This window comes from Salvelinus alpinus, chromosome 36 (assembly GCF_045679555.1).
Source record: "Salvelinus alpinus chromosome 36, SLU_Salpinus.1, whole genome shotgun sequence".
NCBI classification, from domain to species: domain Eukaryota; kingdom Metazoa; phylum Chordata; class Actinopteri; order Salmoniformes; family Salmonidae; genus Salvelinus; species Salvelinus alpinus.
The window spans coordinates 18,454,469-18,506,312 of record NC_092121.1 but is presented as its reverse complement, the minus strand read 5'-3'; the positions used below and the strand labels follow the sequence as shown (position 1 = coordinate 18,506,312).

At 43.3% G+C, this 51,844-nt stretch overlaps 2 protein-coding genes across 3 annotated transcripts; one reads left to right on the top strand and one right to left on the bottom strand.

Annotated features, from left to right (window-relative positions):
* Window positions 1-4,873: 4,873 nt before the first annotated feature.
* LOC139564763 (recoverin-like) lies at window positions 4,874-7,213 on the top strand. 2 transcript variants are annotated; one of them, XM_071384555.1, is made up of 4 exons: window positions 4,874-4,964; window positions 5,023-5,417; window positions 5,776-5,887; window positions 6,040-7,213. In XM_071384555.1, exons 2-4 carry the CDS (start codon window positions 5,037-5,039, stop codon window positions 6,156-6,158), a joined length of 612 nt encoding a protein of 203 aa, XP_071240656.1. In that variant the 5' UTR covers window positions 4,874-4,964; window positions 5,023-5,036; the 3' UTR covers window positions 6,159-7,213. The 2 variants fall into 2 exon arrangements, with proteins under 2 accessions (XP_071240656.1, XP_071240657.1); XM_071384556.1 differs by having other exon boundaries at window positions 4,885-4,964; window positions 5,036-5,417.
* An 848-nt stretch (window positions 7,214-8,061) lies between these two features.
* LOC139564762 (growth arrest-specific protein 7-like) lies at window positions 8,062-44,559 on the bottom strand. Its single transcript, XM_071384554.1, has 14 exons — window positions 44,542-44,559; window positions 37,705-37,825; window positions 35,904-35,981; window positions 27,575-27,663; window positions 24,417-24,479; window positions 18,998-19,096; window positions 18,239-18,354; window positions 16,996-17,070; window positions 16,789-16,867; window positions 15,906-16,034; window positions 15,176-15,299; window positions 13,035-13,114; window positions 12,804-12,902; window positions 8,062-10,532 (listed from the first exon to the last, which is right to left on the bottom strand). The coding sequence occupies exons 1-14, from the start codon at window positions 44,542-44,544 to the stop codon at window positions 10,419-10,421; spliced, it is 1,269 nt and encodes a 422-aa protein (XP_071240655.1). The 5' UTR covers window positions 44,545-44,559; the 3' UTR covers window positions 8,062-10,418.
* Between the last annotated feature and the right edge of the window lie 7,285 nt (window positions 44,560-51,844).

The following is a 51,844-nucleotide window of genomic DNA, read 5'->3' as shown; positions in this document are numbered from 1 at the left end:
GATCCCTTATTGATGTCACTGGTTAAATCCACTTCAATCAGTGTAGATGAAGGGAAGGAGACAGGTTAAATAAGGATTGTAAAGCCTTGAGACAATTGAGACATGGATTGTGTATGTGTGCCATTCAGAGGGTCAACGGGCAAGACAAAATATTTAAGTGCCTTTGAAAGGGGTATGTTAGTAGATGCCAGGCGCACCGGTTTGATGGTGTCAAGAACTGCAACGCTGATGGGTTTTTTACACTCAACAGTTTCTCGTGTGTATCAAGAATGGTCCACCGCCCAAAGGACATCCAGTCAACTTGACACAACTGTGGGATGCATTGGAGTCAACATGGTCCAGAATCCCTGTGGAACGCTTTCGACACCTTGTGGAGTCCATGCACCGACAAATTGATGCTGTTCTGAAGGCAAAAGGGGTACAACTCAATATTAGTTTTGTACACTCAGTGTATAATTTCATCATACTGTACCTGCTATCATAAAGGTCAGATCAACTCAAAGTATGACAGTGACTTTAGGTTGTGAAACACACATTATTGCATGAGGCTGCAGATCAAGCATCAACATGTGTGCATGCAAAGTCAATCTGTTCCTATTTGATAGCCTGGTGATTGGCTTATGCAGGATGTTACATGCAAATGTAGGCAAACTGCTTTGGGAAATAGGCTTAAGAGATGACAGATGTTGGGAGAAAGGATCCTGCATTTTCTTCAACTGATTTGTCTTGTCCATAACTACTCTCCACCAATGAATACCAAGAGGGCAGCAAGTGCCACTTCCTTCACTGATCAGCAGTTGTGGCCTACCTATTGGAGTTCAGTGCATGGAGCTGACTTGAGTGACACAGAATGGACACAGGGTCACAGGTATCTAAAAATCTCCACTGTGTTGGTGAGGTGCAGTAATTCTTGACATGGAGCTAACATCCAACACCACTGAATGATTGTTTCTATTCAGAGAACATTTGTACTCAGCTTTCTGAGAGACCAAACGTTTCTGCACAGACCGTAAAAACAAAGGACCCAGAAGGATTGTTAGATCAGGGAATGAGGAATTAATTCCTCATGGCAGAAGTTATACAGTACACTGTGGAACTACCATGATAATGCTTAGTAATGATATTACATCTTATGTAATACCAAGCCTTAAATGTACTCTCTTGTGACTTAATGGGGCAGTGTCACTTAATAGATCCAACAGAAAACAGAGATGACAGAGATGACTCTGCAGATTCAAGTGGTGGGGAAAACAGGGCAATAAAATATGTATAATCAATCAATATTTGACATACTATTGGACACCTCCTATTGGAAAGTAAGGCAGACCCAGTGAGCTGAGCGTATACGATTGCAGCACAATGATGTTTTGTTAGAAATTCTGTAAACATAATCCATATGTTGGTATATTGCCTTCCATGTGCTATTCGCCTTAAAAAGGCACAAATACCAAAACATTACTTTCAAGTGAGTGGAACCAGACCGAGGGTTTGAGACATTTTTCCTTGTATTCTTGTGGTCATCTTTCAATTCTGTAGTATGTTGAGGGTTGGGTAATATTTTCCCTAGGAAATATAGTCTACCCTTGATTATGGGGCCATCTTAGTTGATTTACAATATTATATTCAATGATATGCTTATGACCCAATTACTTTGAGTCCATACTGTTTGAGGGAATTTTGATATATAATTTTGGAATGTACACTTGCCAAATGCCCAAAGTCTATATCTTCACCAGCTTCAGAGTAGGGCTGAAAAACATTCACCAACAACTGTCTACTTCCAATTCCTCCTATTCTTATATAACAACCAATAAAAAATGAACATGATTTCCCCTCTCAACTATACCTGTATTGTTTTTGTTTTTGGCCAGAATCCACAATTTATAGAATCAAAAATTACCAGCAGTAGATGAAACATGCAACCTTAAAACTCAAAGTTTACAAAGGTATTCCAGCTAAAATCAGGATTATCCTCAATCTGAATCTATTCATGTTTACCAGGCAAACTGAGCACCATTGATGGATGAGGACACTGACCTTGTTCAACTCTATGTAGATACACACTGCTCTGAACATGTCAGCACGCTCAGCTGTTGAGCTGACATCCTGGATGTCATGAGAAACATGCATACACTGGGCTGTACAGAAGCAAGCAAACAGCAGCCTACAGTACCATCTTATTTTATATAACAATACATTTAGATCTGATATACTTGTGAGAGTTTAGATGCCAATGTAAGAAATGTTGATTTTGGCATCATGATGGTACTGTAGGCTGCTATGTCCTGAGGCTCTACAGGCAACACCACTCAGTTTGTTGTTATGGATTTAGATGTCCACTTCCTTCTTTTCCTGTAAATAGCCAGGAAGTTATTATAACTGGAACTCAACTTACACTACTATATCCTGACCATTATAAAGAGATAAACTTCAGTAATAACTAAAACATCAATCTAATTTCCCACCGACATTTTTTACAGTAGTATTTCTTAATGCTGCTTACATATATTTGAGATACTATGATTGGGTTAACTTGCCATCTGATTATGCAAGAGAAATTCCAGATTGAAGGCATAGGAGTGCTTTGAGTGCTTAATCCATTAAAATGTTCAGTACATAAATATGAGTTAGGAATCCATCTGGCTGAACATTGTGCTCAGCAGTTATGATTTGCACAACTATGTTTGTGTCCCCTGTGTCACACTGCCATCACGTCAGACATAAGCTGGTTACACTAGCTTCATTCCCTCTATGACATCAGTTGGTTTTACTAGGTAACACATTAGATCAAGACCTAAGCTGATATGAGCTCTGCTGGGGCTGCCAAAACTAGAATGAGATGCAGTTAAATGAATAACACATTCACACACACCATCCCACCAAAATACTCTGAAAACCCTGAAAGTTATTTAGGTACGGTATAAAGTTATAAAGATATACGGTATAAAGTTATAAAGATGCTGACATTAACACCAATACCATTTCCCCCATTGTGTCATAGATGATCAGACGTACAGTACTGTAAACGGGTTGCTTAGACTTCACTCTCTTGTAACAAGAGGGCAACGCAAATACCTTGAGCTGAGCTCAGCACACTGACATATTAGCCTGGTACCTACACAACATACCACTAACACCATAACACACATAATGCTAATTGTCTCACTATCATTTACAGTTTTTATGCTGTTAATACCATTGCCAGTCATAACAATTTACTTGAAGATGGTATTATAGGCATCCATATTATTGATCATTCAAATAATAATTCTGAATTTCAAATCAATTACTCCAGAGAACGCGCTTCCACTGCTCCAGAGTCCAATGGCGGCGAGCTTTACACCACTCCAGCCGACGCTTGGCACTGCGCATGGTGATTTTAGGCTTGTGTGCAACTGCTCGGGCATGGAAACCCATTTCATGAAGGTCCCGAAGAACAGTTCTTGTGTTGATGTTGCTTCCAGAGGCAGTTTGGAACTCGGTAGTGAGTGTTGCAACTGAGAACAGACGATTTCACGTTCTACGCACTCCAGCACTCGGCGGTCCCATTCTGCTCCTAGACGTTTCCACTTCACAATAACAGCACTTACAGTTGACCGGGGCAGCTCCTGCAGGGCAGACATTTGACAAACTGACTTGTTGGAAAGGTGGCATCCTATGACGGTGCCACATTGAAAGTCACAGAGCTCTTCAGTAAGGCCATTCTACTACCAATGTTTGTCTATGGAGATTGCATGGCTCTGTGCTCGATTTTATACACCTGTCAGCAATGGATGTGGCTGAAAAAGCCCAATCAACACATTTGAAAGGGTGTCCACATACTTTTGAGGATGTAGTGTATAACAACGTTTCCTTGTTTAAATCCCTACCTTCTGTAACCAATACTGAAATAAAAATTGCTTTACAACACTACGTAAAAACCTTGACATATGTCAATGACATGGCAATGTTGACATGGTCTGAGCAGGGTCATCTAATATGGGTGTCAATATTGGCAAAGACTCTGTGGAAACATGAATCATTTTCAGGAATTTAATCTAAATTAGCCAACGTTTCTAATTACGCTGAGCATTAGCCAGTTCTAGTAGAGGAGTGTATGATGCTGTGACAGAGCTGTCAGAGTAAAGCCATCACTCTCACAGCACAGCACTTACTCAGCTCAATTCCTGAATTCATTCAGGTCCAATTACTAAAACAGCAGATGGCCCAGTAATCTGCCATGAGACTGTTACAATGGAGAGACTATTCATCTCATCTCCCTATGCTAGCTACAGGGACAGCCCCGAGCTGCTTCACAGACACGAATACCCTGCTCTACAGGTGGGCTGAAACTTGCACACCTTTCACCCTGCTCATTCACATATCTTGTTTACCACAAACCAGGTAACCGGCAGGTAGCCTAGCGGTTAGAGCGTTGGACTAGTAACCAAAAGGTTGCAAGATTGAATCCCCGAGCTGACAAGATAAAAATCTGTCGTTCTGCCCCTGAACAAGGCAGTTAACCCACTGTTCCTAGGCCGTCATTGAAAATAAGAATTTGTTCTTAAATGACTTGCCTAGTTAAATAAAGGTAAAATAAAAATTAAGTCAGTGAACATCACTGTAGTGTCAACTACAATAGGTGAAATAGGATGGTAGTATCAGTATTTTTCAATGGAACAATGGACATATTACATCCAGAAAGCTCAATCTAATCCTTGGCTAATCTTAAACTGTATCAACCTGTATTATGCAAAGCTTGATGTCATTGTGCCTGTATGATGCAGACACTACTACCTCATTGGACCCTAGAAAATATGTCAACCTCGTATGACGTAGTTATCCTCTTTATCTTCAAGACAGCTTGTCTGGTATTTAAGTAGCGATGACCATAATCCTGTTCAGCACATTGTGAAGTGGTCAGGGTGAGAAGGAGAGTCAGACCAAGTCAGGAAGAAGCCAACAGGAGGGTTCCTCCAAGTCAGGTGAGAGACGTAGTACACGCAAAACAAGAAAAATAACAATATTATCCATTCACCATAGTGTTTCTTTGCAGCATGGGGAATTCTAAGAGTGGGGCACTGTCCAAGGAACTTCTGGAGGACCTGAAGTCCAATACTAAGTACAACGAGGCCGAGCTGTGTGTCTGGTACCAGTCCTTCCTCAAGGAATGCCCCACAGGCAGGATCACCAAGGAGCAATTTGAGGGCATCTATGCCAGCTTCTTCCCTAATGCAGACCCTACTGAGTACGCAAGGCATGTCTTTAGGAGCTTTGATACCAACGCAGATGGTCAACTGGACTTTAAGGAGTACATTGTGGCCCTGCACCTTACCTCCGGAGGCAAGACCCTGCAGAAGCTAGAGTGGGCCTTCGCCCTCTACGACGTGGATGGAAACGGAACCATCAGCAAAAATGAGATCCAAGAGATTGTTAAGGTACAAAACAAACTATTTCTCTGCCTCTAGTGTGAAGAGACAGTGGTGGTGGTGGTAATTACTGAACCACCCAGTATACAAAATGGACATAAACAAAGATCTTAGTTGCAACCAAAAAGTGCAACAAGATGAATCAAATTAAAAGCAGAACATATATTATTTCATACATTTGTGAAATGATTAGGTGAATTGTTTAATATTCTATGTATTCAGTCATCCCGTAAAAATATGATGGGAGAACAATCTTTATGTAGTCTGCATTTCATGAACTGTGCTATTATAGTACATGTGCTGAATTCAGTATTTAATCTACATTTGAAAGTGACATGTTTTTCCTTATTGTTTGATTGCTTTACAGTCAATATTTAACATGATCCCCGAGGAAGACCAAAAGGACCTGCCTGAAGATGAGAACACACCTGATAAGAGAGCAGACAAAGTCTGGGACTTTTTTGGAAAGAAAGAAGATGGTAATTTTGATTGTGAAGAATTTTCTAAATGTGATACGATGAGAACTTCCGGCATGAGTGACTTCTTATGAGTTTTGCACAATTAGACACATTAAATAAACAACCATAATAATGTTGATTCAGTCATGACATTTTCTATGTTTCCTTTCCAGACAAGATTGCAGAGAGGGAATTCATTCAAGGAGTGATGGACAACAAGGACATCCTACGGTTGATTCAGTATGATGAGCCCCAGAAAATCAAGGACAAACTGAAGGAGAAGAAACAATAGCTTTACAAAAAAATCATTCTTTTGAATTCTATAAGACTGTTCAAAGCTTTACTGTTTACAAACCCAACTCTCCTGCCAGACCTGGGCTCTTTGTGCGCTAGACAACATTGGCATACACATTGAAGTACCGCACATTGTGGTGGATGACCTGTTTGTCTATGAGCCACCTGGACTTTTCTTCACACTCAAATAACTGTTCCGCGCTCTAGAATTATGGGTGTTCTTTTCTATTTCCTAATGAAATAATGGTTTCCAAGATTCTGTTGCCTGCTGCTGTGTTCACCTGCATTCATTAGTTTAATAAAGAGAAAGCCACCAGGAAAGGACCCACTGGGCACACACTGGTTGAATCAATGTTGTTTCCATGATATTTCAATGAAATTACGTCGGACCAACATAGAATTGACATCTGTGCCCAGTGGGGAGCTCCTTAAGAAGGGAATTAGGCTGAAGTTAACACTCCCTGTCTTACTATCAATCCTATTAGTATGTGAAGGTCAGTTTAGAAACATCCTGCCAGAGGTTTCTTATTAAGGTAATCATATCTATAGAATGTGTCTGATAATGTGCTTAGCAGGACTGAAACCTCATACAATGTACAGTATTCAACTGGTAGAACAAAGGAAAATGAGTCTTTTTCTTGAATATTGTTGACATTTTGTTGATGCTGTCAGAGACTGCTGGAAACTATATAATAAAAAACGCTGTGAAAAATGACAATATAAAGGGGTTCTAAAAACATTTAAAAACATAAATATATATACTGCTTTGAGTGAACATGCAGATTGGTCACTTCAGGTAGCTATGTTTTTAAAGGGATTTAAGTAGAGAAAAAGAGTAAACGTGATATGTAATATTACATTTTTGTTGAAAGATTCAATGCATTCTAAAAAGAGCAATACAGATGTGCTTTCACAAATGAGATTTCTTTCTTGTTTGCATTTTTATTTCCCTTCAATATGCGTGTATTTAAGTGTGTAGAGTTGTTATGTTTTGAAATGGTATCATCCTGAATTTGATCATATAAAACACCCTATGCTGGTTTATATTGTTAAAGAGACATACTATAGTATCAAATACAATAACTGCCTTTGTTTACAAGACCAATAGTAAACATATAACTAAATGAATTGATAAGATAAGATTGAAGAGCAGCCTCAAACTATAAGAGTAGAAAGGTTCAGAACTGTTGTGAAACACCACAGCACAGTTGAAAAAGATATGGCAAGTAGAAATCAAAACTAGAGATAGATGGGAGGGACTAAAGGGTAGCTGAAGGGTGGGACTAAAGGAAGAGGGATAACTAAGGTATAATGTACTGTGCCCGTAAAATGTATTGTATAAGCAGGGAGTATAAGTCTAAGTACTGTTGTCCATTAGTTTACTCCAGTTAAGGAAGGTTAGGGGAAAATAATAAATTAGAAAAAAATATATATTGGAAATGACGCAAACAATTACATTGATAGAACCCACAATCTGCAATATTAAAGATGATCTAGACTGAGGAGCAGCCCGCTCCATACATTACACACGTCAAATAATGAATTACAGAACATGTGCTTTAACTCCAATCATATGTCATCTTGGCACTGTAATTGTCCAAGCTGTAAGGTCAGAAACACAGGGCTTGACTCGTTCTCTCTCTAAAGCCTGATTTGGCTCCCAGTGATGCATGGTCGGGTTTCATGTCAATATTCCCCCACCTGGCCTATCTCCCTGGATCTCCCTGGCCAATCCACAGACAGTGAGAGGGGAGGGGATTGACTGTAAAAGCCGGAGGCAAAAGGCTGAATTTCATCTGCTTATTGGGATGAATCCAATTCATTTAAACATGTCCCAGAACTTGAAGTAAGCCAAACTGTATGTAAGCCAGTATATGATAATGAAACAAAACCCTTTTAAGTCTTGTCAAATCGTATTTCCAAGGAAACGATTTATTGTAGACACAGCATTCTACAGTATATTGTCTGGACAAAGGTCACCAATGATTTGACATTTCTTTAAAGATTGGAAACATTTGAATTGATGTACATGAGAAATGGAAATCAGTTAACAAAAGGCAATTAAATCAACATTAACATTACTACAAAATGACTGGTGAAGTTAAGTACATTAACTTCTAATGTAAGAACTTTACCATAACACATGTAACATTGACACATACTGTAGCAGGATAACTTATACAATAAGTACAACATTTCAATCTGTATTAGTTTGGGATAGAATAATGCAAATCATTTCAGTGGTATTTTCATATTTTCTCACCTAGAAACAATGTGAATAAGGCATGTATATAGTGAATAGATGTTTTCTCTGTATGCATGTCTTGGCATAGTGAATGTACTATCCACATTAGAATATGAAAGGAATGATAGTTTGAGGAGATGGTCCATAAACACAATAAATCCCTGCTTTGTTACACTTCCAGAATAACTAACAGACGGCAAAATACAGACTGACAGACAGACACACAAACATGCAGTATTTTATATCATGTACGCTTGTTTAGGTGGATATGTTGGCTAAAGGCTATGCTAGTATCTGTTAATAGCATACTGTATGAAATGTATGGACGAGTACAGGTTCCAGTGCAAGTAACACTGACAACTTTTTCTGATGAGCTTTGCGAGTCATTAAAATGTGACTTGGAGAGTCCAACTGAGCACTTTTTCTGATGAGCTTTGCGAGTCATTAAAATGTGACTTGGAGAGTCCAACTGAGCACTTTTTCTGATGAGCTTTGCGAGTCATTAAAATGTGACTTGGAGAGTCCAACTGAGCACTTTTTCTGATGATCTTTGCGAGTCATTAAAATGTGACTTGGAGAGTCCAACTCAGCACTTTTTCTGATGATCTTTGCGAGTCATTAAAATGTGACTTGGAGAGTCCAACTGGGCACTTTTTCTGATGAGCTTTGCGAGTCATTAAAATGTGACTTGGAGAGTCCAACTGAGCACTTTTTCTGATGATCTTTGCGAGTCATTAAAATGTGACTTGGAGAGTCCAACTGAGCACTCCTCTTGGATACACAAAGTGTGTTTAGGATAAATGCAACATAGCAATTCCCAGCTCTAAGCAATGGTTGACTCACAAAGTGCCCGTGCAAAATAAATGAATGATTTTAGAATCTGTTGACTATTATCCTGTTATAATTCATTGACAAACAACAAGGTACAAACATTTAGTTGACCGAAAGTGCAAGGCCACTTAAACAGTTAACAGCAAAATACATCTAGCTTGTATCTACAAATATACACCGATGCAGAATAGAATATATCAAGAACATTCCAGGTACTGTTTATAACCTTGAGGCACTAAAAGGTGTTCATTGTAACATGGATCGTCGTCATCATTGTCTCACCACTGATCCAAAATAGACTCAGGCCTATGTTCCAATCTGCCACATGAGGCTGTTTCACAATCCTAAACATCTTACCCTATTCAACTTTGAGAGAGGTTGTTGTACATAAATTCATGTACATAAATTCATGTTCATAACAAACCTTAATGAGTTGATTCACTCGTGTTCATTGAGTGCAGTAACTTGGAGTATATACTTTCTGTAAACACATCCCATATACATTGTACTACAGTGCCAAGACAGTCATCATATTTCACAAATATGCACTTAACCATATACAGTAAATGTAAGATATTTTCCCAAAACATGCATATCTTGACAGGTAAAATGAATGGGCGTAAATATGAAAATATATCATATTTAATATAGGATATCACATAATGTTTCATATTCCAGTATCTAAAATAAAGTGAAATGTTAATAATTAGTTGTTCAGTTTATATGCCAAAATTCTAAGGTTTTACAATGCATCCAATCTATTCGTCAAATACATAAAAATGTATCCTTCTTAATAGTGTAAACTTCTAATTTTACAACAGATAAAAAAACAAATGATTGTTTAAGCTTGTTTAGTGGCATTCATTATACAGAGTAAAACCATCAAACATTGTATTACTGTAACATGCTGGTATCTGGACTATTGATCTGTCTCTTGTTTTTCCATTGTCGGTTCAAAAGCACTGCATTGGGAATGCTACCTTTTCTCCAGTTATCACTGTGATAACATTGTGCTATTCTGATGTCATCATAGACAGAATGTACAGGCCTCACCTTATCCTGAACATACATGCACCTGCACCTGTAGCTGTAGTTGGAATGTTCTGTGAGAGGCCTGGGATTCTGACAGTATGGAGGTGGAGGTGTTGCCTCTGGCTGCTTGAGGTACGTCAGTGTAGTTGACTATATGTCCATGTCCACAGGGCGGAGCTCCCCGGTCTTGTGCTCCTGCACCCACAGCTCTCGGTCTTTGGCTGGGTCCACACTCTGAAGCAGCTGATCCACTGGCTCCACCGTCTGCCAACCAACACACACACACAGGCTCATATGGACCTTCATCACACATGAAGCCAACACTGACACATCTCATAGACAATGTAAATGCTTAGAGAACTCATAGATGCTCATACAGAACACAGTACAATGAGGGGAGAGACAGACACTTCTATCCATAGTGGACAGGGTTAAGCGTACTGTTTCTAGAGACACATCAAGCTGCCTTTTGCTAATACAACTGGAGGCAAAGAAGTGTGCCAGCGGGTATCAGCTGAGCTTGTTATAGTGGCCCTCTAAAGGACCTCCTTATTAGGCTGATCAGTAGTGTGTGCCACCTGTAATTGGCCTTCACCATCACCCAAAGTGGCACTACCCTTGGTATAGGACCTTAAACGTCTCGTTAGATCTGCAGGTGTTTGCACCTCCTAAATGAGGAGAGCATCTGGGTTCATTCTGCCTGTTCAAGTATGGCCCAGTGAAGCAGCCAGCAGGGGGTGATAACAGCTGGTGAAGGGGTGACAGAGGTATGGTGATCGAGTTTGGAGGCAGTGAAATCCTTTTAACTGTTTGGCCAGCATTTTCACAACAAACATGCTTACCAAAACGTTGATCTGAGTACATTGCACAAATCCTTTGTATTGGGATACTTGATCTAGAATTGTTAGCTAAAAGGATCTGCTTTAAAAAATCAACATACACCACACTCCAAATGCCCTATTTCACTGATGACCATTCTGTTTTACTGTAGCGCTATGCTCTCCAGAAGGTAATCATCACATAAAGTGCAACCTATGTTGTATATTTCATTCTTTAACATAACAGTTCAAACTGCTCATCAATTAACTAGGCTGACCATGGCCAGTCTGGTCTTACATACTAGACGTAATATAGTAAGTGTAAATACGGGACACTCAAATTAGTATGATATGTTACGTTTGGCATGGTTACATAAGATAGAAGGTTACGGGTATAACGCGAACGTCTAGCAATCCAAAGTTTGCGTACTCGAATCTCATCACAGACAACATTAGCATTTTAGCTCATTAGCAACTTTGCAACTACTTACTACTTTTTAGATACTTTGCAACTACTTAGCACAGGGGTCTCCAACAGATCGATCTCGCAGCCCACCTATGAGTAGCTCGCCAAAAATTCTGAAAGTACATGCATTTTTCACGTTCCACCGCAAACGAACAAAAACAAATCTCACAAGTATCAGAGACCGCAAGCTCCCAGCTACAATCTAATCAACGCAACATTGCCATTATCCCACCATTGGTTAGCCACTATTCGCAAAAAAAGCCAAACCTAACACGATATCTGCCAATTAATTTCTTACCTGGCAGAAGTACTGTATATCATGAGTAAGTATATCATTTGTATCTATTATTTGCAAACTTTACCATTAAATAAGCATCAGTAGTACAGAACCATTGCTAGACCGGTACATTAGATGGCACATTGCTCACTCTCTAAATGCACAGTTAAAGGGCCAGATGCACAATTAAAGGGGAATTATACTCAAAAATCTAAATGTGACTCAGAACATCCAATTTCGTCGTTTCTCTATGAACACGTGTCATTTTGAAAGTGAAAAACAACAACAATCTTAAAACAGGAAAAATAAAACTGAAAAAACATAATTTGAGAAAATATTTAAAAAAATTGGATTTTATAGAGCCCCCCCCTTAGATTTGAGGGGAGAGGAGAAGAGAAGAATGTGACTATTTTAAAGCTAGAAAAAAATGAGTAGCTCGTGACGTTTCATTTTTTAGAAGTAGCTCTCATGTCAGAAAAGGTTGGAGACCCCTGACTTAGCATGTTAGCTAAACCTTCCCCTAACCCTAATCTAACCCTTAAACTAACTCCTAAAACTAACCTTAACCCAACTTTAACCCCTAACCCCTAGCCTTAGCCACCTAGCTAACATTATAATTCATAATTCTTAACATATCATACGTTTGGCAAATTTGTAACATATTGTACAAATTGCAATTCATCACATATTATACGAATTGTAATTCGTAACATATCATACGAAATGGATGATGGACATCTACAAATTAACACATACCATATGAAACGTAACATATCATGCTAATTGGGGTGCCCCAGATGTACTTTTACTATGTTACGTCTAGGTCTGTTACGGTGACCATATTCTACCCTTGAGTCCAGGTTGTCATGACTGACAGATTGGTTGTCTGACTCCAGCAAACAGCCACATGTTCTGTCAGGCTGACTCAAGGGAACCGCCACTTGTACTGTAAGTGAAATGGACACATGGCTCACACTTTGGTTGAACATGTCAGTTTCATGTCGCAGCGTTGTGTACTGGCGTAAATGTTGTCGTATCATCTCCACCCTCTCAACCTCAAGTCTCTCCAGCTCCTGAAGAACAGAGGGAAATACATAGACAAGGAATCAACCTCACTGTCAAAACAAAGATAATGATGAACATGATCAGCTTTTATTGTTTGTTATCATCAATGAGACTATGAAGAGTTAGTTCAATTGTATTACCAGGCTTGTGGTGACCATCTCCTCAAACCACTTGGACTGGGCCCGGTTGTACAGGTCCACATTGTGCATGAGGTCATCACCTGTAGAGAACAGATTCAGTGGTCATTCAACACAGTGCATTTGACAAGGAGGTAATACTCAACAAATCAACATTAAGTTGCTGGTATACCTGTGCAGTTAAATAGAGGTAGTTAAAGATGAAGGACTACCGGCTTGAAGTATTTACTACATTAAATATAGGCCCTAAATTAACTTATGCATGAGGAAAGGTGTGCATGAACTCAGTCCCTATGTCTCCAGCAAAGGGCACTCAGTAACCATGCCTGTTGCAGTGTGTGACATCTCTATCGATGCAACGCAATGCAGAGGCTAACCTCCGATGCTAACCTCCGATGCTAACCTCCGATGCTAACCTCCGATGCTAAGCTCCGATGCTAAGTCTATAAAAGCTTGGTTCAATAGGGTTGAAGAAAAGTGCAAAGCAAATGTGACCTAGAAACGTTCTTCTACGTTTCAGTTCAATCTATTAGACATATATTACAAAGGCCTACTGTAGAAAGGGTGTAAGAAACAACCTAAAACAAAACTACAGAGGAAGTTATTTTACAACCCGGCCTCTCCAGTAATAGCACATCTCAATCTATATGGAAATGAGGCCAGGGTTTTTAATGACATTTGCCCCTGTAAAAAGTGAAAGACACAAGGCAGACGTCATCTAAAGCGTGCCTAACGGGATCTATTGATTAGAGCTGTGAACTGAGACTAATGATCTGAGTGGGAGAGAGAATGAACAAGATGCCGGCTTTTATTTATGTATTTTTTCATGCTGGCTTTTTCCTCTAAAGTGTGTGCATAGATATGTACGGAAAAAGCAATCACGATCTTGGCACCAGAACTATTTGTACCGTCATACTATCTGGAATACAGAGTAATGGGAGCGCCAGGCATTGTACTGCATGGCTGATCATAGCCTCATGTTATCTGAATTAAGCATATTCACTATGATTCCACATTCACATATAAATGCAAAGCAAGACGTGTTTGTCTCCTAAGCACATGATAATGCAATGTTTTTGAGATCCACAGTACAACACAAAACACTGGAAAATATACATGCAGTATAACAGATGGTTTTAAGTATAAATGAAGAGACATTGCTCAATATTTTGACTAAGCTAATTGCTTAGTATCATTACATTACTATAGGCTGCTGTTGGCAGTGAGCTTAAGTGTTGTCGGCCTCCTGTCTGAGCTCTCAAACCCCATCCATGTCTGACTGAACGCCCCCACATTCCCTATCTGACTGCAGCACAGCACAGCACAGCCCCACCTCACCCCCTCTGCCTCCTGCTGGGGAAAACATAGTCTTCTTAGGCAACACAGTCTGGGAATCCACCCCAAGTCTGAACCCTGAGCGTGTGAAACATATCTGCACTGTCCGCACCCCTGTCTCTGCTCCATTTACACAACAGGCCCGGCCATGTGATCCATGTTGCCAGATCTGACTGTTTGGGATGCCTGGCTGGTCCGGATGGGACAAGTCCTCCATTGATACCCTTGTTCACTGCGACCAAAAGATTAGCCCTGGGGATTGTGAGTAATGGTCCTCTCCTAGCCGACTTATTATCCCACCACAAAAATAGATCATTAAACTTATTTCCATGTTGAAATACTACTGGCTCTCTTTTGCAATGTTTTCTGGTGTTGTGCCAGGGGGTGCTTCCCTCAACAAAGTTCTCACTCTGTCGGCTATGCCTCTTGCTGCTGATGAAAACACCACCACAACTTTACACAATGGCAGCACAACATCACAAGGGTAGGCAATTTGCGTGCAACGCAAGAGTGGCCTCAAAAGGGGCTTACGCAACATAAAAGCCGCTGCTCAGCGATACAGGGCTGATTTATCAAGAAACACAGCTATGGGTGAATTGAACGGATCAGATTTGAAAGGAGAGAGGCAATTTGTCGCCTTCAGAAGTACACTGTGGTAAGTTAATAAAAAGCACACCTGAGAATGCAGCATGCTTTGGGTGCATGTTCTCTCCTCTTTGGGGGTAGAATCGGCACCGCTATGGTGGTGTTCATGGAACTGTGACGTGCGGCTGCTCTACATATGATGCAATGTGTGTTTAACCCCTGACCTGCTTGTGTGGATTTCCGCCGGGCCTTCTTGATGTCTTCCTCGTGTTTGTTCATGTGCTTGATGTCCAGCTGCTGAGTCTTCACCTCCAGATCTTTCTGCCGGTCTGCCAGGGCTTTACGGGCCTACAGCAACCCAAGCAGCAGTGTGAATACAGAAACAATATGAGTCATTTCATGCTAATCCTCAGATCTACTGAACCTACAGCTATTACCACAGTCATTGCAGCCCTTTCATGTCGGCTACCTATTTCCCCACTCAAGTCCCGGCCTCATCCCATAATCTATTCTTATTTCACATCACATCATCTCGTCTGTTGAGGCAATTCTCCAATGTCACGATGTAACACTGTTGGAAATGTAAACACAGCACTTGGCAGGCACAACCGTAAACCCACAAAATCTCCTGTGTTTAATGGACGCCAACTAAAATAAAACGAACAGGACGTTATGATCGTATGAAGTCAACCGATTGATTCATCTAGTCTATATGATTACCATGGGGAGAAAATAGGCAACAAAAAGCAACAGGTTTTTCCTGAGCAAAAAAACAGTTCATCTTATAATACGTTGAATGGTTTCAATAGTCCAACAGAATAATGCTGTGGTGTAGTCAGATCATCCCTAAACCACTTTTTCTGACAATAATTTTGGATCATTTTAAGCTTCTCTGGGAAAACCTGAATTGTAGGACAAGGGTTATAGGATGCTTTGGTTTAGAATGGTCCATACCTTCTCCACGCCTGCATAGCGGCTGGCCAGCTGCTTCCTGAGGTCTATGATGTGGTGATCGTACTTCTTCAACTCCTTCTTGAAGTTGTCTCTGAAGGTCAGCAGGGGCTTCTCCACCTCACACTGGAGCTGAAGAGGTACAGTTATTACAGTTATATTTGATATGTAATCATGTGTAACTACACTGCAACTACATTGTACCTGCCTATCTAACTACTATATAAATACACCGATTTAGAGTCCTGGTAGGCCTATACAGGATATATGTGACCTAGCTGCATAAAGCATGGATACAAATAGTCATGAAAAGTGCACTTGGGCCACTATATACGTTCAAGAGGATTTCTCACTCTTCCACACGTTACCTAACCCCATCCCATCAGACGTGGTGTCTCCGAGCTCAGAGGAGAGGGGATCATGGCGTGCTGCATGTCCGCAGCCTGGGGCTCATCAGAAGACACCACTAATTAGTCAGACAATGGAGGCCATGTAAAGCTTCAAGGCCACCTCTGCTTTATTTGAAGCATTCTTAAGACCCAGTATACTTTTTTCTTCACTGGTAATTGCTGCTGTAAGCCCCTCCCCCTCTTTTTTCTTTGCCCATGTCAGACCAGAGTGAGGTAAACAAACACCCCAGGACGTGGTCATAGAGACCTTGGATTGACCAAAGGAACACATAAATAAACTGACTGCCAACTAAGCCTTCTCTAAGGGCTCCATAGCTCATAGAAAATACATCTTATAATGTTATTGAAGGTATGAGTGAAGCATGGATGTTGTCCACTTCCGTCAGTTCACATGGAGATTTTAGAATTTGCTTGGTCTGTTACAGTACATGCAATCTATAACATCCACAGTATATTCTACCAAGACAGTAGGCTACCTTGTTGGAGAACTTGAGGTGGACTTCAGCCTCGTCATGACAACTCCTCTTCAGCTGGGCCCAAGCTTCCCCAAGGGTTCTGGAATGGGATCAAACAAGAGACATCAACCAAACTGGATAGAATGGATGGGTAAACACCCAAGTAGCAAACAGGTATATGGTGAAGAATATAGAACGAATACAAATCTATTCTGTTAACTCACTCACCCTTCCTCCTGAGCAGCCAAGGGGCTCTGGGAGAGCTTGGAGAGGTTCTTAGAGTATTCATCTTCAATCTTTATCCTGCGACAGACAAAGACAGCCATGGGGCTCTAAAGTATGGGACTCCAGGGAAGACCAATAGAGGAGAATTTTTTTTAAAGCTGACAGACTTTCAGAGGAGCATTGGGGCATGGAGACACTGTCCACCAGTATATCACCGACACCCAAAGACATACAGCACTGTGGCCACTATGATGTTCAAAGCGTATTGTTCTGTGCTGAGAAGATATCAAACAATATCCTGTAACAACAGCCTGGATATAAGTTAATGCACTTTCCTGTGGAAAGGCCAGAGATAGGAATGATGTGAGGCTGTTTACTCATGGCCACCCTGAGGGCGACTCAGAAAGGCCAGACATATTTCTGTGACATTCAATTATCCCACAAATACCCATTAACCATACACATCTGAGTAAACCTGTCCTCTACGGGAGGTCACGAAGGCCATTCCAAAGAAATGGATATGGCCAGAATCTGACATCAGGTCAGCTGTCTCACTGAACCAATGAAGAAAGGTCTATTGAGGAATGGGGCCTTTTTCTGTTGGGGAATGGGGCCTTTAAATGAATTGTGTGAATACAGTCAGGGGAAAAAGTGAAAGTCCACTTAATTCTCAAGTCTATTGAGTCAATGGGAACATTTGTTGTGGTCGCAAAATGGGGCCTCTTGCTATGCTGAAGCCTATGAAAGCATATGTTTAGGATGTCCACTTTATGAACGTCTACAACTTAACGTTATAAACCTAGTACGGTACAACACATTTATCTGAATTCAAAAGTGCATGGGGATGATATACCTGGGGTGGCAGCTAGCCTGGCGGTCAAGAGTGTTGGGCCAGTCCCCAAGTCGACTAGGTGAAAAATCTGTCGATGTGCCCTTGAGCAAGGCACTTAACCCTAATTGCTCCTGCAAGTCGCTCTGGAGAAGAGTGTCTGCTAAATAAATACAATGTAAATATATGAATAGATACTATAGAGTGGAGCCAGGTTGTCAAGGACAAAATAACCCATGCTCTGCAATAACATAATGATAATGACAAGAGAACCCTGTTTCACCCTGATAAGACACGACAAACAGTCCAAATAAGATTACGATCAAAAAATATACGATAAAGAGAATCAATAACATTTCCCAACACACAAAATACACAGTACCACTGACCCCTTCCAAGCTGACTATGTTGTGTTACCTCTCCCGGACGAACTCAGCCATCTCTTTCTGCATCTGTTTGCCCTTGAGCTGTTTCTGCAGCAGCACCTCAAAGCCGCCCACAGAGGGGGTCCCCTGGGGGTCCTTCTTGTCAGTCTGAGGGAGAGGATGGAGCATCAATCACACACGCAGACCAATACAGCCACATACTTCATTTCATGGAGAAAATGACATTGTTTACATTGAGTGTGTGTGAGTGGTGAGGGGTGTTGGGGAGTGTGTGTGTGTGGATGAGTGTATGAGTCAGAGAACTACAAATGTATGTGTCAAGGAGTGCATGTGCACGTGGGTGTGTTCGTCATTTGCGTGTGAGTTATGAGTGTGTGTGTGTGTGTCTAAGGGTTGAACAAGGAGCAGTACATCCCACTATGTGTAACAGGATGTGGATACGACAGGCAGTGATGTGGTAGCCCCACGTGAACCAGGTGACAGATTCCTTTCACACAATGGGCTTGAGCTTTGGCTGAGTGGAGCACATTATGCCACAGAAATACAGACAGCCACTGAGAACATGACTCAGTGGAACAAGAACAACCAACCAAATCACAGTTCAGTGAAAAGAGGCTTCTGTTACAATCACGTTTGTAGACACATGAGTTGGCGTTAATATGACATACAAAATCTACCCTATTGGATTCAAAGTCATATGTAACAGGGCTGAGATTCCTATAAACATAGGACGTAGGGATCTTATTCTATGAGCTGGATAGTGGTTTAGAGATGTCAGGCGCTATCTTACCCAGAAGTAGTCACAGTAGCTCCACTCATTGGGCTTCAGTAGCTGCTGCTCTGGCTGATCTGGCGTCACACTGGGCAGCGGGAAGGTGACGCAGTTGATCTGAATGCAAAAAAATAGTGAGACAAATTCAAGAGAGTGAGAGACAAGTGAGAGGTTTCTGTGAGACATCAGAGGGAGAGGAAGAAGGAAAGGAGGAGGAGGAGGATAAGAGACTAATTGCCTTCAACTCTCAGGAATGAATGTGGGAGAAACGCTATGGTTAGAGCAGACATCAAAGGTGTCATTTGTGGGAGATGTGCATAGAAGCTTCTCATTTGGAGACGTGGAGGCTCGGTTTGTGTCTGTCATGAGGACGGGAGTAAAGGTCAGGAATGAGTAAATACTCTCAGGGGGTGTTGGTCATCAAGATGGTGACCCAGAGAACCCTCGGAGGTGGAGAGGGAGGGGAGAAATGGAGGGGGACAGATGGAGGGGAGAGGGACAGAGAAAGAGGGAGACAAAAGTGAGGGGGGGAGAAAGAGAGAGCACAAACCGTCCAGTCCTGGCCTTACGATCCTTACACTTATTTGTGATAAACTAAAACAACATCATAACCTAGAGAAAGACCTACAATCATTGATACAGAGGAAACAACCAACAACAACCCAAACCACTGTAGAGCGGAGTCACAACTAAACACACCCAGCACTCAGACTGAATACACACTCTGGTCCACAGCATCTTCAATTACCCTTAGAGGACTGCAATTATGTAATGTTCACCATCTGTAACCTCTCCCTGCTGGCACAACAACATGTCCTCTATCTATGCCATACTGCCAATGACATCCCAGCAGACTACATGGACATCCAGACATGCTGAATCTCAGATGCACAAATATGTATTACATGTTCACTGCTTGGCTAAAGCACACGACAAGGAAAAAACACACTGGGCACATTTCTACTAGCTGATTACCATATTTGCTTATGTAACTATGACATTGTTTGAGGCTTTGTGTTGCAAATCATTGAGCATATTGGGAGTTGAAACTATTTAGAATTAGGGAGAGATTTAGAGAAGTTCCACACACACACACACACACACACACACACACACACACACACACACACACACACACACACACACACACACACACACACACACACACACACACACACACACACACACACACACACACACACACACACACACACACACACACACACACACACACACACACACACACACACACACACACACACACACACACACACACACACACACACACACACCTATAAGTCTGCATAATATGCATGCTTCCACACACCACATGAGATACAGTAGTAGAAACACACATTGAAGTGTCGTAGACTCTTTCTACCGCTACACAACAGGATTTACATAGTTGGTGGAGCCCAGACACTTTGTTCATTTTCTGCCTGAGAGATCAGACTGATTGTCACGGACACCAGATTTACCATCACATTGACCTGCCATCTATCACTGCTGTTGTTTATCTCCTGCTCACATCCTCCAGAAAATGAGCCCATTTATCTGCAGCATGGCTGTCTCTATAGCTCACTACTCTTTTATGGGCTCTTAGTGGGGTGCTACACTGTTAGTACTCAGAGATTCATATTCATTACCTCTGTGAAAATCAGGGAGAAATGTATGGCACTGTTGGCACTCTGTGTGGTTTATAGTAGTTGATGTTTTTGGACAGTCAGCAAATCAAGGGTGTTATGGTTCAGCCTGACAGTGTAATGGAGATTCTAAGAGAGGCAGGCAGGGTCATAGCTTATGAATGATTCACATGATGTATGGTCATTCCTGTAGTTTAGAACAGACTAATTACACTTACCCCCAACAGCAGACAGTGTTGACAAGTGTCATTTTGCCTAATCAACCAGAGGGACAGTCTGTCTTCTATCTGCATTCATTATACAGTTATTTCTACCCTAAATGCTGAGGCAAATGTAGAAAGGTTCATTTATTGCCCGGATGTTTAAAAATTGTGAGCTGGACCTCACACATTGGAATGGTTTAGCTCTGCGAAATATCACTAACAGCAGGGAAAATAACCCATGCTTAAAGACATAAAACACAGAATATAACCCATGCTTAAAGACATAAAACACAGAATATAACCCATGCTTAAAGACATAAAACACAGAAAATAACCCATGCTTAAAGACATAAAACACAGAATATAACCCATGCTTAAAGACATAAAACAGAGAAAATAACCAGTGCTTAAAGACATAAAACACAGAAAATAACCCATGCTTAAAGACATAAAACACAGAAAATAACCCATGCTTAAAGACATAAAACACAGAAAATAACTAATGTTTAAAAACATAAAACAGAGAAAATAACCAGTGCTTAAAGACATAAAACACATAATATAACCCATGCTTAAAGACATACAACACAGAAAATAACCCATGCTTAAAGACATACACAGGGTGTCAACACATAAATCTCTTGCCACCTTAGCTTAGACTATCAGAAAATAACTTTTCCCCCGGCACGTACGCGCGCGCACACACACACACACACACACACACACACACACACACACACACACACACACACACACACACACACACACACACACACACACACACACACACACACACACACACACACACACACACACACACACACACACACACACACACACACACACACACACACACACACACACACACACACACACTGAGACTGTAGGGTACTCAGCCACTGTTGCTAAGCGACAAATTACTTTTGCTGTAAAGGCACAATCCCCCATAATAACAAAAGATTCCAAGACATCCTCCACTATTCTCAGAATGCTGTGGCTTCCTCCAACTCTGTGTTCACTCATTAATTTAATGAGTGATTATTGTGTGACCGCTTTGGTAAAAACATTTTCTAATAATAATAATCAAAATAACCCATCTGAGTCTTCCAAACGACACAAGATGACACCCTAACAAGCTGTTACTCTTTCTTCTTAACAACAAGTGAAACAACACTTGAGTATGTTTAATGAGGTGGAAAACATGGCTGGCTATTCAGATGATTCAGCCCTGTGCATCTTTCTTCCATCACACTCAGGACCAGCCTTATAATATGGAGGAGACAAGGTATGGAGGAGACAAAGTTACGGGTCTACTGGTCTCAAATCAGCGGAGGCTGGTGTCACTTTAAATGAGAGGATAGGCTCATTAAAATGGATTAAAACACATTAAACACACTGTTCCATTCACTCCATTCCAGTCATTAGTATGAGCCATCCTCCCTTCACCAGCCTCCACTGTCTCTAATGGAGGGGCCATGATCCATCCCATATGGGATCTGAGACATGCTGCAGTGGGGGACATTAAAGTCGTTCATCTATTCATGACAGCTGGAAGACAGGTCATGTGACGCAACATGCATCATGGGACAACAGTAAAACACCCTCCTGGACTGACATCATGATGAACGCCATACTCAGCATCAACGACTACAACCTCCCATTATTCCATCATTACACGACACCACTTCTTCTACGCAATGAATGAGTCCCTAAACAAAGCCATGAATATCAATTATCACAGACCAATTACCCATTCATGCGATTTCTCTTTACACTGCAATGTATAAAACTGCATTATAATGGAATGAATGTAGCCTAATCTAATGGTCTCCTTTTCTGAGATATTTAGTGCTTGATCCATTCATATTTCTACAGAAGACATGACATCATGGTTAAAAACAGCACAACAGCACCCCAATCCTTTGTCAACAATGCCATCAATCAAGCCCTGTCAAAACAAAGCTCACCTGTAAAAAAAAGATCTACATATAAAAATAAAATATTTGTTTTCTATTTTTCCACAATATCAATTCAATTTGTTTTCTGAATGGCTCCAGTGTTTCCCATGGCAGTGTTTTCCATTTCAGCACCATTAATCAGCGTGCTATTGCTTTTGTAACCATGGAAACTGTCCTTGCTGCATCTCTCTGTGCAGGTCGGTGGGGCTTCACAATAGGCAGACTGACAGCTCCCGTGGCTGGAGCAGGTCAGCGAGCCCACCGAGCAGAACCAACACTGGGCACACACAGAACTGTCTGTCAGCCCTCAGCCCAGCACTCACCATCTCCTCCTACATTCCTCATTATAGGTTACATAACCACGAGGTCCAGTGTCAGAACAACTTAAACACTCTGAGAGATGTTTTACATAAATCTGGTTACATGTGGTCCACACAAATCCCTAATTTGCTAGAAATGAGTTTCTATATTTCTGAGTATAATGAGTTTAATGAATGCTAGTTATGGATATGTGGGAGTAGGAATTCAAGCTGCTTGTGTGATGTAAATGTTTTCATTAGCTGTTGTTGATGGAGAGTAGAACATAATTGTAATCATGGCTGTAATGTGGAAGTGTTGATGTTGTGTTTTGGTGAATGCAGTCCTGGGTGAACTGCATTGTCCTGCAGCTATGTGGGGTCTATTGGGGTTGGGAGGGATGCAGCATTACACTCATAGAATATGTTTCTATGTCTTCTAGAGAAGAAGACTCAGAGGGCTTGTCAGATTCTGGATTTGTCAGAGAGAAATATATTCTAAATATACCCAGAGATGTCAACTGTCAGCTACGAAGGTCTTGTGCTTTTCAAGAAAATCAAAACCCATCATACATATAAAGAGTATGATGAAACATTACTTTGCTGCATGGGATACCTATTCTTACTCAAAGTCTGCGGCAGCTTCTGTGAACTGAGAGAAATCTGAAACTCTTCATTGCTTGAGGACGCATCTCCTGTGTGTAAATGCAGCTTGTGCAAGCCTCAGTCCCAAATCCACAAGACTGATAGAAGGGAGTAGACACAGTACAGTCCATGAGAAAAAGATTAGCAGTTGACCTGTGGAAACCCCACTGATTAAGACTGATGTTCTATCCAATAGGCTGTTTGGTGTGGTGGCAGTGTTCCTGCACTGTGGGTTCCCACATTACTCAACAGAGATCTGCAGCCAAACACAGAGACTCCACTGCTACATGGACACACTGTAGCATAGTGGGTAGATGCAGTACATTTTAACGTTGGCAGATGGTCGAATGAAATACACAAAAATCTAGCCTATTGTCAAGTAAAACATTGTTATCTTCTTTCTTCTGTTCAATTATCTCAAAAGGGAATAATCCTAGCTAAAAATAAACATTCTGTCACATCTGCTGTTTCTCCCTGGTGTAATGGTGCACAGGATCTGTATCCTAAACACAGTCTGAGGCTGCTGCTGCTCTGAGAGAGAAAGGAAACAACAGAGACAGACAGAGAGAGAGAGAAACAGAGAGAGATCGAGAGTGAGAACAACACAGAGAGAAAGAGAGAGTGAGGGAGACACAGAGAGAGATGGGTAGTGAGATGGAGAGGTTCTGGGTTTGGAGCTTCAGGGTACTCACTGTTATCTTGGTCTCCTTGATCTCCTTGTTTTGCCTCTTGGCTGGTGAATTGTTCCCCGGGTTCTGTTGGGAGAGACAGGAGGCATCGTCAACGTCAAAGCTCTCCTCGGTGTCAAAGCTGGCCGCCTCCATCATCACACAACACCTCTTCTCCTCCTGCTCCTCTCTCTGCTACTCACGGGGAAACCCTGCTCCTGCAACTGAGGCTAGCTCTCACAGCCTGCTGCCTGCCTGACGTGGTGAGTCGAGTGGAGACGCGTCACGAGGGTGGGGTGGGGGGGGGAGTAGGGGGCTGGGGAGAATGGAGGGGGAGGTGTGGAGTGGAGGGGGGGGGGAGGGGGGTGGAGGCGGTTGGTCGTAGTCTTAGGAGCGTGACGAGGCTAGCCTCCGGTTAAACTGCTGTCACCCGAGTCTAGAGGTTGATGGCAGGGGGAGGATGCAGCGAGGAGCCCTGTGTCTCCCTACTGTCTATACTGAAAACTACTGAGACAACACATGGATGGAGCCAGCGGAAGAGAGCGAGAGAGAGTGCTTTAGCAATGTAAACATATGTTCCCTATGCCAATAAAGCCCCCTTGAATTCAGTTGAGAGATGGAAGACTGAAGGAGAGGTGGGGATTTATTTACACATTCGATCACCATGCCTCCCTCTTCCCTCTTCAGAGAGATTGAAAGAAAGAGACAGAGAGAAAGAGGGAGTGTGTGCGAGAGAGAGAGAGGGAGAGAGGGAGAGAGATGGTTTTGAATGAGGGAGGAGAGGATAAGGAGGGAGGAGAGGGGGCAGGGTCTGAGGGAAATGGCTTAGTGATGATAACTAGAAGGCTAATTATGATTAAGAGGCAAGTTGGAGGAAAATAGGAGGAGGAGGGAGAAAAACACAACCAATGAACAGCCTCTCTGGCCCCACATGTGTGTCTATGAGCTTTAGAGCTTTGGTCTGTGTGTGTGTGTCTGTGTGTCTGTGTCTGTGTTTGTGTCTGTCTGTGTGTGTGTGTGTCTGTGTCTGTGTCTGTGTCTGTGTCTGTGTCTGTCTGTGTGTGTGTGTGTGTGTGTGTGTGTGTGTGTGTGTGTGTGTGTCTGTGTCTGTGTCTGTGTCTGTGTCTGTGTCTGTGTCTGTGTCTGTGTCTGTGTCTGTGTGTGTGTGTGTGTGTGTGTGTGTGTGTGTGTGTGTGTGTGTGTGTGTGTGTGTGTGTGTGTGTGTGTGTGTGCGCGCGTGCGTGCGTGCGGGCGTGCGGGCGTGTGTGCGTGTGTGTGTGAGACTATGTGGTTTAGGGAGATGTGTATGTGCATACAATACTGTCTGACAGTGTGGGTGTGTGTTAGCGTAAAGACAATTCAGAGCGGTGTGGGTACAGGATGTCTGATAATAGTGTGTGGGTACAGGATGTCTGATAATAGTGTGTGGGTACAGGATGTCTGATAATAGTGTGTGGGTACAGGATGTCTGATAATAGTGTGTGGGTACAGGATGTCTGATAATAGTGTGTGGGTACAGGATGTCTGATAATTGTGTGTGGGTACAGGATGTCTGATAATAGTGTGTGGGTACAGGATGTCTGATAATAGTGTGTGGGTACAGGATGTCTGATAATAGTGTGTGGGTACAGGATGTCTGATAATAGTGTGTGGGTACAGGATGTCTGATAATAGTGTGTGGGTACAGGATGTCTGATAATAGTGTGTGGGTACAGGATGTCTGATAATAGTGTGTGGGTACAGGATGTCTGATAATAGTGTGTGGGTACAGGATGTCTGATAATAGTGTGTGGGTGTTTGTGGAGGTGTGTTTGCGGAGGTGTGTTTGTGGAGGGCTGATGCATATTTGGATGTTTTTCAGGGGTGGGGGTCCAGAGGGTAGATGAGCGGAAGAATTGATGTACACATGTGTGAGTGCATCGTATGTGAGTGCGGAGGGAGCCAAAGGGTGTGTGTGTGTTTACCCACGCGCGTGTGGTGGTGTTATCTGTGTGGGCAAGGCTGCAGCCACACTTATCCTTTCTTTCTCGCTCTCTCTCTCTCTCACTATCCTTCTCTCCCTCGCTCGTTCTACTCTCTCTCTCTCTTTCTACTATCTCCCTCTCTCGTTCTACTCTCTCTCTCTCTTTCTACTATCTCCCTCCCTCGTTCTACTCTCTCTCTCTCTTTCTACTATCTCCCTCTCTCGTTCTACTCTCTCTCTCTCTTTCTACTATCTCCCTCCCTCGTTCTACTCTCTCTCTCTCTCTCTCTTTCTACTATCTCCCTCTTTCTCGTTCTCTCTCTAATGATGGCGTTCCACCAGAGGCTGCAGCATGTTTGCAGCGAAAAGCAGAGCTGCCACCGTACGTACACGTGATCGCCCCAAGGACACCCCCCCACTGTGCCCTTCTCTCCACCCCTGCTTATTACAACACCCCCCTGCAGAGGCCCACACAACAACACAGCCAGCTGTAGTAACCCAGTGAAAGCTTCATGCTTTGCATCGACGCACTCTCACCTTCCTCCTCCGAAACATGGCGCCGTTGACCAGCACCTACCGATGTGTCCGGGCTGCTCGGAGCGTGGCGATCCAGCCAGCGGACTATCCCAGAAACCCAGGACGCCCAGTTCTCCCAGTTTGAGCTATAAAGATTCTCTTGCTGGTGTCCTTTCAAAAGCTGACAACAAACCCTGCGGCGTGGTCCAAATCTCAGCTGCCCATATGGCCCAAATCTGTCCATCTATTCTCCCGTTAGCTGATGACGGGGTACTCACTAACGGTGAGTAATTAGTCACGTGGGTTGGCCACTTCTTGGCCCAGGTTCATAGCTGCTCAAAGCAGGACTGGGGAGGACCATAGAGGACAATTTTTGTCCTGAAGAATGTTTGATGCGTGCGATGGATTTCAAGCATACCATATCAAGAATAAACAGTGAATTATTGCATTAAAATAGTTAAAAAAAATATTAGTTTGCCTGCAACATGTTATAGGTGTTACAGGAACCATTACTGAGTTTGAGCTGCTTAATGTTGATGTGAATTCAATATCAGACAACAATTTCACTCCGATCAATACGTTGAGCTGATTGCAATGTTCCAACCGTAATAGACTTAACGGGTTGGACAAAATATAGGTGTATCGGGTGAAGTCCCTTTTAAAAAGGGTATTGCAGACTGCAGTGCTGAGTTGAAAGTCTCACCTGTTTGTCCATAGTGGCTCTCCGTAGGGGCACGCCAGGGGGGTCCGTGGGATGCATAGCACTTCCTGTGGTGTAAGGTGTTCCATTGACTACAGGGGAAAAGATCAGAAATATCATTGAGATGATTGACAGATTAAACCCGCTCATTACTGAATCAGTTCAGAACGATAAACAGATGGGGGAACATACAACTCCTTCATGTATCAATCCACTATAATGGACTGGGTATCAATCCATTATAGTGAAAAGGTCAGGTTGTGCTTATGTCTTAAAGTGACATCTTAATGTTATGGAGTCGTTTGCATCCTAACAGTAGGGAATAATACATCCCCATTCATCATCCAGACAGGAAGCAGTTTGCACTCCCTTATATCTTCCGGACTTCCGGCGCCGAACAGGATGGCTGCCTCGCTTCGCGTTCCTTGGAAAATATGCAGTATTTTGTTTTTCTATGTGTTATTTCTTACATTGGTACCCCGGGTGATCTTAAGTTTCATTACATACAGCCGGGAGGAACTACTGAATATACGATTAACGTCAACTAACCACCCTTCCTACCAGGAATATGACTTTCCCGAAACGGATCCAGTGTCTTGCCTTCCACCCAATACAATGGACCTGATCCCAGCCGGCGAAGCTACACGACACCGAAAAAGGGGCAAACGTAGCGGTCTCCTGGTCAGGCTTCGGAGACGAGCACATCGCGCTCCACTCTCTAGCATACTACTCGCCAATGTCCAGTCTCTTGAGAATAAGTTCGATGAAATCCGAGCACGGGTAACATTCGAGAGAGACATCAGGGATTGCAACGTGCTCTGCTTCACGGAAACATGGCTAACTGAAAAGACGCTAACGGAGTCGGTGCAGCCAGCTGGTTTCTTCACGCATCGCGCAGACAGAAACATACATCTTTCTGGTAAGAAGAGGGGCGGGGGGGTATGCCTCATGATTAACGAGACGTGGTGTGACCATCATAACAACACTCAGGAACTAAAGTCATTCTGTTCACCTGATCTAGAACTCCTCACAATCAAATGTAGACCGCATTATCTACCAAGGGAATTCACTTCGGTCATAATCACAGCCGTATATATTCCCCCCCAAGCAGACACATCGATGGCCCTGAACGAACTCTATCTGACTCTCTGTAAACTGGAAACCACACACCCTGAGGCTGCATTCATCGTAGCTGGGGATTTTAACAAGGCTAATCTAAAAACAAAACTCCCTAAATTCTATCAGCACATCGATTGTCCGACCAGGGCTGGCAGAACTCTGGACCATTGTTATACTAACTTCCGCGACGCATATAAGGACCTCCCCCGCCCTCCTTTCGGAAAAGCTGACCACGACTCCATTTTGTTGATTCCAGCCTACAAACAGAAATTAAAACTACAAGCTCCCGCGCTCAGGTCTGTTCAACGCTGGTCCGACCAATCTGAATCCACGCTTCAAGACTGCTTTGATCACGCGGATTGGAATATGTTCCGCACGGCGTCCAACAACAACAATGATGAATATGCAGATTCGGTGAGCGAGTTCATTAGGAAGTGCATTGACGATGTCGTACCCAGAGCAACGATTAAAACATTCCCAAACCAGAAACCGTGGATTAACGGCAGCATTCGCGTGAAACTGAAAGCGCGAACCACTGCTTTTAACCAGGGCAAGGTGACCGGAAACATGACCGAATACACACAGTGTAGCTATTCTCTCCGCAAGGCTATCAAACAGGCTAAGTCCCAGTACAGAGACAAAATTGAATCGCAATTCAACAGCTCAGACACAAGGGGTATGTGGCAGGGTCTACAGTCTATCACGGATTACAAAAAGAAAAGCAGCCCCGTCGCGGATCAGGATGTCTTGCTCCCAGACAGGCTAAATACCTTTTTTGCCCGCTTTGAGGATAATACAGTGCCACTGACACGGCCCACTACCAAAACCTGCGGGCTCTCCTTCACTGCAGCCGAGGTGAGTAAAACATTTAAACGTGTTAACCCTCGCAAGGCTGCAGGCCCAGACGGCATTCCCAGCCGCGTCCTCAGAGCATGCGCAGACCAGCTGGCTGGTGTGTTTACGGACATATTCAATCAATCCTTAGCCCAGTCTGCTGTTCCCACATGCTTCAAGAGGGCCACCATTGTTCCTGTTCCCAAGAAAGCTAAGGTAACTGAGCTAAACGACTACCGCCCCGTAGCACTCACTTCCGTCATCATGAAGTGCTTTGAGAGACTAGTCAAGGACCATATCACCTCCACCCTACCGGACACCCTAGACCCACTCCAATTTGCTTACCGACCCAATAGGTCCACAGACGACGCAATCGCAACCACACTGCACACTGCCCTAACCCATCTGGACAAGAGGAATACCTATGTGAGAATGCTGTTCATCGACTACAGCTCAGCATTTAACACCATAGTACCCTCCAAACTCGTCATCAAGCTCGAGACCCTGGGCCTCGACCCCGCCCTGTGCAACTGGGTCCTGGACTTCCTGACGGGCCGCCCCCAGGTGGTGAGGGTAGGTAACAACATCTCCACCCCGCTGATCCTCAACACTGGGGCCCCACAAGGGTGCGTTCTGAGCCCTCTCCTGTACTCCCTGTTCACCCACGACTGCGTGGCCATGCACGCCTCCAACTCAATCATCAAGTTTGCGGACGACACTACAGTGGTAGGCTTGATTACCAACAACGACGAGACGGCCTACAGGGAGGAGGTGAGGGCCCTCGGAGTGTGGTGTCAGGAAAATAACCTCACACTCAACGTCAACAAAACAAAGGAGATGATTGTGGACTTCAGGAAACAGCAGAGGGAGCTCCCCCCTATCCACATCGACGGGTCAGTAGTGGAGAAGGTGGAAAGTTTTAAGTTCCTCGGTGTACACATCACGGACAAACTGAATTGGTCCACCCACACAGACAGCGTTGTGAAGAAGGCGCAGCAGCGCCTCTTCAACCTCAGGAGGCTGAAGAAATTCGGCTTGTCACCAAAAGCACTCACAAACTTCTACAGATGCACAATCGAGAGCATCCTGTCGGGCTGTATCACCGCCTGGTACGGCAACTGCTCCGCACACAACCGTAAGGCTCTCCAGAGGGTAGTGAGGTCGGCAGAACGCATCACCCGGGGCAAACTACCTGCCCTCCAGGACACCTACACCACCCGATGTCACAGGAAGGCCATAAAGATCATCAAGGACAACAACCACCCAAGCCACTACCTGTTCACCCCGCTATCATCCAGAAGGCGAGGTCAGTACAGGTGCATCCAAGCAGGGACCGAGAGACTGAAAAACAGCTTCTATCTCAAGGCCATCAGACTGTTAAACAGCCACCACTAACATTTAGCGGCCGCTGCCAACAAACTGACTCAGCTCCAGCCACCTTAAAAATGGGAATTGATGGAAATTATGTAAAAATGTACCACCAGCCACTTTAAACAATGCCACCTAATATAATGTTTACATACCCTACATTACACATCTCTTATGTATATGTATATACTGTACTCTATATCATCTACTGCATCTTGCCATCTTATGTAATACATGGACCACTAGCCACTTTAAACTATGCCACTTTATGTTTACATACCCTACAGTACTCATCTCATAGGTATATACCGTACTCTATACCATCTACTGCACCTTGCCTATGCCGTCTGTACCATCACTCATTCATATATCTTTATGTACATATTCTTTATCCCTTTACACTTGCGTGTATAAGGTAGTAGTTGCGGAATTGTTAGGTTAGATTACTTGTTGTTATTACTGCATTGTCGGAACTAGAAGCACAAGCATTTCGCTACACTCGCATTAACATCTGCTAACCATGTGTATGTGACTAATAAATTTGATTTGATTTGATTTATCTCTCCTTCGTCCCAGCTCCAGTCCATCTCACTGGGCTACGGCTCAGTACACAGCATATCTCATAGGTGTTTTTATCTTCTTCTCCCTCTGGCCCATAAGAAAACAATGGCCTTCAAATAATGCCAACAGCCTAAAGGAGATGTTCCTGTGTGTCTGTATGTGTGTGTGTGTGTCTGGGTTTGTGTGTGTGTGTGTGTCACAGCCCTGCATACGTCTACGGTAATGTCCCTACTCACATCCTACAGGGTTCTAATGGTTCCTCATCAGCCGTGATTCATGACCTGTCACTGCATATCAAGGCAGCCCATCTCAAAATGAGCTAGAGTAGTATTACAGTTGGAGTCGGAAGTTTACATACACCTTAGCCAAATACATTTAAACTCAGTTTTTCACAATTCCTGACATTTAATCCTAGTAGAAATTCCCTGTCTTAGGTCAGTTAGGATCACCACTTTATTTTAAGAATGTGAATTGTCAGAATAATAGTAGAGAGAATGATTTATTTCAGCTTTTATTTCTTTCATCACATGCCCAGTGGGTCAGAAGTTTACAGACACTCATTTAGTATTTGGTAGCATTGCCTTTAAATTGTTTAACTTGTGTCAAACGTTTCAGGTAGCCTTCCACAAGCTTCCCACAATAAGTTGGGGGAATTGTGGCCCATTCCTCCTGACAGAGCTGGTGTAACTGAGTCAGGTTTGTAGGCCTCCTTGCTCACACACACTCTTTCAGTTCTTCCCACAAATTTTCTATGGGATTGAGGTCAGGGCTTTGTGATGGCCACTAAAATACCTTGACTTTGTTGTCCTGTTCTATTTTTGTTTCATCAGACCAGAGGACATTTCTCCAAAAAGTATGATCTTTGTCCCCATGTGCAGTTGCAAACCGTAATCTGGCTTTTTTATGGCGGTTTTGGAGCAGCAGCTTCTTCCATGCTGAGCGGCCTCTCAGGTTATGTCGATATAGGACTTGTTTTACTGTGGATATAGATACTTTTGTACCTGTTTCCTCCAGCATCTTCACAAGGTCCTTTGCTGTTCTTCTGGGATTGATTTGCACTATTCGCACCAAAGTACGTTCATCTCTAGGAGACAGAACACGTCTCCTTCCTGAGCGGTTTGACGGCTGCGTGGTCCCATGGTGTTTATATTTGCGTACTATTGTTTGTACGGATGAACGTGGTACCTTCAGGTGTTTGGAAATTGCTCCCAAGGATGAACCAGATTTGTGGAGGTCTACAATTTTTTTCTGAGGTCTTGACTGATGTCTTTTGATTTTCCCATGATGTCAAGCAAAGAGGCACTGAGTTTGAAGGTAGGCCTTGAAATACATCCACGGGTACACCTCCAATTGACTCAAATGATGTCAATTTGCCTATCAGAAGCTTCTAAAGCCATAATGTCTTTTTCTGGAATTTTCCAAGCTGTTTAAAGGCACAGTCAACTTAGTGTATGTAAACCTCTGACCCACTGGAATTGTGATACAGGAAATTATAAGTGAAATAATCTGTCTGTAAACAATTGTTGGAAAAATTACTTGTGTCATGCACAAAGTAGATGTCCTAAACGACTTGCCAAAACTATAGTTTGTTATCAAGAAATTTGTGGAGTGGTTGAAAAACAAGTTTAATTGACTCCAACCTAAGTGTATGTAAACCTCCGACTCAACCTTTAAGTCTTTACTTAAGTCTTTACTGAAGACTTATCTCTTCAGTAGGTCATATGGTTGAGTGTAGTCTGGCCCAGGAGTGTGAAGGTGAACGGAAAGGCTCTGGAGCAACGAACCGCCCTTGCTGTCTCTGCCAGGCCGGTTCCCCTCTCTCCACTGGGATTCTCTGCCTCTAACCCTGTTACAGGGGCTGAGTCACTGGCTTGCTGGTGCTCTTTCATGCCGTCCCTAGGAGGGGTGCGTCACTTGAGTGGGTTGAGTTACTGACGTGATCTTCCTGTCTGGGTTGGCGCCCCCCCTTGGTTTGTGCTGTGGTGGAGACCTTTGTGGGTTATACTCGGCCTTGTCTCCGGATTGTAATGTTGGTGGTTGAGGATTTCCCTCTAGTGGTGCGGGGGCTGTGCTTTGGCAAAGTGGGTGGGGTTATATCCTTCCTGTTTGGCCCTGTCCGGGGGTTTCTTCGGATGGGGCCACAGTGTCTCCTGACCGCTCCTGTCTCAGCCTCCAGTATTTATGCTGCAGTAGTTTATGTGTCGGGGGGCTAGGGTCAGTTGGTTACCTGGAGTACTTCTCCTGTCTTATCCAGTGTCCTGTGTGAATTTAAGTATGCTCTCTCTAATTCTTTCGTTCTCTCTTTCTCTCTGAGAACCTGAGCCCTAGGACCATATGTCAGGACTACCGGGCATGATGACACCTTGCTGTCCCCAGTCCGCCTGGCCTTGCTGCTATTCCAGTTTCAACTGTTCTGCCTGCGGTTACGGAACCCCTACCTGTCCCAGACCTGCTGTTTTCAACTCTTAATGATCGGCTATGAAAAGCCAACTGAGATTTATTCCTGATTATTATTTGACCATGCTTGTCATTTATGAACATTTTGAAAATCTTGGCGCTCTCTAATTTTCTCCTTCTCTCTTTCTTTCTCTCGGAGGACCTGAGCCCTAGGACCATACGTCGGGACTACCGGCCGTGGTGACTCCTTGCTGTCCCCAGTCCGCCTGGCCTTGCTGCTATTCCAGTTTCAACTGTTCTGCCTGCGGTTATGGAACCCCTACCTGTCCCAGACCTGCTGTTTTCAACTCTTAATGATCGGCTATGAAAAGCCAACTGAGATTTATTCCTGATTATTATTTGACCATGCTTGTCATTTATGAACATTTTGAAAATCTTGGCTCTCTCTAATTTTCTCCTTCTCTCTTTCTTTCTCTCGGAGGACCTGGGCCCTAGGACCATGCGTCGGGACTGCCGCCCGTGGTGACTCCTTGCTGTCCCCAGTCCGCCTGGCCTTGCTGCTATTCCAGTTTCAGCTGTTCTGCCTGCGGTTATGGAACCGCCACCTGTCCCAGACCTGTTGTTTTTCAACTCTTGATGATCGGCTATGAAAAGCCAACTGAAAATTATTCATGATTATTATTTGACCATGCTTGTCACTTATGAACATTTTTGAACATCTTGGCATAGTTCTGTTATAATCTCCACCCGGCACAGCCAGAAGAGGACTGGCCACCCCTCATAGCCTGGTTCCTCTCTAGGTTTCTTCCTAGGTTTTGACCTTTCTAGGGAGTTTTTCCTAGCCACCGTGCTTCTACACCTGCATTACTAGCTGTTTGGGGTTTTAGGCTGGGTGTCTGTACAGCACTTCGAGATATTAGCTGATGTACGAAGGGCTATATAAAATAAAATTGAATTGAATTGAATTGAATTGACTTTAACTGTACATCAGCATGATTCATGAGGGAAGCTGAGCACCACAGCCATGTAAAAACACAACATAATGACACCTGAGGGAATCTGAGCACCACAGCCATGTAAAGACATGACATAATGACCCCTGAGGGAAGCTGAGCACCACAGCCATGTAAAGACACAACATAATGAAACCTGAGGGAATTTGAGCACCACAGTCATGTAAAGACATGACATAATGACCCAGCTCTACCTCACACATAATGGAGAATATGGAGAATATGGATCAGAGGGGGATGGATACTCTGTTAGAGAGACATATACAGAAATATATATCAAGGGATCAAGCTATTTTACGAGGTTTCAGAACAACAGTGTGCTGAAATGGAATGGTATGAAGTCTCACTAGGTGGGTATCTGCGGTATCATCAACAGAATGCTCTGCCACAGATAGGGAGCCCATGGCGGTGCAGTCATACTTATTCTAGAGCCCATGGCTGTCTCCATGAATGCTTTGCATTATCCAAGCAGACTGAGTTATGGACTCAGATACAGGCAGTGTAATATGAGCCCACTTCCTGTTCAACACTACATCACCCTCTCTAACCTTACCCCCAATCCGCCCAATCCCTAACTTCCTGGGGCTCGTCTCCAGTGCCGGCCCGGGCATCCGGAGCCCAGGGAGGATCCGGGCTGGACTAGCCAGGCAGAGAGATCCTTCAACCTGGGCTCCATTACTGCCCGCGCCCCTTCTGGGAGGATTAGCCTTGTCTGGTCTGACAAATCCCTACAGCTGGCTGTTCTCTCCCTGGTTGTTCTCCCAGTGTGTGGAGAGAACATGCCAGCAGTGGAATACCATACTACTGGCCTGGGATGGTGTTCCTCAGACATACAGTAATGAGAGGCAGAACCTGGAATGCCCCTAAATAAGCCAACAAGGGTTCCAGCTAGCTCGGTCAGGTTAGATTGCTAAGGCTTCAGTTGTACAGCTACTACACAGCGAAGAAGAGGAATTGCTATATTGATGCAAGCAACACTTTTGACACTTATTTAACTCAATAGATATGGTAGATTTAAATCAGAAGAGGCTTGATGTTACCTTCTGGTAAGGAGTTCCTTTGTGCCGGTGGTCTCACTGGGGTTCCATAAGTAGCGGAGGGCCGTTCCCATGTTGTTTCTGGAAGGACACATAAATGGTTAAAGCCAAATGAGGAGTAAGGCACAATGGACACACAGTTCCACAGTTTCCCTGAACGCTGAATGAAACTCTAAAGAACACAGGTGGAGAGCACAACCATTCAGAAATGTTCATAAAGTATTGTAGAGGACATGGTCACACAGGACTATAGCGGGCGACTACAGTGTTCTGATAATCAGTGTTCTCTTTCAGTTGAGAACGGAGAAACAAGAAGAGAATACTTGAAATGAAAAGTATTGAAATGAATGATTCACTTGCAGAAAAAACGATTGAGATTCTTGACATTCTCTCAGAATGTTCCCGGCATCAAAGAAACATCATTCCAGTTAGTGGAGCAAGAAGTCCTTTGTTATCTGGACAGTGTTAGAGATGCTTTCTGACTATCAATCAGGCAGAGACACTGTATATACAATGATCTGATAACATCGGTACATTACATGCTCTTGAGTAATAAAAGTGTTCGATTTGCTTGAAAATACAACTGAGTGCCCTTTAAAAATAGCATCTCTAATCAGTGTAATTCAAAAACACATTCTAATCATTATGCAGTTCAATTAAAGTCCATAATAGAATTCAGTATAATAATGAGTGTTACAGCATATGGTTTTATAAAATAGCCCCTGGGTCTTTATCTCTACTACAGTGTGTGGTGTGCCAAGGTGCAGTGTTCTGCCAGAGTGTTGGAGCTGCCGTGGGTGAAGCCTGGCTTTGTCCTGTGGGAAACAGTCTTTTACTCTGGCTCCTATCCAATTGAGGGGCACGCACGCACGCGCGCGCGCACGCACGCACGCACGCACGCACGCACGCACGCACGCACGCACGCACGCACGCACACACACACACACACACACACACACACACACACACACACACACACACACACACACACACACACACACACACACACACACAGCTCTGTCTGTGTAGTGCAGAATCATACCACCAAATGAAAAGGGTCCGATAAGCATCTCTATGAAAGGTTGGCTGCCTATTAGCCCTGGTATTAAACAAGCAGGTATTTCTTCTGTTTAGTAAACAGGGGTTGTTTAAACGTCATTACACAGGACGGCTTTGTGGAACAAATGGGTTGAGCTGCTGAGGTACATGCTGCAGTGGCTGCCATCACCACACATTTGGGCTAATCAGATGAAAGCGGATGAGATGTTAAGCCCTCCTTCAGATGAATGGGCTGGAGAGTGGTTGATGATGGGGTATGGTAATGAGCTCTCTGAGACGGCAGCATTTCACAGCAGAATTGGAAACTATGGTTACCAAACAAAACACTGACAAATGGAATGGTTTCTGATTTTAAAAGATGTGAAGCTACACACGGGAGAAGGCTGTTAAGGCAAACATCTGTGAACGCTAACCTGACGCAGTAAAAAAATGCACCAAAAAAATGAAGTAAGCTTTATGCGTGTGGACGCATCACACTTGTTTTGCTCGTGAAGTGATGAAATATGTATTGGTTCCAGCATAATCGGGTAGATTATATAGCTACAGTAATAATGCAGATATATACATTATATATACATAGTCAGAGGGGTATTGTAGAAATCTATGGCGCTGGCAGAAGGTGAATCTCAGCCAATAGGAGTAGAGGATCTGCCAGATTTCTTCCACCCTCCTCATAATATTGATCCTCCTCTCACATGAGTGAGCATGTCAGTAGGGTTGTGGTGGAGTTGTGTGCCTGGCTTACCTTTGCTGCCAGTGTTGACGTAGTACCTGCATCCCTCGGGTGACATGTAACATCTCCAGCCTTGGGGAAGAGGGACACTCTTAGTCTCATCCCCCGGTGCAGGGCTGGTGGCCGCTGGCTTCTGTCACAAACATACCACTTGTTTCACTACCAGATAATTCATATAAGCTGGGACTGTTTCCCAGTCTTGCTCATATAAATGGTGAGTACAAATATTAACTATTCATTGAGAAATGTTGATTTTGTTCAGTTTTTTTTACTGTAATTGATTTGCACACTTGATTAATATACATAATATTCCATACTACGTATCTGCATATCAAGGAGGGGTTGCATCAGCCTCTAATGTTCCCAATTAGCAGTGTCTGCTCATTTCTACCCATTTACAGTACAAAGTACTCCCACATTTCTAAAGCAGGCTGATTGCAGGCGCAGACACAGCTGTGTAGGAAAGATCTGTTTTAATTAGGAACAATGTCATAATTAATGTAATGATTCATTCAGGAAATATTGAACTGTGGCAAGGAATGGGACAGCTTGTTTGATTGTAGGAAGGGTTTCTTTGAACCCTTCATGTGGTTGTTGGTACACTGAGAAGACCCCACTGCTGAAAGAGACAAAATAAAGCCCCTTTGCACTCTGCAAACCCCCACCTAAACAAGCCTAATGGAACAAAATTAGAGCTCTTTGACAACACAGATCAGCTTTATGTTTATCGATGAGCAAAGGAAGCAAACAAAGAAAAGAACACCCCCCCTACAATTAAACTTGGGCAGGTTTGAAAATGCTGTGGCTTTGCTGCCTCTGGTACTGGGGGCCTTGAACGTGTGCAAGACATCATGAAATCAGCAGATTACCAAGGTGTTCTGGAGTGCAATGTTCAACCCAGGGTCCTAAAACTGTGTCTCTGTCAGTGGTGTAAAGTACTTAAGTAAAAATATTTTACGGTCCTATTTAAGTCGTTTTTTAGGGTATCTGTACTTAACTATTTATATTTTTGACAACTTTTACTTCACTACAATCCTAAAGAAAATGATGTACTTTTTACTCCATACATTTTCCCTGACAAAGTACTCATTACATTTTGAATGCTGAGCAGGACAGAAAACGGTCCAATTCACACACTTATCAAGAGAACATCCATAGTCATCTCTACTGCCTCTGATCTGGCGGACTCAGTAAACACAAATGCTTTGTTTGTAAAGGATGTCTGAGTGTTGAAGTGTGACCCTTGCTATCCGGAAATTTAAAAAACAAGAAAATTGTGTCGTATGGTTTGTTTAATATAAGGAGTTTTAAATTATTCATACTTTTACTTTTGATACTTCAGTATATTTAAAACCAAATACTTTTAGACTTTTCCTCAAGTAGTATTTTACTGGGTGACTTTCACTTTTACTTTTTTTATTAAGGTATCTTCACTTTTACTCCAGTATGACAATTGGGTACTTTTTCCTCCACTGGTCTTTGTTGAAGGTTGTGGGTCTTCTAGCAGAACAACAACCCCAACACAAATGAGAAAGCACCCAGGAATGGTTCAAGAATAAACACTGGACTCCTGCAGTGGCCAGCAATGAGTCCAGATGTGAATCCCATCATAAACCTATGGTGAGATCAGAAAACAGCAGTTGGTGAAAGGCATCACTCAAACATTGAACAATTGGAGCAGTTTGCAGCTGAAAAATGGGCCAAATTGCCATGTGCAGCAACCCCATTGATGATTACAATAAGTGTTTTTTTGCAGTTATGTTCGCCAAAGGCTGTTTAACCAAGTATTAGCTCCTGGGTGCCATTTATTTTGTTCATGCCATTTGTTGAAATATTCTTCTGCAATGTTGACAATACAATAAAAAAATGGTTCCATTTTAACTTATTTCAGAAGTTCAAGGGTTCCAATATATATTTGTCCACCACTGTACATGTTCCCTTGAAATCAAATCAAATCAAAGTTTATTTGTCACGTGCGCCGAATACAACAGGTGTAGTAGACCTTACAGTGAAATGCTTACTAACCAATGTGTGTTAGGTGTTAGGTGAAAAATAGGTAAGTAAAGAAATAAAACAACAGTAAAAAACAGGCTATGTTCAGTAGCGAGGCTATAAAAGTAGCGAGGCTACATACAGACACCGGTTAGTCTGGCTGATTGAGGTAGTATGTACATGTAGATATGGTTAAAGTGACTATGCATATATGATGAACAAAGAGTAGCAGTAGCGTAAAAGAGGGGTTGGCGGGTGGTGGGTGGTGGGACACAATGCAGATAGCCCGGTTAGCCAATGTGCGGGAACACTGGTTGGTCGGCCCAATTGAGGTAGTATGTACATGCATTTATAGTTAAAGTGACTATGCATATATGATAAACAGAGAGTAGCAGCAGCGTAAAAAGAGGGTTTGGGGGGGTTGGACAATGCAAATAGCACACAATGCACACAATGCAAATAGTCCGGGTAGCCATTTGATTACCTGTTCAGGAGTCTTATGGCTTGGGGGTAAAAACTGTTGAGAAGCCTTTTTGTCCTAGACTTGGCACTCCGGTACCGCTTGCCATGCGATAGTAGAGAGAACAGTCTATGACTGGGCTGGCTGGGGTCTTTGACAATTTTTAGGGCCTTCCTCTGACACCACCTGGTGTAGAGGTCCTGGGTGGCAGGCAGCTTAGCCCCAGTGATGTACTGGGCCGTACGCACTACCCTCTGTAGTGCCTTGCAGGCAGAGGCCGAGCAATTGCCGTACCAGGCAGTGACGCAACCAGTCAGGATGCTCTCGATGTTGCAGCTGTAGAACCTTTTGAGGATCTCAGGACCCATGCCAAATCTTTTTAGTTTCCTGAGGGGGAATAGGCTTTGTCGTGCCCTCTTCACGACTGTCTTGGTGTGTTTGAACCATTCTAGTTTGTTGTTGATGTGGACACCGAGGAACTTGAAGCTCTCAACCTGCTCCACTACAGCCCCGTCGATGAGAATTTTGGGCGTGCTCGGTCCTCCTTTTCCTGTAGTCCACAATCATCTCCTTAGTCTTGGCTACGTTGAGGGATAGGTTGTTATTCTGGCACCACCCGGCCAGCTCTCTGACCTCCTCCCTATATGCTGTCTCGTCGTTGTCTGTGATCAGGCCTACCAATGTTGTGTCGTCTGCAAACTTAATGATGGTGTTGGAGTCGTGCCTGGCCATGCAGTCATGAGTGAACAGGGAGTACAGGAGGGGACTGAGCACGCACCCCTGTGGAGCTCCAGTGTTGAGGATCAGCGTGGCAGATGTGTTGCTACCTACCCTCACCACCTGGGTGTGGCCCGTCAGGAAGTCCAGGATCCAGTTGCAGAGGGAGTTGTTAAGTCCCAGGTTCCTTCGCTTAGTGATGAGCTTTGAAGGTACTATGGTGTTGAACGCTGAGCTGTAGTCAATGAATAGCATTCTCACATAAGCAAACAACATCCGTTTCGATGTGCTGTTATTATTTAGAAGCTATTATTTTCGGCTCACAGTGCTTTCTTCAGGGCTTTCACAGTGCCTTCCCTTGGTTGGAGGGTGTTATTCACAATGATCCACTATCTGGATAAATAACAATAACAGCTTCTTGGACCTTATCAGCAGTTCCCAGAAGGCTCATACACACCCATAAAGTTCCTGGTCACATTGCGACTGCAGAATTTACTGCAGTGTACTTTACAAGGCAAAAGTCCTCTTTAATCTACAGGGATGGCCTGACCAACGATTCATTGTCATTAGCAACAGTGTGTTGCCCAGTCAAAGCTGTTTGCTGTATCTGACAGAGGGCCTGCTGAACTCTGCCTGTACCACTTCTAACATGGTGACTGGCTGCTAGTCACGACCCTACCCCAGATCCACTGAGGAGTGTGGGGACAGAGGGGGAGGAGAGGGGGAAAGGGAGGAGAGGAAGGGAAGGATATTAATGGAATGATAAAGCAGAGAGATCCCGCAGATATCTACACTCGTTTGATGTACAAGATAAAAGGGATTCCTTTCTGTCTCTCTTTCTGATATAAAGCACTGGGCTTGCAGTGAGCAGTTTGCAGTGAGTACAATACAAAGCGCCTCGTCTTCATTGACGAGCTATGCTGTGCTGCAGGAAACTCAGTCATTTATCATGAACTCATAAAATGCATTATCCTTCCTCAAACTCGCAATAAGGACATACTGTATGTGAGTACACTATGTCAGACAAATCATGAACATACTGTATCACCAAGGAGCACAATGTCCATTAGCTTAACATAAATCAGACTTTATACAAGTATAATGGCCACTACTAACCCTGACCTAATGCATCTTAGGCAGCATACCATCCTCTGAACCATGGAATAGCAGTGAACTGGTACTTTTTGCCGTAGACATGAATCGTTAACTAATTAATCCTCCCAGAGAGATGTAAATGACAGATTCTTATCTTGAGATTTGTATCATTTGTGATTTATCTCACTTCCCTGAGCTGTAGCGATTTCACATGTCCCCTGGCAAAAAACTGTTGAATAAAGCGGAACGGCGTCCAAGCTTTCAAAGAATTTAAAAGGACAAAATCCTCTGGATATCTCCTGCCAAATCCCACAATCCTCTGGGGTGGTGATCCCACTGCAACCCCTGGGAGGAGGCTCTTTATAGAGTATACTTGCATTGCTCCAGTATCCTCAGTTCACATTGAATACCAACAAAGCAACAGGACAGGCCCTCTCCCACCACTACAGAGGAGAGTCTGGGCTCTTGCTGTTAGCATGCCCTTCTGTGGCTTCATTGGTATGACTGGGAATGAATGAGAGCATTAACCCCACTTTGTGCTACCTGCAATAGGGGGATTATTATAGTGCAGCACCTGAAGCTGGTTAGAGACAGGGGTACTAAAGGAAGAGCCTGGCCTAGTGTTAAATCCTCACCGCTGACTGATTTTTTTTTCTCTGCATGTCAATGTATCTCTCTGCCTATTGTATCCATCCTACTTAGGGCCTATCTCTCTCACTCAGCGGTATGGCCCGGTGGACAAAGCCCTCTCACTGTCACTCCAGGAAGTCTTGGTGGTGCACCGAATGCCCTGTAACAGTTTTAAACTCCAAATTGCTTTCAACAGCAAATGACCATTCGCTAAGCTCCGCCACACAATTTTTAGCAACCAATCGCAGTGCGACAACTGTCGAGTCCGACACATTGGACAAGCTCACTTTCCAATTGTATGAAAGCCAGTGAGGGCTATGGCAAAAAATTAGTTATTTAAAAAAAAAAATGAAATAGCTTAATAATTGAACAGTGCAAAGGGAGTATTGTGATTCCTGAAGTGCAGAGTCTGTTGATGGAGTGTTTTTCGAATCCGAAATTATACTTTTGTTACATTGTATAACTTGTTTTCAAAAAATGTATGTTAGCTAGCTAAGTTAGCAATGTTTGGAATACAACTCTCATCTGCTGTCGAGATCAGGATACGATTTGAGAGCACTAGTTTGCTCCAGAAGTGGTTATAGCTTTGACTGCATGCTGAGTGAATTCAGCGCCACTCAGTGGTTAGCTACACTACAAACATTACCAGGTTCCCTTGAAGCAATTGTAATGACAGTCCACCACAACATAACCAAGAGTTAGTAAGGCGTAGTCTGTGTTTAACCCACTGAGGTAGGGTTTCATTTCATTATATATTATAAACAGTTTGAGAGGATTTCGCCAGTGGTTGAATGGGGAACTGGGCTTCTTGGCAAAATGTTGCCCGAGGTTGCAACAGTAACCAAAGGGGGCAGGGCTTAAAGAAAGGAAATTGGGAAATGTTCCAGAGAACGAGAGTGAGAGGAATAGATGAAATCCCACTGCAAATGTGGTACTTGTGCTAGTTTTGAGTCATCAGTCAATCGAGTTGATTGTCATTGTATGACCCTTTGTTTAGAATGTCTACATACTGAGGTGATTTCAAAAACACTGCATCTGCATTGATTCAACCTGCTACCTCAGGCTCTGCTATGCACATAATATCTTCCATTCTGTCCAATCAAATCAATTAAAATGAAGGCACTGTGGTGCTTGTTGTCAGTCACCCACATTTGTGTACATGTTAAATAATATATTGCAACAAAATGTTGCATTCAAGTTCAGTAAGGTAAGTGACTCTTAATCTGAAACACTCACAAAACAGTAGACTGAATGTAAATCGTTTTTACAGGATTTTCTCTGTGGCTCCAGGGCATGTACAGTACTAACTGTACTGTAAGTTTCAGTAATTATGAGAAAAGTCTTGTAAAACAACATACCGTAACTCCACACATGATAATGATAAAAAGGGGCGAACATGGACAAATCAGTGAGCCTTGTTTCTTACACAGGCTAATGAACGTGACAATAAACAATCCAGACTTCATTTAACAGGATCTGTTTTTTTCTTCCAAGGGAAACAGAGCCTTCCTGAAGACACAGAAGAAGAGGGAATTTGACTGAGCTAGGAGAGCAGGGTGGCTGAGGGACAGAGGGACATTTAAAACCAACAGTGAAGATCAAAGTGTTTTGGCAGGCCCCCCCCCACAGGGCACACATTGTGCTGCAGAAGAAGCGGGATATGAGAGCTATATCTGGACAGAGACAGACAGACCATGTCTAAGCAGAATAAAAATCCACCAAACTCAAAAGAATGAGAAATAAAATACAACTACATCCGACACAAAGGCTTGAACAGAGCCAACGAATCTCCTGTACCCATTCTGTCTGACTACCACAATTGTTCCACTGAAGCAACAGTGTTCCATTGAAGAAACTCATAAATGTCAAAAAATGTAACACCGCACATAAAGTACTGTCAAAAATGTCACTGATAACAGAGACGGATAATAATAGCATTAAAAACAAAGCCTTACCATGTTGGGCTGAGACTACGTCGTAAGGAAGCAAACAGCCAAATGAGAGAAGTGTCCGTTAACTAGTCACAGTGAACATTGAGTGGGACAAGGCTCTTTTAGAACCAGGAGGAGGAAACATTAGTCACACATATGGGTTCTCATTACTGGCCAGAGTGACCCGACACCCCGGGTCAAAGCTAAGACATGGAAGGAATGGACAGACACTAAACATCTTTCTACTCCGCCTCTTTTCTTTATTTACAAGATGAAGAATAAAACGGTCCAGGAAGAACCATCTTGTGGTATGAGACGTTTTCTATGAGTCTTTGTTAGTGTCCAGCAGATGTAAGGGTCTGGAAGCCTGTTCCCAGATGCATCCAGGGTCCTGCTCCATGGCAGGCCACACAATGGCCAACACTGTGAGACAGAGCTGTGAGGCACTCGCAGGCAACAAGGCCCGTTTTGTGTTGGTCCGTCCCTCCATTTATTATAAATCAAATTGACCCTGTGTGAAGTGTGTTCGAGCTGCCACACTTCCCTCTGATACTGACTGATTGTGACTGACTATCTCTAAGATGGCATGCAGCCGGCCAGGCTACATCATCTGGCAGCTGGCTAGACAGAGATCTAAATGAAAAAGCGATAAAAACCAGAGAAGACAGCAGACACATTTTCAATCTTTAGAAACCCAACTTTCAAGCGGAGTCGTCCTGTTCAACATCAAGTTCATTTACAGCCAGGATGTCTGACGTCCTGGCTGTAAATGATGTCCTTAAGAGCTCATCAAGGCCATGGGGGACTATTTGTGTGGAATATGTTTTTATGGCCTACTAATTTTGTCCTTCTCACAATCACTCAGCTTAATGCAAATCAGAACAAAGGCTTACATTACCTATAAGACACAGAACTCATACTCAGCATTAAGTTATCAAAGCCTGTTACAGTAGTATATCTGGTACGCAATGTGCACTATAGGGACGGCTTCATGATGAGATTCTTGAGATAATGTCTGAAACGAACACGTTGTCCTCTTGCGTTTTGAATATGAGTTAGAAGAACACATAAGCTCACACTAAACGTTCCATAAATGAGGACACAGTGTTTCTTGTTGACTGAACTTGTTGACAAGTGGCAAAGCACCGTTTATTAGCTCCAGAGCATACTGGAGCATCATTGACCGACTTCAATGGAGTGTTTCATGTTATCAAACAATCTTCACTGAAGGAGCAGCAAGAATTCAATGTTGGTTCTCTCGTCTGATATGAGGGGTATAAAACACAAACATGCGCCTACAGCAGCTGTGGAGTATCTGTATCTGATCAGTTAATGAGTGGATCAGACTGATCAGTTAATGGAGTTAATGAGTTGATCAGACTGATCAGTTAATGAGTTCATGAGTTGATCAGCCTGCAGAGCATAATAGTCCCTTTTCAGATTGCTCAACTTTCAAATACACTTCATATACTGTACCTTTGATCACTATTGCAAAGTGTACTGTATATACACATAGGTACATCACGTGTGTGTGCATGCATGCGTGTGCGGAGGAGGCCTTCTAGTCAGGCAGGCCCTATTACTGTACATTTTGAAATGAAAGACGACAGGTTTGAAAGGCTTGCTTATTGTCATCGACATCTTCTACTAGAAAAGCTTTTCACACCAGAATGTGATTGATGTGGCTACGTTACGAACAAGGAGTTGCTTAAGCTCAGTAAGTAAGCACCCTCTTGTGGAAGATAACGGTGAAACAAGCAGTGTAATGCTTTCACTCATACAGAATGAAAAGCAATAGCCTTTAGAATATTTGATTTGACCATTTAAAATCCATAAAATGTTACACCAAGCAACAGATACATAAATAAACACAGTATCTGACATCTCAATACATGATCTGTAATTCTTAAAATTGAATTACGTTTGTCACCCCAAAGCACAATATTCAGTGTCCAACAACTTGAACTACAATGTCTTATTTGATCGTTCTCAGTTTATGTATGTATTCATTAATTTGTTATCCCATACATTCATTGTGTAAGGACACCTTGTGTGTGAATATTAAGTTCAAAGCCCTTGCAGACTAGGCTATCCTGCTGTCCATTGTAACGGTACTCGTCCTCGTCTGATGACGAGTATGAAAGATCGGACCAATGTGCAGCGTGGTAAGTGTCCATTTTAATGAAATCCAACTGAACATGAACACTGAATGACAAAACAGAATGAACGAGACTGAAACAGTTCTGTATGGAAAAAACACAGACACAGAAAACAACTACCCACAACCCATAGTGGGAAACAGGCTACCTAAGTATGATTCTCAATCAGAGCCAACGATCGACAGCTGCCTCTGATTGAGAACCATACCAGGCCAAACACAGAAATACAAAACCTAGACTACAAAACCTAGAATGCCACCCCAACTCACGCCCTGACCAAACCAAAATAGAGACATAACAAAGGAACTAAGTTCAGGGCGTGACAGTCTGTCTAATGGAACACTTCTTAAACACTACACTACACCCGATATGTTTAAAAGCAATGATAGTTCATGTTGACAATTCTAATAGCACTTACAGATTGAACTTGTGACATGAGGTTTTGTTTCTCCGCGAACAGAAAAACCATCTTCTCCTCCAGTTCCTTTCTCTTGGCCTCTGCCTTTGCCAGGTCCTCCTTACATGTGATGAAGTCCTCCATCTTCTCCACCTCCTTTTCACTATCTGCACTCTTCAGAAGGGGCTTGATCTTGAAGTACAGCTTCATCCATGGACAGCTTCATCCATGAATAAGAGGAGGTTGTATTGCAGAATGAACACACAATCTCTGAAAAAGAGGTCATTGTAATGCCATATTATTGACCAGTTCTAATGTTCTAAGCATGTACTTTCTTTTAAAGGTAAGGATACAAATAGTTCAATTGATGGGTTGTCTTACTTCTTTATAGCCAGCTGAGAAAATTATTTTCTCATGAGGTACCCACGGCACAATGCTTGAGTGCCTGTCACCAGAGAGGCCAGTTTTTCATCTCGCAACTCCTCAAGAGTGTCCAGCAGACAGGCTTTAAAAAAGACCTGCAATAACATGGCTTACTGAGACACAGATGCTGTTGATATACTGTATGTGTATATACAGTGCCCTCTGTAATTATTGGGACAGTGACACTTTTTCTTAGAAGTGTTAAGAAACATATTATATTCTTATTTACAGTAAAAGTGACTCCAAAATTACATAATACATTATTTACCATTTATTTCTATTGGGCACAAAATAATCTGAAACACAACCAAAACAAACAGCAAATGCATCCAACAAATTGTACAGTCACAAGCTTGATGTAGTCATTGAATGCTAGAAATATGGGACCAAATACCTCACTTTTGACTACTTTAATACGCGTATAAGTGAATTTGTCCCAATACTTTTGGTCCCCTAACATAGGGGAGACTAAGTACAAAAAGTGCTGTAATTTCTCAATTATTTCAAATCGAGAGTTTTGGAGTACAGAGCCAAAATAAGAAAATGCTTGACTGTCCCAATAATTACGGAGGGCACTGTATAAACACCATGTGAAAATCAGCAGAGATGAACTGTTATGTGGTTTTGCTAATTGGATCCTCTCCTTGGTATGTCCAAACTTATATTGTGTGTGATCAATCAAGTTCAATCAAGTTTATTTTATATAGCCCTTCGTACATCAGCTAATATCTCGAAGTGCTGTACAGAAACCCAGCCTAAAACCCCAAACAGCAAGCAATGCAGGTGTAGAAGCACGGTGGCTAGGAAAAACTCCCTAGAAAGGCCAAAACCTAGGAAGAAACCTAGAGAGGAACCAGGCTATGAGGGGTGGCCAGTCCTCTTCTGGCTGTGCCGGGTGGAGATTATAACAGAACATGGCCAAGATGTTCAAAATGTTCATAAATGACAAGCATGGTCAAATAATAATCAGGAATAAATGTCAGTTGGCTTTTCATAGCCGATAATTAAGAGTTGAAAACAGCAGGTCTGGGACAGGTAGGGGTTCCATAACCGCAGGCAGAACAGTTGAAACTGGGACAGCAGCAAGGCCAGGTGGACTGGGGATAGCAAGGAGTCATCATGCCCAGTAGTCCTGGCGTATGGTCCTAGGGCTCAGTTCCTCCGAGAGAGAGAAAGAAAGAGAGAAGGAGAGAATTAGAGAGAGCATACTTAAATTCACACAGGACACTGGATAAGACAGGAGAAGTACTCCATATATAACCAACTGGCCCTAGCCCCCCGACACAAACTACTGCAGCATAAATACTGGAGGCTGAGACAGGAGGGGTCAGGAGACACTGTGGCCCCATCCGATGATACCCCCGGACAGGGCCAAACAGGAAGGATATAACCCCACCCACTTTGCCAAAGCACAGCCCCCGCACCACTAGAGGGATATCTTCAACCACCAACTTACAATCCTGAGACAAGGCCGAGTATAGCCCACAAAGATCTCCACCACAGCACAAACCAAGGGGGGGCGCCAACCCAGACAGGAAGATCACGTCAGTAACTCAACCCACTCAAGTGACGCACCCCTCCTAGGGACGGCATGAAAGAGCACCAGTAAGCCAGTGACTCAACCTCTGTAATAGGGTTAGAGGTAGAGAATCCCAGTGGAGGGGAACCGGCCAGGCAGAGACAGCAAGGGTGGTTCGTTGCTCCAGAGCCTTTCCGTTCACCTTCACACTCCTGGGCCAGACTACACTCAATCATATGACCTACTGAAGAGATAAGTCTTCAGTAATGACTTAAAGGTTGAGACCGAGTCTGCGTCTCTCACATGGGTAGGCAGACCATTCCATAAAAATGGAGATCTATAGGAGAAAGCCCTGCCTCCAGCTGTTTGCTTAGAAATTCTAGGGACAATTAGGAGGCCTGCGTCTTGTGACCGTAGCGTACGTGTAGGTATGTACGGCAGGACCAACTCGGAAAGATAGGTAGGAGCAAGCCCATGTAACGCTTTATAGGTTAACAGTAAAACCTTGAAATCAGCCCTTGCCTTAACAGGAAGCCAGTGTAGGGAAGCTAGCACTGGAGTAATATGATCAAATTTCTTGGTTCTAGTCAGGATTCTAGCAGCCGTATTTAGCACTAATTGAAGTTTATTTAGTGCTTTATCCGGGTAGCCGGAAAGTAGAGCATTGCAGTAGTCTAACCTAGAAGTAACAAATGCATGAATTAATTTTTCTACATCATTTTTGGACAGAACATTTCTGATTTTTGCAATGTTACGTAGATGGAAAAAAGCTGTCCTTGAAACAGTCTTGATATGTTTGTCAAAAGAGAGATCAGGGTCAAGAGTAACGCCGAGGTCCTTCACAGTTTTATTTGAGACGACTTTACAACCATCAAGTTTAATTGTCAGATTTAACAGATGATCTCTTTGTTTCTTGGGACCTAGAACAAGCATCTCTGTTTTGTCCGAGTTTAAAAGTAGAACGTTTTCAGCCATCCACTTCCTTATGTCTGAAACACAGGCTTCTAGCGAGGGCAATTTTGGGGCTTCACCATGTTTCATTGAAATGTACAGCTGTGTGTCATCCGCATAGCAGTGAAAGTTAACATTATGTTTTCGAATAACATCCCCGAATAACATGATCGAGATCAATTGATCCACGAAGCTTCTCTGAAGCTTTCTTGCCATCGATGAACTGTCCTTCTGGGATAGCACTGGCATTCAATATTCTGTATCTGTCAGATTACAGAAGACGCAATGGCAGGCATAAGAGATTATTTAATAACTACCAAATTAATCTTGTGGTAGTTAAATTTTGAGAATAAAGGTTTACCTCTGCTTGAAGTCAGCATATATAATCCTGCTTGGGAACCCCTTCCTGCAGATTATCACACGACTTCCGCCGAAGTTGGCCCCTCTCCTTGTTCGGGCGGCGTTCGGCAGTCGACGTCATCGACTTTCTAGCCATCGCCGCTCCATTTTTCATTTATCCATTTGTTTTGTCTTGTTCCCTGCACACCTGGTTTTCATTCCCCAATCACACATGTATTTATTCCTCTGTTCCCCCTCATGTCTTTGTGTGAGATTGTTAACATAGCTGCATTTAAGGTTGCTTAATGATGTTTTAAATACATTTTAGAAAGATAAGTATAAAGAAATTAACTTACATCAAAGACTTCAAACCCAGCGATGTCCAACACTCCTATATAGAATTGTCTTGCGGGGCCTCCCGAGTGGCGCAGTGGTCTAGGGCACTGCATCGCAGCGCTAGCTGTGCCACCAGAGACTCTGGGTTTGCGCCCAGGCTCTGTCGCAGCCGGCCGCGACCGGGAGGTCCGTGGGGCAACGCACAATTGGCCTAGCGTCGTCCGGGTTAGGGAGGATTTGGCCGGTAGGGATATCCTTGTCTCATCGCGCACCAGCGACTCCTGTGGCGGGCCACCAGCGACTCCTGTGGCGCGCAGTGCGCACTAACCAAGGTAGCCAGGTGCACGGTGTTTCCTCCGACACATTGGTGCGGCTGGCTTCCGGGTTGGAGGCGCGCTGTGTTAAGAAGCAGTGCGGCTTGGTTGGGTTGTGTTTCGGAGGACGCATGGCTTTCGACCTTTGTCTCTCCCGAGCCCGTACGGGAGTTGTAGCGATGAGACAAGATAGTAATTACTAACAATTGGATACCACGAAATTGGGGAGAAAAGGGGGTAAAAAAAAAAAATGAATTGTCTTGCCTGCTTCGTATCGAGCATCTCGTTTATTCTGATGACCATCCATAAGAACATCTTCTCATAGGTGGACTTTGGAAGATTTCCCTTCACTGGAACTAAGGGCCTATACTGAACCATGAAAAACAGCCCTAGACCATTATTCCTCCTCCACCAAACTTTACAGTTGCCACTATGCATTGGGGCAGGTAGCGTTCCCGTGGCATCCGCCAAACCCAGATTAGTCCATCGGACTGCCAGAGAACACGTTTCCACTGCTCCAGAGTCCAATGGCGGCGAGCTTTACACCATTCCAGCTGACGCTTGGCATTGCGCATGGTGATCTTAGGCTTGTCTATGGCTGCTCGGCCATGGAAACCCATTTCATGAAGCTCCTGACAAACAGTTCTTGTGATGAAATTACTTCCAGAGGCAGTTTGGAACTCGGTAGTGAGTGTTGCAACCGAGGACAGACAATTTTTACGCGCTTCAGCACTTGGCGGTCCCTTTCTTTGTGGCCTACCACTTTGCGGTCGTTGCTCCTAGACGTTTCCACTTCACAATAACAGCACTTACAGTTAACCGGGGCAGCTCTAGCAGGGCAGACATTTTACAAACTGACTTGTTACAAAGGTGGCATCCTATGATGGTG

Bases quoted from the DNA above. Each gene is read 5' to 3' on its own strand.
- LOC139564763 (XM_071384555.1), top strand. From the start codon at position 5,037: ATGGGGAATTCTAAGAGTGGGGCACTGTCCAAGGAACTTCTGGAGGAC. The intron at 5,418-5,775 runs GTACAAAACAAA...ATTGCTTTACAG, and splicing joins AGATCCAAGAGATTGTTAAG to TCAATATTTAACATGATCCC. The intron at 5,888-6,039 runs GTAATTTTGATT...TTTCCTTTCCAG, and splicing joins TTTTGGAAAGAAAGAAGATG to ACAAGATTGCAGAGAGGGAA.
- LOC139564762 (XM_071384554.1), bottom strand. The intron at 16,035-16,788 runs GTAGCCTACTGT...GTACCTCTTCAG, and splicing joins ACCTCAAGTTCTCCAACAAG to CTCCAGTGTGAGGTGGAGAA. The intron at 10,533-12,803 runs GTGAGCCATGTG...GTTGGTTGGCAG, and splicing joins CTGACATGTTCAACCAAAGT to ACGGTGGAGCCAGTGGATCA.